This window comes from Microcebus murinus, chromosome 10 (assembly GCF_040939455.1).
Source record: "Microcebus murinus isolate Inina chromosome 10, M.murinus_Inina_mat1.0, whole genome shotgun sequence".
NCBI lineage: Eukaryota > Metazoa > Chordata > Mammalia > Primates > Cheirogaleidae > Microcebus > Microcebus murinus.
In genome coordinates this window covers 98436132-98505708 of record NC_134113.1, presented here as the reverse complement: position 1 = coordinate 98505708, position 69577 = coordinate 98436132, and the positions used below count along the sequence as shown (strand labels likewise).

General features: G+C 47.4%; 3 protein-coding genes, 1 long non-coding RNA gene and 2 pseudogenes across 8 annotated transcripts; 3 read left to right on the top strand and 3 right to left on the bottom strand.

Moving 5' to 3' along the window:
* Positions 1-9166: 9166 nt before the first annotated feature.
* On the top strand, positions 9167-9793 carry LOC105881432 (pyridoxine-5'-phosphate oxidase pseudogene; annotated as a pseudogene).
* A 17226-nt stretch (positions 9794-27019) lies between these two features.
* Positions 27020-27758, bottom strand: LOC105881436 (large ribosomal subunit protein mL42 pseudogene; annotated as a pseudogene).
* A 1984-nt stretch (positions 27759-29742) lies between these two features.
* LOC105881489 (uncharacterized) lies at positions 29743-31080 on the bottom strand. Its single transcript, XR_012921351.1, has 2 exons — positions 30489-31080; positions 29743-29926 (listed from the first exon to the last, which is right to left on the bottom strand). It is a non-coding gene; the product is annotated as an uncharacterized LOC105881489 (long non-coding RNA).
* Positions 31081-31215: 135 nt separating this feature from the next.
* FKBP4 (FKBP prolyl isomerase 4) lies at positions 31216-39922 on the top strand. Of its 2 annotated transcripts, none has more exons than XM_012783198.3 (10): positions 31216-31519; positions 33583-33727; positions 34141-34283; positions 35479-35599; positions 35869-36025; positions 36661-36751; positions 36851-36934; positions 37207-37392; positions 37941-38180; positions 39141-39922. In XM_012783198.3, the coding sequence occupies exons 1-10, from the start codon at positions 31415-31417 to the stop codon at positions 39246-39248; spliced, it is 1380 nt and encodes a 459-aa protein (XP_012638652.1). In that variant the 5' UTR covers positions 31216-31414; the 3' UTR covers positions 39249-39922. The 2 variants fall into 2 exon arrangements, with proteins under 2 accessions (XP_012638652.1, XP_075863884.1); XM_076007769.1 differs by lacking the exon at positions 31216-31519 and adding an exon at positions 32874-32918.
* A 6379-nt stretch (positions 39923-46301) lies between these two features.
* On the top strand, positions 46302-58915 carry ITFG2 (integrin alpha FG-GAP repeat containing 2). 4 transcript variants are annotated; one of them, XM_020287706.2, is made up of 12 exons: positions 46304-46759; positions 51432-51527; positions 52117-52158; positions 52307-52478; positions 53191-53330; positions 53777-53925; positions 54306-54403; positions 54592-54645; positions 54720-54829; positions 56300-56417; positions 57815-57988; positions 58063-58915. In XM_020287706.2, exons 1-12 carry the CDS (start codon positions 46664-46666, stop codon positions 58164-58166), a joined length of 1353 nt encoding a protein of 450 aa, XP_020143295.1. In that variant the 5' UTR covers positions 46304-46663; the 3' UTR covers positions 58167-58915. The 4 variants fall into 4 exon arrangements, 3 of the variants coding, with proteins under 3 accessions (XP_020143295.1, XP_012638654.1, XP_012638655.1); XM_012783200.3 differs by having other exon boundaries at positions 46306-46759; positions 54738-54829; XM_012783201.3 differs by lacking the exon at positions 46304-46759 and adding an exon at positions 46858-47039.
* A 1772-nt stretch (positions 58916-60687) lies between these two features.
* Positions 60688-68821, bottom strand: NRIP2 (nuclear receptor interacting protein 2). The gene is made up of 6 exons (XM_012783203.3): positions 68414-68821; positions 64030-64179; positions 62619-62701; positions 62199-62320; positions 61888-61940; positions 60688-61225 (listed from the first exon to the last, which is right to left on the bottom strand). Exons 1-6 carry the CDS (start codon positions 68603-68605, stop codon positions 61133-61135), a joined length of 693 nt encoding a protein of 230 aa, XP_012638657.2. The 5' UTR covers positions 68606-68821; the 3' UTR covers positions 60688-61132.
* Between the last annotated feature and the right edge of the window lie 756 nt (positions 68822-69577).

Sequence of the window (69577 nt, the reverse complement as noted above, 5' to 3'; positions counted from 1 at the left end):
GCTTTGTTGCCCAGGCTAGAGTGAGTGCCGTGGTGTCAGCCTAGCTCACAGCAACCTCAAACTCCTGGGCTCAAGCAATCCTCCTGCCTCAGCCTCCCGAGTAGCTGGGACTACAGGCATTCGCCACCATGCCCGGCTAATTTTTTGTATATATATATATTAGTTGGCCAATTAATTTCTTTCTATTTATAGTAGAGACGGGGTCTCGCTCTTGCTCAGGCTGGTTTCGAACTCCTGACCTCGAGCAATCGGCCCGCCTCGGCCTCCCAGAGAGCTAGGATTACAGGCGTGAGCCACCGAGCCCGGCCTCGCATTATTTTTTTATTATCCCCTCTTCTAAGCCTCAATCCTCTTTAAAATGGAGGAATAAACCAGGCCTTCTTCAGAGGGCGACAGTGAAGAGTAAACAAGTCATTATTGCGTTAACAGTCACAGCTAGCATTTCTCCAGCACCTCCTCTGCATCAGGCACTGTCTAACCTTTGCAACAATTCTGGAAGGGAGCTACTACTTTTACGCTCATTTTACAGATGTTGAAACTGAGGTATAAAGAGGTGCAACGACTTGCTCAAGAGCCCAAGGCCAGTTAGGATTTGGAGCAGTTGGAGGTTAATGATGAGGGAGGTCCCAGGTTGGGCCATGAGGACATCTGGGTGGGAATGACCCTGCCCTTCATGCCCCTTCCCCAAGGAAGCTGGATGCCTTCATCCATTATGCAGCCATGCTCAGCTACATGGCCCACAAGCATGAGGACTGCGAGCTCATCACCATCAGCTCTGGCAAGGCCTTTACCGCAAGACGCTGTAGTGTCACCCTGCACAAGGGCTCCAGCTGGGAGCGGCCCATCGCCCTGGAGCTGCTGCAGTCCTGGGGGCCGGTGTGGCTGTGCACAGGGATTTCTACTCAGGAGGGGGAGGTTAAGACGCCTGGGTCCTGGGGAAGGAGGGGTGGAGACCCAGACACCGGGGTCTGAGGGAGGACGGGGTGTGGGCCTACACTGCCACATCAGAAGGGAGGAAGGGTACTCATAGCAGGTGACCTCTGATCCCCTCCCGCTGATGAGATAGGCTGGAGCGCCTGTGGCTCTCCAGGATCTGCCACAGTGACAAAATCGAGGTGATGAGCAGCAGCAAGCTGGACATGAACAACATGGCAGGGGTCTTCCACATGCTCCTGGTGGTCATGGGTCTCTCCCTGCCGGTCTTCACCGGGGAGCACCTGGTGTGCTGGCGCCTGCGGCACTGCCTGGGCCACACATAGATGGACTTCCTGCTGGCCTTCTCCAGGGCATGAGGGAGAGGGAGGCAGGAGAAGAGATGGGGGAGACACAGGTAAAGACTGGCAGACAGGGAGATATAGGCAGAGACGGGGCGAGAGGGGGAGACAGCAGGGAGACGCAGCATAGACGGGGGAGATACAAGGATAGAAATGCAAGGGAGGCGCGGGAGAGGAAGGAGGAATCAAGGGAAAGCAGGCGTCCGGGCATCGCTCGCTGACCCTGCCCTGTCCCCCGGCCAGCAGGGCATGCACAGCTGCTGCCGCTGCAGCCAAGATCCTGCCACCGCCACAGCCTCTGCCCAGCCCCGCGTACCCCACGGCAGGCCGGCCCCCGCTGTGCCACCGGCTGCGCGTCCCCAGCAGAAGCCGCGGCCCTCCGGCTTAGATCGTGGGCGACAAGGAGCCGTCCGCGGCCCTCGGCTGCCTGGCCTTCGAGCACTAGCGCCCGGCCGCGCTCGAGGGCCATTCCTCGAGGGGCCGCGGCCGCAGACCGGTGTCGCGCCGCCCCCTTGCCCTGAGCTCCACCAAGAGCCATTGCCGCTGGACTACGTCGCTGGGCAGCCTGGAGCCTGGTTCTCCGACTTCCCCTACCGCTAGGCCGAGCTCCTCGGTCCCAACTGGTCGGCAGACAAGCTCGGGTGGGCGCGCCGGCCGCGGGGACCTCCAGCCTCCCGCAGCGTATTCCGGCCTCCCGGCCCTCCCACCCACCGCCGCTGCCTCGCCTGCGCCGGGCGCCCTTCCGCGCCCGCCCGCTTCGCGCTCGCCCGAGGACCCGCGCCACCGCGCGCAGACTCCCGGCCCCCGCCACGCTCGCGCCCGCACCGCGGCCCGCGGGAGACGCCGGCGCGGGGACCTGGGCACGTAGGGGCTGGGCGCCCTCTCCAGCCTCAAGCCTGAGGGAGGACGAGGCCCTGGGGGCCCCACCAACCCTTTGGTCAGAGCGTGCCACCGTACGAGGGGACACGCGGAGAGGACAAGACCCGTGTGGGTTGGGAAGTGTTAACCAGAAAAAAGCCAAACTCTGTAAAATACTTTTAAAGAGATTTACTCTAGCTAAATTTGAGGCATGACTCGGAGCAACGCCCAAGAGGCCTTGAGCAGGTGGACTCGCTGTGGCTGGGTTACAGTTTGGTTTTATACATTTCAGGGAGACAGAGGTTACAGGTAAAGTCATAAAGCAATACATGGGAGGCACACATTGGTTTGGCCGGAAAAGGTGGGACATCTCAAGCAGGGGCGTACAGGTTATAGGTGGGTTTAAAGATTCTTTGGTTTGTAATTTAGTTAAAGACATGAAGGTTTTATCTAAAGGCTTGGAAAGTTTTTAAGGTAAGGAGCTGTTTATCATAGATAAGTCACTGGACATGGATTTGTTGTGTAAATTGAGGACCAGCAGGTTTGTCTTGCATAGCCTTAGGCCTGTTAATGGGTTACAAAGGATGTCCCAAAGAAGAGAGGGGGGAATGATGAGGCATGTCTGACCTCCTGGTCGGCAATTTAGTTTTAGGATATTCCTTTGGCCATGAGGGGCTCCATTCAGTCAGCCCTAGGGAGAGGTGAGACTTAAGATTTTATTTTAGTTCACAATTACCCCGCTTTTGGCCAAGATCTGTCAGAGGCAACACCTGTGGCCAAACTCTTATTTTGTCTCATCTGTTGCCAGGGTAGTATGGCTACCTGCCCTGGGTCCATCCAGGCCCTCGGTGGGACCCTTGTGGCCAAGAGGACTGAAAAGCTGAAAGGGGGCTTGCAGTCAATTAAATATTTTAGGTCAAACAGGACTGGAGGTTGACAGGCACTCATCAAAATCTTAAAATCTTCTAGGTGATATAGGAGTAAAATCCAAAATGTCAAAGGCAAGGCTATAAACCTTATATATTCTTGGGTTTAGTGATAGACTTGTAGCAAATATAAGCATCATTAATATTTAAGCTAAGGAAATTTAGAGACTTTTATTGTGTCACAATATTTTGGTCTCTTTAGTAAGTTATACTAAAGTGGCTGATAAATTACTCATTATATCTCCTTTTGTATAAATCCATAACTGAGAAAAGTTATACTCAGGAAATTCTAAGTCTATAGGAAGAAGGAAAAAAATTTTTATGATTGGGATGCATATCTGCAGCATGTGGCCCGAAAAAACAAAGCTTATTCAGTTAGTATTCCTATGGGTTTCTGTGTGCCCCTCCTTGATCTGGAGAGTGTAAACTAATTCCATTGGCCCTTACAGTCTCACATGCTCCCTCTTCCACAATAGTCCCTGGGCCTAGAAGGAGGATATTTGGACAGGGCTTTGGCCGATTCCATGGTTCTAGGTCCCAGAGATCAGGTAAACTTGGTATTTACTTAAAATTTGTCAAGACTCTGGAAAACAAAATAAAAGAATTACTAATGTTTTAAATAAAGAGTCTTTTATGAAAATTTAATTCTGTCTCATGACGTTGAGTTAGCTATACTCATGGTCATATCAGTTTTCTAATTAAAGTCCTGGAAGTTTGTTTTGTTTTAGTCCAGTGGTATATGATCTCCAAAGCTATCAGAAACCAGTATTAAAGTGGATTTGTCAGTCCTTTCTATGACTTTATTTGAAGAAGCCAACTTTGGACTTAGCCAGAAAGAACCACTTTCTGAGATGAATCAAAGTAAAATAATTTTCTAAAATTATTAAAATAATTAATTTAATTAATTTAAATTTTAATTATAAAATTAAAATTTGGATTAGCCATGGTTAGAAACAATTGACAAACCAAATTGGTTACTTTTGTGGCATATAGCAATGTACATAATAACCATAATTATTACTGATAACACATACCAAGACATGTCAATATTTTATAATACTGGAACATATATTAATAACATATTGTATAAGTATAGTCCAAGGAAAGTTAAATGCCATTTCATGTTTGACAAATGTTCCCTGGATGGTTTTTTTTTTTTTTTTGAGACAGAGTCTCACTTTGTTGCCCAGGGTAGAGTGAGTGCCATGGCATCAGCCTAGCTCACAGCAACCTCAAACTCCTGGACTCAAGCAATCCTCCTGCCTCAGCCTCCCGAGTAGCTGGGACTACAGGCATGCGCCACCATGCCCGGCTAATTTTTTCTATATATATTAGTTGGCCAATTAATTTCTTTCTATTTATAGTAGAGATGGGGTCTCGCTCTTGCTCAGGCTGGTTTTGAACTCCTGACCTCGAGCAATTCACCCGCCTCGGCCTCCCAGAGTGCTAGGATTACAGGCGTGAGCCACCGTGCCCGGCCCCCTGGATGGTTTTGACACACCAAATAAATCTAATGTTTGTCTTAGACTTTCAGTGACCCTAATATATAAAGAGCTAGTTTAAGGTCAAAAGGCTGGATTTAGAATTTAAGTTTTGGAAAGTTTGCCAGATATCAAAGGCTTAAAACATTTGTTCAAATATAATGACAAACCACTATAAAATAAGGATCACTTATTTAACCAAGAGAGATAGTCATCATAAGATTCTAAAGGTGATAAAAGATTCTAAAGGTGATTACATGGGTGTAAACCTTAACCCTTTTAAAGTTTAGTTCTTTTAGCTAGTCAAAACCTAATAAAGAGTACAGGGATTATCTGATAAAACATAAAATCTTTGCTTCTTTTAGGTCAGTTGCCAAAATTAAAGAAAAACCTTCTGTAATGTGATATATTTTAAAAGGAAACATATTATCGTTACGGTCCAGAGTGTGATAAAAAGACCACCTTAGAGACCAAAACTGAGCCAAATTGTTAGCCTTATTAGCTGGCTAGCGACTACCCCCTGCACCTGCTATGAGGCAGCTTTTACAGGGAGCAGCCCCAAGCCTGGTGAAGTCAGTTCTTTTTAAAGGCAAAAATCACACTCTAAAAACTCTAATTACACAAGCACAGTTACAAAAGCAAAAGAAAGCATTAATCCACGGTACATTCTTATCTTGTTTCAGCACAATCGGGGAGGGGTTGGAGTCTTGGGGTGGGTTTTGTAGGAGTTACTGGCTACAGTTAAGATTTAACTATGAAGCAGTATGACTACAGACAACATTAATCTTAGTTAAAATACATTCTGCGTTCTATGATCTAAGCCAGAGTGCATTCCACTGGGTACACGAAGCATGTCAGGCACCTCAGGGACCCAGGGCATTTGGACCCTGGACTAGCAGCTATATCTTATGGGCAGTTGTGTGCCATGCACCACCGCCCTTCCTCTTATTTTCTAAACTTAATCATACTAGCAGAAGCGAGATGGCAGGTCCAGAGTCAGATAAGGGTCAGCTGAAAATTTTCCACTCTCCTAAGCAAGCAAGAATAATACAGAAGCTGATGGCTGGTTATTGGCTGCCCGTGGTCCCCAGGCCCTCACAGTTGTACAATCAAAATGAGTATATCAGGTCATTTAATATCTACAGAAATCTTTGTTTTAGCAAAAAAAATATTTTTTTAAATTATAGCCAACTGGACCACATACAAAATTCCTTAATAAATCCCCTTAACTTTATCCCTACCTGTGCATACCATACATGATCTACAAAACATGCCTAAAAACTTTCTGTTTTGTCCTAACATTCCCTTTCCCTAAATAAGCAGTCATTTTAGGATAAAAAAGTCCATGCAAGATCCTTTCTTTACATTATTCTTTCTATTTAACCCTTCTTACCAAAAAATATATTTTTATAATCATTGCCTTTGTACATCTTTCCCTTACTCGGAAGTGGAATTTTATTTTTATTTTCTTTCTAAATTTATTTATTTATTTTTTTCAGGCCAGTGACAAAAGTGTACTAAATTTATTTTTATTCAACCTTTAAATAACCTCTGAATTAGACAAATTGTATAAATTTTAATAAGAACACATTCTGTTTCTTTTATGATTTTTCATAGTAAAAACATATCTTATTCTTTGGTACACCTTATATATAGAAATACATGCATTGACTAGAATTCTTATTTTTAGTAACTTTAAAGTTTAGTGAAAGCTTAAAGAGCAGGAAGTCATGAATTGTTTATCACAAGACACTTGTCATCAAGCAAGATTGCAGGTTACTAGAAAATTATACCCAAACTGATAATTAAAATATTTTTTAAAAATGCAAAAATCCTATTCTTTGAGAGAGGAGACTCAGTTTCTCAAATAAGTATAATACGTAATAGACAGACTGAAGTACAAGTTAATAAGGAGGCTGAATCTGTGTCTTTATTTCCTTCCCTTCCTTTTTGCCGTTTATTAAAAGGTGAATAAAAAATCTTTCGTTGGCCAGGCGTGGAGGCTCACGCCTGTAATCCTACCTCTCTGGGAGGCTGAGGCAGGAGAATCCTTTGAGCTCAAGAGTTCCAAACCAGCCTGAGCAAGAGCAAGACTCTGTCTCTACTAAAAATAGAAAGATATAGGCTGGTCCGAAGGTAGTGAGTTATCTCACGTGATTGTTCACAGTCAGTTACAGATTGAACTCCTTGTTCTACTACTTTCCCCCCTCCTCACTACTGCACTTGACTAGTCTTAAAAAAAAAAAAAAAATAGAAAGATATTACTTGGACAGCTAAAAATATATAGAAAAAATTAGCCGGGCATGGTGGCGCATGCCTGTAGTCCCAGCTACTTGGGAGGCTGAGGCAGGAGGATTGCTTGAGCCCAGGAGTTTGAGGTTGCTGTGAGCTAGGCTGATGCCACAGCACTCTAGCCAAGGCAACAGAGTGAGATTCTGTCAAAAAAAAAAAAAAAAAAAAGAAGCAATTGAACTGTAACATAGGGTTTGGTGTCGTGGATCATAGTGTGCTGCTTGTGGGTGGGGGCTCCTCAGTGTTTCCCCTGTGAGTCGGTCCCACCCTCTTACTGTCAGAGCGTTCCACCAAAACCCGCCTAAATTGAGCAGCCACTAATACTCACAGCTGATGAGGTGATTTGGGGACATACTTCTGATTGGCTGACTACTATGTAAATGAGGTGACTTTTGTGAAAACTTGCCATTGGCTAACTGTAACCCCCAAAAAGGTATAGAACTAAAAGAAAATGAAAAAGGGGTGCTCAGAGTTTGGAGGCAGATATGACTCTCTGTGCCCGCTGGCGAAATAAGGCTGACTCTCCAACTCTCCGCGCGCCACTCGGGTTTTTCTTCAGCCAAGAGCTGTTCGCACCCGCGAGAACATTATGTCTCAGTTTCTCTCTTGGGGGTCTAGTGCCTCCAAGAAGGCTCAAAACACGGAGTGATCAGCCCTTATATGCATTTCCTGGACAAGCCTTCTTTTAATTAATTTGTTGGGGGGGTTCCCTATAGGGCCACTCGTGCCTCGGGGAATCGCCCTAGGCAATTCCCACTCAGGACCCCGGTCACCCAGGGCTGCCACAGCTGGGAGGAGATTAAGATGCCCCTTCTTTTCAGAGCTGAGGAATTCAGTCTCTCCAGTAATCCTAGCACTCTGGGAGGGCGAGGCAGGCGGATTGCTAGAGGTCAGGAGTTCGAAACCAGCCTGAGCAAGAGCAAGACCCCGTCTCTACTATAAATAGAAAGAAATTAATTGGCCAACTAATATATATAAAAAGTTAGCTGGGCATGGTGGCGCATGCCTGTAGTCCCAGCTACTCAGGAGGCTGAGACAGGATTGCTTGAGCCCAGGAGTTTGAGGTTGCTGTGAGCTAAGCTGATGCCCCAGCACTCACTGTAGCCTGGGTAACAAAGCGAGACACTGTCTCAAAAAAAAAAAAAAGAGAGACAGTTCAGTTTCCTCTTTCAGAAATGCACAGAAAAGCCAACTGAAATTAATTTTAGAATAAAAGGACAATGGAGAAGACCCTTTAGAATGCACATCCAAGTCTAAATTAGAAGCCCAGATAACAATTCCTAGGAAAAGCACCAGCTCAGAGTACCAAGACCATCGACCAAAAGCAGGAGGTCCAGAGCTCAGGAGGACTTAACAGTTCTGCCAGAGGAGAAGCTCAGAGTTAGAGAGCCCAAAAGGGCCATGCCAGTACCTGGTGCCAAGTTCGGGCTACTCCTTTGTTGGTCCTGACTCTTCTCTGAGCCCCACATATGGGGGCCAATCTTGTCAACGGGAAAAAAAGCCAAACTCTGTAAAATAATTTAAAAGAGATTTACTCTGAGCCAAATTTGAGGACCATGACACAGAGCCACACCCAAGAAACCTTGAGCAAGTGGACTCACTATGGTTGGGTTACAGTTTGGTTTTATACATTTCAGGGTTACAGGTAAAGTCATAAATTAATACATGGGAGGCATACATTGGTTTCGCTGGAAAAGGTGGGCCATCTTGAGGGTGGGAGGTTATAGGTTATCAAGGTAGGTATGAAGATTCTTTGGCTTGTAATTGGTTAAAGACGTGAAGCTTTGTCTAATGGCTTGGAATGTTTTAACATAGGAGCTGCTTATAAGAGATAAGCCATTGGACATAGATTTGTTGTGTAAATTGAGGACCAGCAGGTTTGTCTTGCATAGCCTTAGGCCTGTTACTGGGTTACAAAGGATGTCCCCAAGAAGAGTGGGGGGCAAGATAAGGCATGTCTGACCTCCTTCCTCCTGGCAGGCAATTTAGTTTTAGGATATTCCTTTGGCCATGAGGGGGTCCATTTAGTCAGCCAGTGGAGGGGTGAGCCTTAAGATTTTATTTTAGTTCACACCAGCCAGGAGCATAGATTCAAGTTGCCCTAAATATACACTCTGGAGTGGCCAGGCTACCTCCACCACCTGTGGGGTCGCGGTGCTGCCATGGACCTGGGACCCATGTGCAAGAGTTACCGCGGGGACCGAGAGGCATTCGAGGAAGCTCATCTGACTTCCCTGGACCCAATGAGGCAGTTTGCTGTCTGGTTCAGGAGTCTGTTCAGAAGCAGGAGTCTGTTCAGTGTCCTGACATAGGGGAAGCCAACATCATGTGTCTGGCTCCCTGTACCAGGGAGGGAAAACCCTCTGCCCGCATGTTGCCGCTGAAGGGCTTTGGCAAGGATGGGTTCTGCTTCTTCACTAACTTCGAGAGTTGAAAAGGAAAAGAGCTGGACTCTAATCCCTTTGCTTCTCTTGTCTTCTACTGGGAGCCCCTTAACCGTCAGGTGCGTGTGGAAGGCCCTGTGAAGAAGCTGCCTGAGGAGGAGGCTGAGTGCTACTTCCCCTCTCGCCCCAAGAGCAGCCAGATTGGGGCTGCGGTCAGTCACCAGAGTTCTGTGATCCCTGATCGGGAGTGTCTGAGAAACAAAAACGAGGAACTGGGGCAGCTCTACCAAGACCAAGAAGTGCCTAAGCCAAAATACTGGGGTGGCTACATCCTGCACCCACAGGGGATGGAGTTCTGGCAAGGCCAAACCAACCGCCTGCATGACCGCATCGTCCTTCGGGGAGGCCTCTCAGTAGGAGATTGCCCTCTGGGGCCCATGACCCACCGCGGGGAGGAAGACTGGCTCTATGAGAGACTGGCCCCTTGACTCTGGATCTGCCGCGGTGGAGCTGGGGCCAGGTGCTGAGAGAGGGTATGAGATTGGGAGCCAGGCCCTTCTAAACTCAACCCATTTCCCTCCCACCCCTATAGTTAGGACTCCTCAGAACTCATCCTCCAAGATGTCTGTACTCAGCTGGCTCTCAGTTTGCTGGTCAAGTGGAGTGTAGCAGTGTCAGAGGATCTCAAATGGGAAATAATCCCCTAATTATTTCTTGACCTTGCATATGATTTGTTGGAATAGCTCTCTCTAGGTGTAACAGCTGGTGTAACTTCCTTTCTAACGAACCAGCAGCCCTGTCTGTTACCATGTGAGCCATACTGGCCAAAGCCAATTGGTCCCAGTATAGGCACCTGAGCCAATCTAGCCAATCAGGTTGTCTTGTCGATAATCTGAAATTTGGCCATGTGGGTGGTTCACACCTATAATATCAGCATTTGAGAGGCTCAGGCAGGAGTATCACTTGAGTCCAGGAGTTCAAGAATCAGCCTGGACAATATAGTGAGACCCCATCTCTCTTAAAAAAAAATGGAATTTGTTTTTTTTTTGTTTGTTTTTGTTTGGGACAGAGTCTCACTTTGTTGCCCAAGCTAGAGTGAGTGCTGTGGCATCAGCCCAGCTCACAGTGACCTCGAACTCCTGGGCTCAAGCAATCCTCCTGCCTCAGCCTCCCGAGTAGCTGGGACTACAGGCATGCATCACCATGCCAGGCTAATTTTCTATATATACTAGTTGGCCAATTAATTTCTTTCTATTTATACTAGAGACAGGGGTCTCACTCTTGCTCAGGCTGGTTTCGACTCCTGACCTCGAGCAATCCGCCTGCCTCGGCCTCCCAGAGTGCTAGGTTTACAGGTGTGAGCCACCGCGCCCTGCCAAAAATGGAATTTGAAATGCCAAGACCCAGAGCCTTGAGAGTCATTGTAGCCAAGTCATTAATGACAATGAAGAAGCAACAGCCTCTGGCTGCTACTGTTGCAATTCCCTGAGCTGCCCAGCATTTCCCTTACTGATGGCTGCCTTCCATTATTTGAAGCACAGCAATGTAGAAAAGAGATTAAATTTATTCTCTGTAGCTCCAAGGGACCCAGAGGTGGAGGTTGCAAAGAAATAGGTTTCATCTCAATATGGGGAAAGAGTTCAAACAATCCAACCTGCCTAAGAGGTAGTGTTCTGTCACTAGACGTTTTCAATCCCAGTCAGTCAGGAATTTTGTAGAAAGGATTTATATACCCGTATCAACAGGCCAGGAAGTTTTTAATCAAGCTTTGATGTCTATGTTTGTTTATGGAAACATGCACATATTTCATTTTCCAAATATAAAATTAAATTATTATGAGATTACAAAAATATATATATACACTCTGATTAGCAACAGTCACAAGTGGGTTATTTAGGAAAAAAGAGGCAGTTCCTAAATTGTTGCCAAGAATTTACATGAGCACAAGCTCTTAATTGGCTACATTGTTCTTTGCATCACAAATTGCTGGAACTTGAAGATAATGGGTGAAACAGGTAGCCAGGAACAAAATGCATTTTAACAGTTGCTCCCCGGGCATGAGCAGGGGTGCTAGGGACACTGCTCTGAGTTTTTTTTTCTCATATGCCACATTGTAAAAACACAACAAATGTTAGCTACCGGGTTTGGTTTTGGTGTCCCTCTGCTTTTATTATACATTTCTTTAAATCCCACTTTAGAAATAAAAATGGTGGTGATAGAAATCTAAAAATAAATAAAATTGAATAATAAAATTAGGTCTTTACTTTGAATCAAGCTCTGAGATTTAGGTCTTTATTTGGCGTAGCAAAAATAAGGAGATCAAGAGGAGGGGGCTCACGCCTGTGATCCTAGCACTCTGGGAGGCCGAGGTGGATGGATTGCTCAAGGTCAGAAGTTTGAAACCAGCCTGAGCAAGAGTGAGACCCCGTCTCTACTAAAAATAGAAAGAAATTAATTGGCTAACTAATATATATAAAAAAATTAACGGGGCATGGTGATACATGCCTGTAGTCCCAGCTACTCGTGAGGCTGAGGCAGAAGGATTGCTTGAGCTCAGGAGTTTGAGGTTGCTGTGAGCTAGGCTGACGCCATGGCACTCACTCTAGCCTGGGCAACAAAGTAAGACTCTGTCTCAAAAAAAAAAAAAAAAAAAAAATACAAATCTGACCGGGACTCACTTCCGCTTAAAGTTTTGATTGGACAAATAAAATGTGGTGTATATTAACACTTATAAGGGAATATTATTCAGCCTTAAAAAGGAAAGAAGTTCTGACACTGCTATAACATGGATGAACCTTGAGGACTGTACTAAAATACAAAATGTTAAGGCCTGCTTGGAGTCATATAAATTTATAAGGCTTGAGGTATGTACCCATTTCCTGGAGAAGTTGGCCACTTCTTGAGGAAATGGGAATTGACAGCTCTGAGCTATGGGCCTGGGGAGGTTTATCCTGGACTTCCTGGGCTGCCTAGGATTGTTTATCCTGGGCTGTCCAGGAATGTTTACCCTAGGCTCATGCCTGGAACTGATATGTGAGACCAGTCACTACAGGCCCCAGTTCCTGGCCAGATCCAGGACCTCAGTGACCAGAGCATATGCCTTTTTGGCGCCAAAAGCCTTCCTTTGTTCAAACCACTATATAAATCTCACTGAAAAGCCCCCAAGGGCCACCATTCCTTCCTATTCAACTTCTCGGAGTGCCACTGCCTACCAGTTTGATATCCCAAAGTGTTGCCTTCACCATTGCCTGACAGACTGCCCCCGGTGTGAGAATTAGCCCCCAGTGTTGAGATTACCAGTGATGATAAGCCTCTGGTGCTGATAATGGGGTCCTAGTGGTATGATTACTCTTTTGTGTTCTTCCCCTCTGGTGCTTTTCTCTTACTTTCTCTCTTTTTCTCTTCTCCCTTAATAAATGTAAGTAAAACTGGTGTGGCTTGTGGTGGTGTGTCCTGCAGATCGAGCCTAAATTAGAAAAAGTCTGTGCATAGCGATTGATAAAATCAATTATCAATACAAGGACATTATGTGTACTATAGTTCTTCAGAGAAACAGAACCAGCAGGAGATATATATATATATATATATATATATATATATATATATATATATATATATATATATATAAAGTCAAAATCCGATCAGGTAGGCCGGCAGGCTGGAGACTCAGGGAGTTGCAGCTCGATTCCAAAGGCAGTCTTCTGCAGGATTCCTTTTTGCTCTAGGGAGGTCGTTCTGTGCTCTAGCCAACTAATCTTTGACAAACCAGACAAAAACATACACTGGGGAAAAAAATCCTTATTCAATAAATGGTGCTGGGAAAACTGGATAGCCACATGTAGAAGCCTGAAACAGGACCCACAGCTGTCACCTCTCACAAAATTCAACTCACTCTGGGTAACGGACTTGAATGTTAGGTGTGAAACTATTAAAATTCTAGAGGAAAACATTGGAAATACTCTTCTAGACATCGGCCTAGGCAGAGAATTTATGAAGAAGACTCCCAAGGCAATCACAGCAGCAACAAAAATAAATAAATGGAACCTGATCAAATTAAAAAGCTTCTGCACAGCCAAAGAAACTGTCAAGAGAGCAAACAGACAACCCACAGAATGGAAGAAAATTTTCACAACCTACACAACTGATAAAAGGCTGATAACTAGAATTTATTTAGAACTCAGGAAAATCAGCAAGGAAAAATCAAACAACCCTATCAAAAAGTGGGCAAAGGACATTAACAGAAACTTTTCAAAAGAAGACAGAATAATGGCCAACAAACATGAAAAATGTTCAATATTTCTAATCATCAGGGAAATGCAAATCAAAACTGCAATGAGATATCACTTATCTCCAGTAAGAATGGCCTTTATCAAAAAGTCCCCAAACAATAAATGTTGGCGTGGATGCAGAGAGATAGGGACACTCCTACACTGCTGATGGGACTGCAAACTGGTTCAGCCTCACTGGAAAGCAATATGGAGATACCTTAAAGCGATACAAGTAGATCTACCATTTGATCCAGCAATTCCACTACTGGGCATCTACCCAAAAGATCAAATGACACTCTACAAATGGGACACTGGCACTCGAATATTTATAGCAGCACAATCGCAAAGGTGTGGAAACAACCCAGGTGCCCATCAATACTTGAGTGCATTAATAAAATGTGGTATATGTATACCATGGAGTACTGTTCAGCTTTAAGAAACAATGGTGATATAGCATCTCTTGTATTTTTCTGTATAGAGGTGGAACCTATTCTACTAAGTGAAGTATCTCAAGAATGGAAAAACAAGGACCACATGTACTCATCAGCAAATTGGTATTAATGGATCAACACCTAAGTGGACATATAGGAATACATTTATCAGGTGTCAGGTGGGTGGGAGGGGGGAGGAGGGGACGGGTATATACAAACATAATGAGTGAGATGTGCAACGTTTGGGGGATGGTCACGCTTGAAGCTCTGACTCGAGAGGGGAGAGAGGGCATGGGCAATATACGTAACCTTAACATTTGTACCCCCATAATATGCTGAAATAAAAAAAAGAGGCATATGTAAGAATCTTTGTGGTGGCATTTTTGAATAACAAAAAATTGAGAGCAACTTAAATGTTCATCTATATGGGAAATAATGAATAAACTATTGTATATATCAACACTATGCGATAGTTTGCAGTAGTAATGGGAATGCAGTAGATCTGTGTATAAATTTTAGTAGGGTAAAAAGCAACTTGCAGAAACTGTTCATATATATATGTATGTATACACACACATAATGTATGACAGATAAAGAACAGAGGATTCTACAGAAAACAGGTGCAAGGAAGAGAGAAGAGTCAGGTAGGACAGGGGTGTACATTGGACTTTACCCTTACTGGTAACATGCCTATTTTTTTTTTTTTTTTTGCAAAGAGTCTATATTTGTGTGTTGCTTCTATAAATATAAATTAATGTTCAAAATAGTTTAATGCAATAAACTAGAACAAAAAACTGCAAGATCTTTAGATGCAGCGACTGTGTCTGTCTTGAACACCATTGCAGTGTAAGCACCTACAGCACATAATAAGTGCTCATTCACTGGAAGGGTAGGGCCCCAAAATATTAGCAGTGTTTTATCTAATGGGTAGGACAACAGAAAATCTGTTTCTTCTTACTTTTCCTCATTTTCTACTTTTCTATATTACATTGATCCTGTCAGGTCAAGTCTGGGACAAAAGGTGACCTGCTTCATCATGGCATGGGCCTGCTTGGCCTTTAGCAGATCGAAGAGGGCTCCCCTGCTGACGAAAGGAGGAACGACACTTTACCTATAAAATTGACCGCAGCTGCCATCAGGTAGGTTTGAGGGCTCCTTAGGAAGTCAAAGCTCTGGACAGTAACTCCCATGCAAGCTCATTTTTGCCAGTGTGAAACTATGGAGCCAAAGAGGGTGGTGCTGACCAGGAGAGGGGGCCCCTGGGGACTCTACTGAAGACCCTCTAGCAGACACACCCGGCCACCCTGTGCGCAGTGGCAGCAGTCCGTCTCCCTGTACCTTCCACTGCTCCACCCTGCACACCAAGCCCCAACCCCTCCCGCCCAGCAACGGCACACACTCAGCAGGAAGCTCATAAAGAGAATTTTGCTCCTGGCTACCAACAGGAGAAGAGAGAACATAGCTGATGTGGAGCCAGGAGACCTGAGTTTGAATGCGGCCATGACCCTTCCTGGCTTCACTATTCTCTCTGTAGAATGGAGGGGAACCTGTGCAGCCTCCCTCACATAACTGTAAGGCCCAATGGGGTGATGGCTGGAGAAGTGCTTTGTGAAGTGCTCTGCCTACGTAAGGGATTCATAATATCAGAAGTACTCGCATCACTTCCTAACCTACTTGCTCAGTCCTTAAATGTTTACTTTTCAACCAGGATTCCTGTTTTCGACTGCAGGAACCACAGACACTTATGACCACAACTACTGACCTAAAGTCCTGATGACTTCTACCTACAGGCTTCCTACCAATTCTACTGGAAGACCTCTGGCCATCTAGTAACCCGGCATGATGTCCCTAGCCTCTGAGGCAAGGATCGGGACGCCAGGAGGATCAAATACAGAGACCCAGACCTTAGTTCACCATCACCTCTCCTGCTCCCTGGTTCAGACACAGCTGCCCTGGCCACCAACCTCAGGACTGCCCTTCCCACACCCCTACCACATCCTCCCACTGCCTGGCCTCCTACACTGGCGGAAACCTATCAGCTTTCCACAGTCAGCTCAGGCATCTCCTCCTATGCGGCCTTTTTCAAATTTTTGTATTTTAACGGCAGGTGAGTTGCTACACACTCCTTAGCAGATTCCGACTTACATGGCCACTGTCCTGCTTCGGGTTTTTTGATGCCCCCTTCTCCCCATCCCTCCTTGAGACACCACAGACCCTGAAGAGCCTCTGCCTCAGCACCTCACCCCCCCACGTGGCACTTTCAGTGCTTCCATGGCTGTCGCCCTTTTAGACCAGGGGCTCCTCCAGAGCAGGACACAGTCCGCTTTGCAGCCGCGTGCCTGGCTCAGAGCCCGGCTCATAGTGAGCGCGGGAGCCACCAACACAGCGCCTGGGACCCAGACAGCCTGAGGCCGCCGGCGGGAGGTGGTGTGCTGCCCGCAGGCCACGCGTGGCTTCAGAGTCCTCCCCTCCCTCGTGGCAGAAACCAGTGGAGGAAGGAGCAGGAGAAAGGGAGCTGGTGGAGGGTGGGGGAAGCTGATGAGCTGTGTAAGGAGACGATTGAAGCTGGGTCAATACTTCAACAGGAGGGCATATCCTTAGCCTGGCTCTGTCTTCTCCCACTAAACTCAAAGCTCTTCAGATTACATCTTTTTCTCGATATATCCTATTGTCGTTGTTGTTACTCGCACTGCTGCTTTTACTTATTTCAGTAGGCAAGCACTAATTTTTTCCTCCATTGTTGTAAAGCATATGTTTTGCTCTTGTGGACAAAAAGACTTTGAATTTAACCACTAGCTTCTTCTGATTTCAACTCAGCTTGCTATTGACAGGAGCTTTCTCTGACATTCTGGGTTTCTCAGCTTTCTGCCAAAACAGAAATACAGTTGTCCCTCCGTATCCCCTCAGGGGGGATTGGTCACAAGACCCTCCCCTGAGAATAGCAAAATTCACGAATGCTCAATCTGTTACATAAAATTGCATAGTATTTCCATACAACCCATGCACTTCTTCCTGTACACTTTAAATCATCTCTAGATTACTTATAATACTTAATACAGTGTAAATGCTATGTAAATAGTCGTTATACTGTATTTTTAGGGAATAATGACAAGAAAAAAGTGTGTACATGTTCAGTACAGATGCAATTTTTAAAAAATTATTTTTGATCCGTGGTTAGTTGAACCCACAGATACAGAACCCACGTTTAGGGAGGGCGCCTGGACCACGTAGGCTTGCCCCACCCCCACTGTCGGCCCTTGCTTCCCCTGGGCATGTGACATCGTGCGCCCCCTCCTGGCGAAGAGAAGCATTACCCCACCTCCTCTTGGGGCTGCAGGTCTAATCTTTCTTGATATCTGGAAAATTGTCTAACACCTCACATAAGAAATGAACTTGGGGAAGGAGATTTGACCTATAGATAAAGATGTGTGAGTAGGCCGGGCAAGGTGGCTCACGCCTGTAATCCTAGCTCTCTGGGAGGCCGAGGCGGGCGGATTGCTCAAGGTCAGGAGTTCGAAACCAGCCTGAGCAAGAGTGAGACCCCGTCTCTACTATAAACAGAAAGAAATTAATTGGCCAACTAATATATACAAAAAATTAGCCGGGCATGGTGGCGAATGCCTGTAGTCCCAGCTACTTGGGAGGCTGAGGCAGGAGGATTGCTTGAGCCAGGAGTTTGAGGTTGCTGTGAGCTAGGCTGATGCCACGGCACTCACTCTAGCCTGGGCAACAAAGCGAGACTCTGTCTCAAAAAAAAAAAAAAAAAAAAAAAAAGATGTGTGAGTGAGGTGCACAGAGACTTGGAGCAGCTAACACCTACAGAGAAAAATCACCTATTATTCACCTTTGGATCCTTAATCTCTATCACACAGGGCATCCAGTAAACGTGACGCCTGCTGAACAAATGAACAGAGCAAAAGGGACTATCTTCCAATATCGAAGAAAATTAGAGCTGCCTGAACGTTGGACCTCAAATTTAGGACTCCACCCCACTGGACAGGAAATACCTTTTCCAATTAATAAATGATCTCTCCTGAGTTTCCAAAGAAGATCTACCTTCCTATCTCTTACTTCCAATCATTTCATTCTTTTTCAGAACAATTTACTGAATAAGGATCAGAAACGCAACATAAACACTGTTGTCATTGTTAAACAATCCCTGTCCTCCAGTGGTTTATATTTGTTGACATATGGAACATATGGATATATGGAAATGAAGAAAGATTGCACCCTGTCCTCAAGAAATCTGTACTCTCACTAGAACACAAGGCATCTGTCTTACACTTGCTTCACTAGGTCCACTAAAGAACCATGTAAAACCATGTGTAATGATTTGCTGAATTGACAATCACTTAGCACTGAAAATGTGTAGCACAGAAATATTTTCAGTTAGATGGAGCTAACAGAGCAGGCTTCCTATAGAAGGCTGGAAAGAGAATGGGAAATTCATTCTCCCGTGGTCTGGAGGCATCCTGGTTCCTCAGGCACAGAGTCTCAGTTGGATCCCCAGGTAGAGAGACAGGAGTGTGATGCCATCAGCCACCCAGCCCACATTTTCACTATTGAGAACTGTGCCACCAGGGCAGGAGCTTTACACCTTCCCAGCTCCCAGACAACAGTGGCTTTGGTTCTTACACAAAATGCCTCACTCCATCAAACTCCATTCATTTTGAGGGTGCAGAACACCACAGCGAAGTGCTGGTAGCCCAGAGCGAAGTTCTGACCAAGCTGACACCGCCATCTCTGAATGTCATCTCTATGAGACCAGCACCGATTTGAACGAGATTGACGGATAGGACATGCTGGGCCTTCCAAGGAACCAGAGGGTCTCCCAGGGGCCTCCAGATGTGTCACCCTTCATTAATAGAATTGGCTTGGTCAATGGAACTGTGCAACACTGTTCTAGAATAACAATAAACAGCATGGCAGGTTTGCCTTCCCATCAGAGCTGTGTGAGAGGGGCTGGGGACAGCTGTCTTCCCCAGAGCTTGCTTCTGCTCAGTCCAGCCGCCCCCATATTCCTGATGAACCATCCAAGCGCTCCGATAGCTAAGTGGTTTCTTACCACCTCACAATCAGATTTCTCTGCTGCTAAAATCTAGTAGACTCCACCTACCAAATCTCATCTCCTACTCTTCCAACACACTCTATGTCATCTAAGACTCATCTATTCAGTGGGCTAAAGAGGCTCTTGTCCACTGTGGGGTGGCTTCCTCGCTCTGTTCCCACTACCTGAAATACCCTGCTTCCTTCTACTCAGAACCATATGGGAGAAACAAAAGCTAGCTCAAGTCACTCACTGAGCACTGATGCACTGTGCCAATGCTACAACAATTACCGCAAACACAGGAACACAAATTGATTATGTTACACTTATGGAGGTGTGGAGTCCAAAATCAGTCTCAGTAGGCTAAAATCAAGGTGTCAGCAGGGCTGCAATCCTTCTGGGAGCTCCAGGGAGACTTTGTTTGCTTACCTTTTCCACCTTCTAGAGGCTGCTGGAAATCCACTGACCTCGCTTCCACTATTGCATTTCTGACTCTGGTCCTCCTACTTGCCTCTCATAAGGACTCTTGTGATTACATAAGACCCACCCAGATCAACCAGAATAATCTCCCTGTCTCAAGATCCTTGGTTTAATCATATCTGCAAATTCTCTTTTGCCATGTAAGCTAAGATATCCACAGGGGCTGGGGATTAGGAGTGAACATCTCTGGGGGGCCAGTATTCAGCCTACCTCATATATATATATGATTTTTATATATATGAAAATCTGATTTATTTTAATGGGTAAAATTTTCGACCAGACATTTCACCAGAGAAGATACACAAAAACGGTAAAACAACAACAACAATAACAAAAAAAAAAAAAAGAAGAAATGCTCAACATCATTACTTATTAGGAAAATGCAAATTGAGATCATGATGCTATCATATTACATACCCACTATAATGGTTAAAATCAAAAGACTAGCGAGTGTTGGCAAGGATTCAGAGCAAACGTAACTCTCATGCATTGCTCATGGAAATTCCAAACGGTGCAGCTACCCAGGAAAACAGTTTAGGAACTGCGTATAAGGTCAAATATGTACTTATCATGTCACTCAGCATCCTTCTCCTTGGTATTGATTCAAGTTAAATGAAAACATATTCCACAAAACAATTTGTATAGGAATATTCCAGCAGCTTCATTCTGTTAGCCACAAACTGGCAACAACTCAAATGTCCTCCAGTTGATAAATGGATAAACAAACTGTGGTATATCCATGCTGTGAAGTACTATTCAACAAGAAAAAAGAACTTACTGATGCACACAACAACAACAACAACGTGGATGAATCTCAAAAGCACTATGCTAAGTGAAGTCAGACACAAAAGATACATACTGTATAATAATTATTTTATGTGAAATTCCAGAAAAGGAAAAACTATAGGTGAAAGAAAGCAAGACTGTGGATGCAAGGGGCCAGGAAGGAATACTGGCAGGGATTCACTGTAAAAGGGTATGTGGGACCTTTTGGGGATGAGGGAAATGTTCTATATCTTGACATGTTTATCAAAACTCATTGAACTGGCCAGGCATAGTGGCTCACACCTATAATCCCAGCACTTTGGGAGGCCGAGGTGGAAGGGAGCTTGAGGCCAGGAGTTCAAGACCAGCCTGAGCAACATAGCAAGACCCTGTCTCTACAAAAAAATTTAAAAATTAGCCAGGCATGGTGGTGCACCTATAGTTCCAGCTACTTGGGAGGTTGAGGCAGGAGGATTGCTTGAGCCCAGGAGTTTGATGATGCCACTGTACTCTACCGTAGGTAACAGTGACATCTGTCTCAAAAAAAAAAAAACCTCCTTGAACTGTGCACCTAAAATTGGTAAATTTTAAACACGTGGATATTAAAAATTCATTGTCCATGAATATATATAAATAAAAAATAAATGAAAAAAATTAATAGCATGGTTGCACAACAGTGTGAATATACTTAATGCTACTGAACTAGTAGCCTAAAAATGGTTTAACATGGTAAATTTTATGTTATGTATATTTTGTCACCATTAAAATAAATAACTCCCAGGCCAGTCATGGTGGCTCACACCTGTAATCTTAGCACTGGGAGGCGAGGGGAGTGGATCGCTCAAAAAATTAGCCAGGCATGGTGGCACATTCCTGTAGTCTCAACTATTCAAGAGGCTGATGCAGGAGGATCGCTTGAGCCCAGCAGTTTGAGGTTGCTGTGAGCTAGGTTGATGCACTCTAGCCTGGGGGACAGAGAGAGACTCTGTCTCAAAAAAGAAGGAAAGGAAAGGGAAAGGAAAGGGAAAGGGAAAGGGAAGGGAAAGGGAAGGAAAGGAAAGGAAAGGAAAGGAAAGGAAAGGAAAGGAAAGGAAAGGAAAGGAAAGGAAAGGAAAGGAAAGGAAAGGAAAGGAAAGGAAAGGAAGAAAAAATAAACTTTTGAAAAGAGCATTTATAATAGTACCAAAGCCAAAAAATACCTAGGAATAAATCTAATAAAAGATGTCCAAGGCCTCCACACTACACAGACTCCACTCCACCATACAACATTGCTGAGAAAAAATTAAAGAATATCTAAATAAATGGAGGAATATATCACATTTATGAATCAGAAGATTCAGTATTTCAAGATGTCAAACCTCCCTAATTCAATGGAATCTCAATCAAAATCCCAGCATTTTTTATATACATTGTCAAGATTACTCTACAATATATATGGAAAAACAAAGAATGTAGAACGGCCAAGAAAGTCTTGAAAAAGAACAAAGCTGGAAGATGTAACTACCAGATATCAAACTTATATTCAAACCACACCAACTAAAATACTGAAATATTTTTCACAAGGATAGATTAAAACCAATGGAACAAAATACAGCCCAAAAGAGACATAAATATATGGTTACACCTGATAGATTACAAAGGAGCCATTATAGTTCAGATGGGAAATGATGGTCTTTCCATAAATGGTGCTGGATCAACTGTACATCCAACTATAACTCCCTACCTCCATATGTAAAATGAATTTGAGATGGATCATATATGTAAATGCAAAAGATGAAACAAAAATTTTTTTTAGATAATAAAAAAAAAAAAGGCTAGGTGCAGTGGCTCACACCTGTAATTCCGTCTCTCTGGGAGGCCCAGGCAAGAGTATCACTCAAGGCCAGGAGATCAAGACCAGCCTGAGCAACATAATGATACCTTATCTCTACAAAAATTTTTTAAAAATTAGCCAGACATGGTGGTGCACACCCGTAATCCTAGCTATGCAGGAGGCCGAGGCAGGAGGCTCACTTGAGCCCAGGAGTTTGTGGCTGCAGTGAACTGTGATGTTACCATTGTACTCCAGCCTGGGTGACAAGAGCAAGACTCTGTCTCAAAAAAAAAAAAAAAAGGAGATCACCTTCATGACAAGGGGATAGGCAAACATTTTTTATTTTTATATTTATTTATTTAGAGACAGAGTCTCACTTTGTTGCCCAAGCTAGAGTGAGTGCCATGGCATCAACCTAGCTCACAGCAACCTCAAACTCCTGGGCTCAGGCAATCCTACTGCCTTAGCCTCCCAAGTAGCTGGGACTACAGGCATGCGCCACCATGTCCAGCTAATTTTTTCTATATATATCAGTTGGCCAATTAATTTCTTTCTACTTATGGTAGAGACAGGGTCTCGCTCTTGCTCAGGCTGGTTTTGAACTCCTGACCTCGAGCAATCCGCCTGTCTCAGCCTCCCAGAATGCTAGGATTGCAGGCGTGAGTCACCACGCCCGGCCGGCAAACATTTTTTAAACAGGACACATACAAAAAAATCACCAACCATAAAAATAAATAAATATAATAAAAACTTAGGCCGGGCGCAGTGGCTCACGCCTGTAATCCTAGCTCTCTGGGAGGCCGAGGCGGGCGGATTGCTCGAGGTCAGGAGTTCAAAACCAGCCTGAACAAGAGCGAGACCCCGTCTCTGCTATAAATAGAAAGAAATTAATTGGCCAACTAATACATATAGAAAAAATTAGCCGGGCATGGTGGCGAATGCCTGTAGTCCCAGCTACTTGGGAGGCTGAGGCAGAAGGATTGCTTGAGCCAGGAGTTTGAGGTTGCTGTGAGCTAGGCTGACGCCACGGCACTCACTCTAGCCTGGGCAACAAAGTGAGACTCTGTCTCAAAAAAAAAAACACAAAAAAAAACTTGATGAATTAGACTTCATTAAAATTAAAAATATCTGTTCATCAAAAATACCATTATGTGAGTGAAAAGGCATGCCACAGATCAGAATAAGATTATTATTATATTATTAATATATAACTGTAAAGGCAAACCTTATCTATAATATATAAAGAAATCCCACAGATTAATAACAAAAGATAGACAATAAAATCTTTTAAAATGGCCCAAAGATTTGAACAAGTATTTCACGAAAGAGGCCCTCTAGATGGCCAATAAGGATATGAAAAAGTGTTACTTCATTAACTATGAAGAAAATACAAATCACATAGCACTACATCCCCAGGTGGGCTAAAATTAAAAGGACTGACAATAACCACATTTTGGCAAGAATGTGGAGCAATTGGCACTCTCATACACACTTGGAGGGAGGGTAACTTGATAACCACAACTTTAGGAAATGGGTAGTACCTACTAAAGCTAAACATAAGAAAAACCTATGACCCAGCAATTCCGTTTCTTAGATATACACCAAACTTAAACAAGCATTTATGTTTATCAAAAGTCATGTACAAGAATGTTCATAGAAGCTTTATTCATAATAGCCCCAAACTGGAAACCACCCCAATAACATCAACAATAGAATGGATAATGTGTGGTATATTCAGGCTATGGAACATTATAAAGCAATTAAAGGTAATGAACTACTCCTATATACAATAAAATGGATGAATTTCACAGACAGAATATGGAATGAAAGGAACCAGTCACAAATGAGTATACATTGTATGATTCCTCTTGAATGATGTTCAAAACAGATAAAACTAATCTGTTATGACACAGGTCGGAACAGTGGTTACTCCTGGAAATGATCATTGACTGGGAGGGAATGTGAGGAAGACTGTCAGGTGCTGGAATTTTCTGTATCTTGATCAGGGTGGTTCAAGATATTACTGCCAGAATAACCCTCTATGCCTCACTGGTCAGCCTGGGTTTTGTTCTAATTTTCTGTATGTGCAAGCTCCTTAAGGGAAGGTTACTTCTGTCATAGACTGTACACCCCACAGCCTCTAGTACTGACCCAGGAAACTATAGTGGGTGCTCACTAAATCTATACCAACTGGCCATTTGTAAGAAGTGTAAATTAGTGGAGGCAAGCCTTGAGGACAGGGGCTGAGGAATGTTCTCCAATGTTCTCCCTTTCCCTTCCCATGAGAAAGAAAGACAGGGTGGTTTGGGTGCCAAATAATTGATCGACAAAGCCTATGGCAAACCAAGAGCCCCTTCAAAAAAATAAAATAAAAAGATACCCCTCTTCCCCAAAAGTGCATGAGTCTATCCAGGAATAGATCTGGTCTATCCAGAAATCTATGTGAGAATTCCCACCCCTGGCAGGGTTTCCAGCAAGCTTAAGGAAATACCAGAATAGTTCCTCAGAGCAAGCAACTTGTAGAAAGAAGGGTTATGTAACAACCTATATATACAGCCCATGTGAAGGGTTAAAGTCAGAGATGTTCTGAGTACATATTTTGGCTAAATGCTGAAGGGATAAATATTAAAGTCAATATTTGATTAGACTAAAGTTGACTATTACCAACATAGAATGAACTTCCAGGATATGACAATAAATCCGAACTCTCATAAATTTTTATTATTAATACTATTATAACTCAAATGTTTTAAAGAGTAGATCGATCATAGAAGTTCGACAGGCCGGGCACCGTGGCTCACGCCTATAATCCTAGCACTCTGGGAGACCGAGGCGGGAGGATTGCTCGAGGTCAGGAATTCGAAACCAGCCTGAGCAAGAGTGAGACCCCATCTCTATTATAAATAGAAAGAAATTAATTGGCCAACTAATATATATAGAAAAAATTGGCCGGGCATGGTGGCACATGCCTGTAGTGCCAGCTACTTGGGAGGCTGAGGCAGCAGGATTGCTTGAGCCCAGGAGTTTGAGGTTGCTGTGAGCCAGGCTGACGCCACGGCACTCACTCTAGCCTGGGCAACAAAGCGAGATTCTGTCTCAAAAATAAAAATAAAAATAGAAGTTTGACATACTGAAGGAACAATAATTTAATTTCTCAGTAATGACAACTGCTGGATAGTTCCTGTAGTCACTACAGCACACATTTATGATATTAAATACATGTTTAGCCAGGCACAGTGGCTCAAGCCTGTAATCCCAGCTACTTGGGGGAGGGAGGCAGGGGCTGAGGCCAAAAGATCACTCGAGTCCAGGAGTTCAAGACTTGCCTGGGCAACATAGCAAGACCTTGTCTAAAAACAATAAAATAAATAAATAAATACATGTTTACTTTCAACTGAGGACAATGAGGGGGAACATTTTATTTTTCCCGAATGACAATCCATGTCCTAGTTGTGCTAATTATTAATAGATATAATGATAACCTAGACAAACACATGATTCTTAATCACACACATTTGAGGAAGGTATAAATAATGCTGAAATAGGCATTTGGCTATTTGACTCCCTGAAGAATGAGGCCAAAGACAAATTTCAGTGCACTCATACATACAATAGGATGAAGACTGGCTGCTTTTTATCTCCCCTAAGAGCAAAACAAAAATATATATTTTTGTCTGAAGCAAGAAATCAGATTTTATGAAAGAGAAGGAAAAAAACCTTTCTTTCATAAGGACAATCAACAAATATCCCGTCCCCCTCCCCTCAAGGAGATCAGATAATGGAAGGGCCCAAGGAAGTGTTAAAACCAAGTCTTTTTTTCTTTTTTTGAGACAGAGTCTCACTCTGTTGCCCAGGCTAGAATGAGTGCTGTGGCACCAGCCTAGCTCACAGCAACCTCAAACTCCTGGGCTCAAGCAATCCTCCTGCCTCAGCCTCCCGAGTAGCTGGGACTACAGGCATGCGCCACCATGCCCGGCTAATTTTATATATATGTTAGTTGGCCAATTAATTTCTTTCTATTTATAGTAGAGATGGGGTCTCACCCTTGCCCAGGCTGGTTTCAAACTCCTAACCTCCAGCAATCCACCTGCCTCGGCCTCCCAGAGTGCTAGGATTACAGGTGTGAGCCATCAAGCCCAGCCAAAACCAAGTCTTTATCTTCAAGGGGCTCTCAGTCTTCTTGGAATGACAAATATCATCATACAAAGCTACTGTAAGTTAAATAGTCAAGTTCATAAGCATTAAAGAGCAAAAGTCAGGCCCACGACTGTATTCCTAGCACTCTGGGAGGCCGAGGTGTGCGGATCGTTTCAGCTCAGGAATTTGAGACCAGCCTGAGCAAGAGTGAGACCCCGTTTCTACTAAAAAATAGAATGAAATTGGCTGGACAACTAAAAATATATAGAAAAAAATTAGCCGGGCATGGTGGCACATGTCTGTAGTCCCAGCTACTTGGGAGGCTGAGGCAGGAGGAACGCTTGAGCCCAGAAGTTTGAGGTTGCTGTGAGCTAGGCTGATGCCATGGCACTCTAGCCCAGGCAACAGAGTGAGACTTTGCCTCAAAAAAAAAAAAGAAAAGAAAAAGAGCAAAAGGCACAGACATCATTTAACATCAGAAGAGAAGCACTCCTCTGGAATTGGTGGCGCAAAGCCCTCTCTGGCACAGTGGTGATCAGTCTCAGGGTTGGAGACCTCCAGGTCTTCAACTGCACATTCCAGTAATAAACAGGTTGATGAAAGAAATGTGGCACACATACTAACATTTACCTACTTCCTATCTGCCATGCACTGCTCTAAGTACTTCACATGTTATAACCACTTAATCCTCAAAGAAAACCCTTATGCATTAGGTACTATCGTTACTGCCATTTTATTTTTATATGAAAAGACATTTTATTATTACTATTTTACTGTATAACATATTAGGGAATACACCAGATTACATTTCCCCAAATGGCAAATGAGGGACATTTCTCTCTGATTCCCTGAAGAACCTCAATATTATCTGTCCTTTGGAGGGTTCAGTTTCTTATGACAAGTGTGATACTGTCCACGAGGATACCAACGGTGCTTAGTAGTAAAGAACATTTTGCTAAGTTGTTCTATCATGGGTCCTTGCTCAAGGTTTTCACTTTTTTCTGCTAATCTGGTTTTCAGCATGTGATTATGTGTTTCTTCATTATTATTTATGCACAGGATCTGGTCGAGGGATAGGTTTTGTGTGTTCATATGGAATGTCCACCGAAGGGTGGTAGCATTCTATCGTCCTGCCATCGGATGTCAAAGCAAGCTCAACTTTGCAATTATAGTCATCTGGTAGAGAAGAATATGTAGATTTATGACAAACACAAGATAAAGCTCCATTTTGGATTGGAAATAAATGTTTCAAGATGGGTCTCTTTGATATCATCCATTTTACTGCTGCTGTGGCCATGGTGTTCAAGATGCTTATCAGGTAGTATGAAAAAAGATGTTTTAAAGAAGAACTGCTTTTAAAATCTGCTTCTAGGCACACCAATTTTCATTCCTTGACAGCTCCTCACCATGAGCCCACCATCTTGTTTCAATCCGGGTCCTATCATGACTGCCTTTTTAGAGATGAGGAAACCTTGCCCAAAGACTGACAGTGAGCTCAGTTATGAGCTGAGATTTGAACCTACATAAACCCAATCTACAGCCTGTGATGGCATTTGAACCCAAGTGAATCCAATCTAGAGCCTGTGAGCTTAAACTTTACACTATCCAGGTCTCCACCATGTACAGACTTCACATACAGGCCTATTTTAAAGTTATATGAAAATGGAGCTATCATCACTAAAATAAATAAATGTTTTATTAAATGTGGAGTAGTTCTTTTGGTCAGCATTATTTGTGTTTTCTCAATCAATAGACACCAAAAGTACCAGGAAATTATGTAACATTTTCTGGCATTACATTTTCAACACAAATTATACTGGTAATGTTCTAGCTCTTAGGTTGGGTAGTAGGTTCTCAGATTTCATTGTGTTGGTATGCTGTATAACATGTGTATGCATACATGTATTTACACATATTTATACACACATACTTATCTCACATTCTTTTGAATGATTCAAATACTACATAATTTTTTAAATGTTAAGTGCACTGGCAGCCTAAGAAGCTCAAAACATAAGCTGTAAAAACAAAAGGTTTTTAAAGGATGTGTAAAGGATAGCCTCAGAGTTGGGGAGATAGCCAGGTAAACTCAGAAAGGCTCATTCTGGCAATAATGAAGCTTTAGACCCAGCATGAGTCACCTACAGAGTAAGGTGAATGATAAAAAGTGGGCTCTCTTCCTCTTACAAAAGGAGAAATTTTGGAAGAATTTTTGAGTAATACCTGTTAAACTATGTTTAATAAGAATACTAAGGCCGGGCGCAGTGGCTCACGCCTGTAATCCTAGCTCTCTGGGAGGTCGAGGCGGGTGGATTGCTCAAGGTCGGGAGTTGGAAACCAGCCTGAGCAAGAGCGAGACCCCGTCTCTACTATAAATAGAAAGAAACTAATTGGCCAACTAATATATATAGAAAAAATCAGCCGGGCATGGTGGCACATGCCTGTAGTCCCAGCTACTCGGGAGGCTAAGGCAGGAGGATCGCTCGAGCCCAGGAGTTTGAGGTTGCTGTGAGCTAGGCTGATGCCATGGCACTCACTCTAGCCTAGGCAACAAAGCAAGACTCTGTCTCAAAAAAAAAAGAATACTAATTTAGGCCAAGTTCAGTGGTTCATTTCTATAATCCCAGCATTTTGAGAGGTCAAGAAGAGAGCATCTCTTGAGGCCAGGAGTTCAAGACCAGCCTAGGGAACACAGCAAGACACTATCTCTACAAAACAAAGGATTTTTTTTTAATTAGATGGGCGTGGTGGTGTGAGCCTATGGTCCTCGCTATTCTGGAGGCTAAGGTAGGAGGATCACTTGAGCCCAGGAGTTAGAGGTTGCTGTGAGCTATGAGTTATGATCTTGCATGCCACTATACTCCAGCCTGGGCGACAGAGCGAGACTCTGTTTCAAAAAAAAAAAAAAATACCAATTTAAATGGGCTGGGGAAGGGGTGAGAAGATGGAGGAATGAGAATAAAACATCTGTGCACTTTCTACAGTGAGTATGTGTGAGTTTTACCATCAGAAAAATATAAACAACCAGGAAAAATTCTAGAAACAATAAGGTCCTCCTCCCGAATTCAAGACCCCAATGCCTGTATCCCCCTCATTTACTGCTTCACTGAGTGGAGATAGAGCTTTCTCACTGGGAACCTTGGCCTCAGGCTCTTCCACCCAGTATCTCTGTTCTTAGCTCTCTGTCCGCATCTCCACCATAGTGCTTATCACATCAGAATAACGACCATTATTTACTAACCACTGGCTTAGAGGCTAACATGGTGCTTGATACAATACATTCATACCCTCTCTTTTCATCATCAAATAACCCTCACTCACACATATTACTAGCCCCATTTTATAGACAAGAAATTGAGACTTAAAGATTAAGTAACCTGTCCCAAATTAAACAGCTAGCACATGGGCAACCCAACTCTTTCCTTACACCAAAGCTCATGCTCTTTCCACCACTATTAAGTTATGTATTTATGCAATGGCAGGCACATCTTATAGTGCTCAATTAGTATGGGCTGAACAGAATTAAAGGAGTTGGACCAACACTGTCTACTTCCAATGAAGAAAAAGACGCAGAAGAGCATTACTCTAAAGGTCAACTCTTTTATTCCGACTTGTTTTGTCAAACAAATGGCCCTAGTATTAAAAGAAACTACCACACACGGAGAATCAGCAGGTGCATAAGCCAACCACAGGAGAAAACGGCCATCCCGCAAGCCAGCATGCCCCATCCTGGTTTCTTGGAGTTTGGGTGACCCTCCGCACTATTACTTCTGTAAAAAAAGAAATACATTTAACCCTACAGAAGCAAACCCCTTCCCCCACATCCCCTGAAGGTATCTCCAGCCCCTAACGAGACATTTCTTAGTTGTGGCTAAACTCATTTAGACTGTAAATTGCTGGAGAGAATGCTGGTTTTATTTCTTCTGCTTCACCTTCTAGTCAAGTTTCCTCAGAAGGAGCTATAATAATTAATCACGTTGATGATACTGAAATTTCATCTCCAGTAGCTCTTTCAATTACCTACCTAGATGAGGTCGTTTGCGTCCGACAGCACAGTGCCGGACAACTTAGCAAGAGCTCCCAAGAAAATGTTATTACTGGAATAAAAATTCATTCAGCCAATAACTATTTGACACCAAACCGGTGGTAAGTGCTGAACAAATCAGGCTCTTTGGGTCAAACAGCCATTATTAAGGTAACTAGCCACAAATTGGGACCCGCCACACACGCTGCCTGCTCCCCGGCGGTCAGTAAACACTTGGGAACCAAAGACTGAGAATATTCCTTCTGTGGACCTTTAGGAAAACGGAACGCCTAACTTCGTGGGTTCACCATTATTGTTGGCAAGCGTTAACCGAAACAGCACTCTTATCGACGGGGAAGATCCCCTTAGTATGTGCCCCATTTAAAGAGTCCTCAGCTCGGCGGATCACTTCTTGCAAATCGGCCGCTCCGAGCATCTCAAGAAGCCAAAGGCAGAACATCTGGCCGCAGCTGGGTCTCCCCGGCTCTGAGGAAAGCGAAGTTGCTTCGCCCCACTCTGTGCACCGGGTGGCCGCCGTCCACTCCCTCCTGCGCCCGAATTCCCTGTCCTCTGGCGCCAGGTCGCGAGGGCCGCCGCGCTCTCCGCCCGTCCCGCGCCGCGCACATCCGGCCGCCCGCCCCCGGGAACCCGCCGCGGCCGCAACCGCCGCGGCCGGTCTGAGCGGCCCACAGGCCCGCGTCGGGAGGGATGCCGGGGATCCAGAAGTGTCTGGAAGAATCCAGGCAGAGCGGGAAACGGGCGGGGGAGGGTCCGGGCAGAGCGCTGGGGGATCCCCAGAGTCCGAGGGTCCCGGGAGAAGGGGGAGGGAGCAGGCAGCCAGCCGGTGGAACGATCCAGAAAAAAAATCGTAAAAGCGCCTTCAGCACAAGAGCCCGAACCGGCTCAGCAGCCGCAGTCCTCTAGAAACTTCTCCACCCCCGCCCCCCGTCCCCGCTCCTGCCCCGGCTCCCGCCGGCCCCGCCCTCATGGCGGGTGGGACCAATCGCGCCCCTCGCAGCGCGTTCCCCTCCCACTCCCGCGCCCGCGCCCGTCCCGCCGCCACTGCGAGCGCCGGTAGCAGGGGCGCTCGAGCCTTCGCCCGCCCCGCAGTTCGCGGCCGCTGCGCCAGCGCCCGCTCGCCTGGCTGGCAGGCAGGCAGGCAGGCCCGGCGGGCGACAGCGCTGGGCTCGCGCCCGGTGTCCAGCTCCCGGAGTAAACGGCGCGCCAAGCGGCGATGACCGCTGAGGAGATGAAGGCGGCCGAGAGCGGGGCGCAGTCGACACCGCTGCCCCTCGAGGGAGTGGACCTCAGCCCCAAGCAAGATGAAGGCGTACTAAAGGTGAGGGGGGGCGGCCGAGGGCCTGCGGGGGCGGCCGGGCCCCGGGCGCCCAGCGCGACCGCCCTTCCGGCGAGCTCGGGAGCCCCCAACCCGGGCACGGGTCGGGGCTGCCGGCTCCGCAGCCTCTGGACCATTCCCCGGGTGGGTCGTGCACCGGCGGCCGGTGCATCGCCCTCCTCGACCGGGCTGCGCTGTTGGAGTGCGGAGGGGGCGGCTTCGGTGCGCAGGCCGCGGCATGGCCCTCTCCGGGGCCCTCGGAAGCCTGTTTCCGGGCCCCGGCCCGCAGCGCCTGGGCGCGGGCGGGGGGCCGAGACTGCGGCGCCAACTCCGGCGTGCGCGGTGCTGCGGAGAGGGGCGGGGCGGCCATCGGGCGCACGCGAGCCGCGGCTGGGTACGGGCTGGGGGCCCGGGCGCGGGCCTGCTCCGACGCCGCCCCCTCACCTCCACCCGACCTCGCGGCCCGGCCGAGCTGCTGGCTCCTTCCCTACCAGCCGCAGCCGGGAAGTCCCTGGGCCACCTTGTCGGTGGTGGCGCGAGAGCTCGCCCACCCTGGCAGTTAAATATTAGCTAGGAGGTGGAGCGGCTCCCGAAAGTGATTTCCTGGCCCAGAGGCCTTTTGTGCGGCTCGGCGCCCGGGCCTGGCCGCGAGGAGGGTTCTGGCGTGCTCCGCTCCCTCGGCGCCCGGGTCGGTGGAACCCCGCGGGGCGGCCGGTTCGGCCGGGCCCACTCCCTCTGCTCGGGGAAAACCGGGGAGCAGTGCATGCTGGGACCTGTAGTTCTCCTCCCCTCGCCCCCACTTAGCCCTCTGGAGTTGGGGCTTGGGGTGTGGGGCGAGGAGGAGGTGCTTTGCCTTGCAGTCTGCTGCTGAGTAACTGCTTGACTACAAATAGCCCGAGGAGCGAGGGGGAGGGCGTCTTGACCTGGGTCAGGACAACTAGCCACAGGTCAGAGCAGGTTCTGCCGAGAGTCCTGGATGGCGAAATCCTTAGCCTGCATTTCATGCCTTCACCCCATCCATTGTTTCTTCTCATCCTGACTTCCCACTGCTCAGTTCCCCGCGTGTGCCACCTACCTCAGGGAGCCTTTACCTGGTCTAGAAGTGCATCTGGCTTTGCCCCAGATACTTGGGACCTCATGCGCCTGCTATAGCAGCTCTTCCTGTAGGCATGTGGCTTTCCCCTCTCTCTCCATCATCCTGCTGCTTTTATATTATACAGGTTGTTATTGCAGGAAGTCCTTTTCTCTTTATATTCTTCACCCCTTCCCTTTGACTTTTCTATTTCTTAAGGTCTCTTTCCACTCTTTCATGGAAGTTTTCCCTCAGGTTAACCACAACTTATCAGGTAGCCCGTGGTGTCACCTTTTGTAAATGCTAAAGAAGAGAAACAGAAAGAAGCCTGTAAGTTCCTGGGAAATACTCTAGCCTTGAACTTAATTATCCTACCAGTAAGGACTACTCATGTCCCAAGTCAGAGTTCAGGGGCGGATGGAGAGCCTCTGGGCTTATCTGTAACATGATTTTTTCTTATACCTGTTTGAACTATTCTGTTCTCTTTGTTACCCGTATTCCTCTTGTTCTCCTTTCTCCAAACCATACCCGGATCAGATGACCACCGGCATTTACGAAAAACAAGGAAATGCAGCATAAATACTTCCCCCTTTGCTGCTGATAATAATAACCTTTTATTCAGCCCTTTAATGGTTTAATCTTCCAACAACTCTAGGAGATAGGGATTATCATCACTGGCTTTACAGTTAAGATCCAGAGAGTTTTAAAAGGCATCTCCATACAGTAAAAACTTTTTACCTCACGTCTTTTGTCTTTTTTCAAGCCAAGTCTTGCTGTACCTCAAGGGTGCAGGGAGGTTAGTCCACTCCTAGCCAAGTTACTAGTAACAGAATCATTTGAGGGTTGGTACTTGAATCTGCTTAAAAGTAGGCAGGGGCAGGGAAGGGTGGAAGCGGAAGAGCCCTTTATATTCCCTTCAGAGGCTTGTGGGCAGTTTTGGTGCCCCTTTCTGCCCTCATCCCTGGCGTACTCACTCTCTCCCACTTCATCCCAGGTCATCAAGCGAGAGGGCACAGGCACAGAGACGCCCATGATTGGGGACCGAGTCTTTGTCCACTACACTGGCTGGCTGTTAGACGGCACAAAGTTTGACTCCAGTCTGGATCGCAAGGACAAATTCTCCTTTGACCTGGGAAAAGGTAGGCATGGTTAGTGGGCTGGTAGGATAGGCTTCAGGCTATCACGAGCAGAAACCATATTCTCACAGGCTCAATGACCAGCGGTTTATCATAGTCCATTACTCTTTTTTTCTTCTACTACTCTGTAATGATATTGATCTCTATCTCCCTTTCTTATCACCTCTCAACACCTCACTCCTCCTTCAAGGGTAGACTGCATTGCTTCTTAAATTCCTTTGTAGGGTCAAATGCGCTGTTAGAGTTCTGAGACCAGACGGGACTTAATGCAACCAGGCATCTTACTTCCTGGTTCCTTTTCCAGTGAGTGTCCAGCTTCCCCATGGTGTGGTGCAGTAACGCTCTCTGGGAACACTGTTTGAGCCCAGAGTCAGACTCTTGATAAGGGGGTCCTGTTTGCCTCTCTGTACCTGCAGGTGAGGTCATCAAGGCTTGGGACATTGCCATAGCAACCATGAAGGTGGGGGAAGTGTGTCACATCACCTGCAAACCAGAATATGCCTACGGTTCAGCAGGCAGCCCTCCAAAGATCCCCCCGAATGCCACGCTTGTGTTTGAGGTGAGTGGCCGGCCACAGAGATCCAGGCAAAGAGCCAGGCCTTATCTCAGCCTGGTGGCTGGCTGCCCTCCAGCCCTTCCTGCCTCTTGGAGACAATGTAGCCAAGGCTGAGGGCCTGGCCTTAGGGGAGGAGGAGAAGTGGAGAAGGCAGCTAGCCATGCTGCTGCCAGGTAGGAAGGGGTAGCTGTGAACCCCCCTCCAGACTCAAAGTGTAGAGTAAAGGGTTGAGGCATCTTTATCTTGAGAGGGGTACCTGGAAGAGATGGGTTTGTCATTTTAACTGAAAGCGGTCAGAAACTGTGCACAGTTATAAATGACAGTATAGAATATTGGTAGTTCAGAGATGAGAGGAGAGAGAGATGCCTCTCTTGGGAGGTCAAGGGGTGAGGGAAGGCCTCACTAAAGAGGTGGAACTTGATACTGTTCAGTCCAAAAATGGCTGAGCCCATCAGTGGACATTTGAAGAATGTCCAGAAGACTTCTAAGAGATGGTACTCATTTCTAATGCCCACCAGATTGGGCTTCTAAAGTAGCCTGAATTAGGATTATTTGGAACATGTTCTTATTAAGTGGCGCAGGTAGCAAATATTTGCTTTCCTGAAGTTAACTTAAATTCGTATGACCTGCCTACCTCTACGGAAGCAGGGACTAGCACAACTCGCAAGAACTTAGCAAAAGTGCCATTTTGTCGAACTCCTCATGTAACTGCCCTTGAAGTCAGATCTAGTCTGGCAGTTACTAAGAACTCTCGGGACATGTTACTAAGTTGGTTTTTTGTTGTTGTTGTTATTGTTTTGAGACAGAGTCTCACTCTGTTGCCTGGGCTAGAGTGCCATGGCGTCAGCCTAGCTCACAGCAACCTCAAACTCCTGGGCTCAAGCGATCTGCCTGCCTCAGCCTCCCGAGTAGCTGGGACTACAGGCATGCGCCACCATGCCCAGCTAATTTTTTCTACATATTTCTAGTTGGCCAATTAATTTGTTTCTATTTTTAGTAGAGACAGAGTCTTGGTCTCTTGCTCAGTCTAGCATCGAACTCCTGACCTTGAGAGATCCGCCTACCTCGGCCTCCCAGAGTGCTAGGATTACAGGCGTGAGCCACAGCGTCTGACCTGGACACGTTACTAAGTTTGTATTTCACTGTTGATGAGTTAGTATGAGAAGAAATTGTGTCGTTTTCACCTCTTGTCCCACAGGTGGAGTTGTTTGAGTTCAAGGGAGAGGACCTGACAGAAGATGAAGATGGCGGAATCATCCGCAGAATACAGACTCGGGGTGAAGGCTATGCCAGACCCAACGAGGGTGCTGTCGTGGAGGGTGAGACAGTATAGTCTGGGATTTCATCTTGATTCTGATACTTAGGCCCTGGGTGGCTTTGGACAAATTTCCCTTCTCTGAGCCTATTTTCTCCTCCATAAAATGAAGGGCTAGACCGTACCCTGTTTACATCTCTCCAGGTCTGAGAATAAGATAGCGGCATCTTGGGGGCAAGAAGTGATGGGGTGATATATAGGTAGACTGATGGCATTTTTCCTAAGTCACCTGCCCTCTCATGCCCCTGGTACCTTGCCTCTCTTTAATGCCAGTTGCACTGGAAGGGTACTACAAGGACCAGCTCTTTGACCAGCGTGAACTTCACTTTGAGGTCGGCGAGGGGGAGAGTCTGGATCTGCCTTGCGGGCTGGAGAGGGTCATTCAGCGCATGGAGAAAGGAGAACATTCCATTGTGTACCTCAAGCCCAGGTAAGGGCTGGGCACTTTGTAGAGCAGGAAAGCACACCAAGTTCAGAGATGTGAATGTCCACAGTGAGTTGTATAACTGGCTATTTGTATCCTTTCCCCTCTATGTGTTCACTGCAACTCTAGGCAAACCAAACACACATCATTATGATCCCTTCAGTGTAATTAGAAGTGTGGCCACAATTGTCTACATTTCCTTGGATCGAAGCCTCATCTTTTCAGTCATAGTTGCTACAGATTCCCTTCTCTGCCAACATCAAGATTTTCATCTCCCATAATTCATTCAGTCGTTGCCATCATTTATTAGAACACATCCACTATGTGCCAGACACGCTGCTGAAAATTCCTGGGGATTCAAAGACATTGTTCCTGCCTTCAGGTTCTAGTTCATTGTTAGTGGGGTCCCATTTAAATAAGTAATCATACCACTGCATTGTTACGAGTTATTGGAAGGATATAGAAGAGCTTAAGGGACCACCTAATTGTGTGAAGAGGTCAGGGAAAATTTTGCCACACTGGAAACATTTGAACAAAGTCTAAAGGGAGGAAGGTACTTTCCAGGAAGTGGACAGGAAGCCTTTTCAGCCTGGAATAGGTTAAGGGCTGCTGAGATGACCCAAAGTTTTTTACCCCTTTAGCTATGCTTTTGGCAGTGTTGGGAAGGAAAAGTTCCAAATCCCACCATTTGCTGAGCTGAAATACAAATTACACCTCAAGAATTTTGAGAAGGTGAGTTTGTTTAGGTCTTCCCTATCCTGAAGTCAGATTCCACCCTGTAGATGACTCTGGGGTAGCTGACAACTTTGTTTCTCCCCTGGGGTGTGGCAGGCCAAGGAGTCTTGGGAGATGAGTTCAGAGGAGAAGCTGGAACAGAGCACCATAGTGAAAGAGCGGGGCACTGTGTACTTCAAGGTGAGCCAACAGTCATTGTCCTAAGGACACAGACTCCCAGGGAGGGCTGCTCTGAGCCCACCCTTCCCTCTGATGACTGAGATTATTTTCTGCTAAGAAGTGGACAGGTTGGCACCTGTAGTCTTCACCTAGTGTATTTGAGCTTACTGGTCTTGCCAGTGAGAGTCATGGAGGCTGGAATCTGGTGCCCATAGGTCACTGGTGTCTGCAGGGTATGGTAGCCTGTTGCCACTGAACCTGTGCTAGGTACCTGAGCCTCTCTCCTGTTCTAGGAAGGCAAGTACAAGCAAGCTTTGCTACAGTATAAGAAGATTGTGTCCTGGCTGGAATACGAGTCAAGTTTTTCCAGTGAGGAAGCACAGAAGGCACAAGCCCTCCGACTGGCCTCCCACCTCAACCTGGCCATGTGTCATCTGAAACTGCAGGCCTTCTCAGCTGCCATTGAAAGCTGTAACAAGGTGAGGCCCCCATAGAGGGCATGGGGGCAACATTCCCAGGCAAGGTTGGGTGAGTTGCCAGCATGTCTGAAACTTACCCTTGGTGACTAGGGTAGGGAAGTGGGTGGATGGGTGGGATCCAAGGTTATGGGCCCAGAGGCACAGATGTGATTAGTAAGCACCTTGGCTTGAGTGGTGGAAGGCAGTTGGCACAGAAATAGGAGGAAGCACTGAGTGGGAAGAACTACTTAAAAGTTTTCTCCCACTGCAGTTCTTAGCCTTTCTGTCTTACCTGCCTGTTTTATTCTAAAGAGAAAAGAAATGTCAGAGGTCCTTTTCTTTCATCCAAAGACCTGCTGTCCTCCCTCTTTGCCTCTTGAACTAAATGAGGTTCCTTTATAGACTTTGGTCCTTTCCATTTAATGCCCCAGGCCATATTTTTTCCAGATTGGAGCCAGCCATTTCCGTTCCTCCTCATCCTGCTGAGGGGCACCTTTGTAAATCAGCCTTAGCCAGATGAGCTGCAGGACCTAAGCTCTCACTGTGTTGTCTCCTCTCTGCATCCTTAGGCATTGGAACTGGACAGCAGCAACGAAAAGGGCCTCTTCCGCCGGGGAGAGGCCCACCTGGCCGTGAATGACTATGACCTGGCACGGGCTGACTTCCAGAAGGTCCTGCAGCTCTACCCCAGCAACAAAGCTGCCAAAGCCCAGTTGGCAGTGTGCCAGCAGCGGATCCGCAAGCAGCTTGCCCGGGAGAAGAAGCTCTATGCCAACATGTTTGAGAGGCTGGCTGAGGAGGAGAGCAAGGTGAGGATCAGGATTGGAAACAGGTGGAATGGCATCCCTCTGCTCAGCCCAGCTGGCGTGGGCTTTTTGTACCTACAGTTGTCTGTGCCAACCCTAGAAACCGGAAGTTGCCCTCTTGTCTGGAGCAATAAGGGGAAGCATGTATGTTCCCTAAGTAATAAACTCTGCTGATAGGTCTAGGGTTATTGTGTGATCAGAACTGGAAACCCACCCGTAAGTGTTTAAATAAGTAATATTAAATTCAAATTACACAAAGGATAGGTAGTAAAAAGTCTGCCTCCCCCAGAAGCAAATGATCCTTCTTGTATTGTTTGGTATGTCACATGCACAAGCAGACACATTTATGTTGCTTTCTCCCTTTCCCCTAACAGGAAACAACATACTCTATTACTTCCTATATTGTATTTTTTCAAATAATAACAGTTGGAAGCTTATTTTACATCAGTTTAAAAGAGCTTTCACATTGTCTCTTAGGCTTATATAGTATTCCATTGTGTGAATATAGTGGGGGTTTTGGGGGGTTTTTTTTTTTTTTTTTAGTCAAAGTCTTGCTCTGTTTCCTGAGCTAGAGTGCCGTGGTGTCAGCCTAGTTCACAGCAACCTCAAACTCCTGGGCTCAAGCGATCCTGCCTCAGCCTCCTGAATAGCTAGCTGGTACTACAGGCATGCGCCACCATGCCCAGCTAATTTTTTCTATATATTTTTGGTTGGCCAATTTCTTTCTGTTTTTAGTAGAGACAGGGGTCTTGCTCTTGCTCAGGCTAGTTTCAAACTCCTGACCTTGAGCGATCCTCCCACCTTGGCCTCCCAGAGTGCTAGGATTACAGGCGTGAGCCACCTTACCCAACCTACAGGTATATCTTTTAGGACAAATCTGGGAGAATTGGTGTATCCATGTAATTCAGGTAAAAATCATGTGCTTTTTTACTTGAGAATTCAGCTCCTCCTCCTTCCTTGCAGGCCAAGGCAGAAGTAGCTGCAGGAGACCATTCCACTGACACAGAGATGAAGGACGAGCAGAAGAACAACATGGCAGCGAGCCAGTCTCAGGTGGAGACAGAAGCATAGCCTCTCCCCAGCCCTTCTGTGGCTGCCTGCCTCCCCTGCTCCCTCCCCTGCTCCACCCTGTTAGTTTTGTAAAAACTGAAGAATTTTGAGTGAATTAGACCTTTATTTTTCTATCTGGATGGTGGTTTTGAGGGGAAGGGGGAAAAGGAGTGGGCTGGGGGGGATTGAGATAGGGGATAATTTTAGGTGGTGTCACCCCCTCTTCCCCACCCATTATACATGAACATATATCCATCCGCACATACTCATCAGAACATTAATTTATTTTGCTCCCTTTGTTAGGTCCATTTTTCCAATGGTAGAAGGGAGCAAGTGGTAGGGATGGAGTCTGATGTGAAACCAGGGTGGAGAGGGAGACTCCTGGGCAGCTGTTTCCTCATCCTTTTCCCCTCGTAGTCCAGTTCCAAACATGTGGCCTCCCATGTGGGTGCTAGGGGCATGGGATAAACTACTGCTGTGCCCATTACTTCTCTCTATCCCCTTCCTCACCCTAGATGGTGTGGCCGATGGTATCTTCTGGTGTCATGGTGACCACCCCTTTTACCCCCTTCCAGTATTTCCCCTGCCTTCTCAGCCAGGTTGTATCCCTACCCCCCTCAGCTTCTCTGCACGTTGCTGAAGGTCCAGGCTCACCTCAAGTTCTGTGCTTGAGCAATAAAGTGGAAACAATAAAACTCGGGTGTCAGGCAGCCCTTTCTGTTCAGCTCTGGTGGGTAGGTGTGGCTGGGTAGGGTTGGTGGGTAGGTATTAGCAAAATTATAGGTATTAGCAAAATTAAGTGGTCACCCACTTTCCCCAGTTTAGCTTAAATGCTGTATATAATGTAGACACCAGGGTTGGGCAGGAAACAGCCCACTGCAGGGCCTCTGGAGCTGGGACTTGTGCTTGTGGCCTCACCATAAGTTCCCAGCATACTCTCGACCTAGCAGCCTGGTGGTTTCTAATACCTCTGGTTTTCTTCCCTAACTCTTAGGAAGAGAAAAGTATCAACATCTAGAAGAGTGGGATTGCATGTTTCTTTTTAAGTTAGATTTCTCTCCTTCTGCCTACCTCTGATCCACAGAGGCTTCTTTGTGCATTCTTAGTTTTTAAAAAGGTAAAACCCCCAATATCACTGACCACCTCTTAATAAGATACTATTTACATTGATTAAGGGTAAGAGTGAAGCACTAGGCTGGGCACGGTGGCTCACCCTGTAGCCCTAGCACTCTTGGAGGCCAACTTGGGAAGATCACTTGAGGTCAGGAGTTTGAGATCAGCCTGAGCAAAAGCAAGACCCCTGTGTCTACTAAAAATAGAAAAAATCAGCCTGGCATGGTGGTGCATGCCTGTAGTCCCAGCTACTCGGGAGGCTGAGGCAGAAGGATCCCTTGAGCCCAGGAGTTTGAGGTTGCATTGAGATAGGGTGATGCCACTGCACTCTTATCTTGGCAACAGCAAGACTCTGTCTGAAAAAAAAGTGAAGCGCAGTGGTCATGCCCAACTTCCTTTTCACCCTTAACAGGAAAAAGCTTGTGCTTTTTTCTTAATGTGCTTTGACTCTTTCAATATTATGAGACCCTAGGAGAAGCTAGTGGCACAAGTCAGTCATGTCCAGCCTCCTCCAGGTCCTGGCTTCTGGCTAGAACCCATGTTTATGCCCTTACCCCTCTTATCTCCTACTGTGTGGGTACTCCAGAACTTTCTGAATAGTGATGGTAGTCTGCCTACCCACATACCTGTACAGTCCTTCCAGAAGAAATTCCTCCATAACTTTTTTGTGGAGGATTATTTTTTGTGTGAAAAAGTTTCACCAAGTCATATAGCATTAGCTGGTGCCCGAGCCAGGACTAAAATGTGGCTATTCAAGTCTCCCAATGTCACTGCTTGCTCTCTTGCTGGGCTTACCTCACAGTCCTGTGTTTGGAGTTTGTGTCTGGGTCCTTTTGGTATTTTGAAATTTGACTGTTGCCCCTCTAGCCAAGAATAGCAGCTAATCCTCATTAATCACTTACAATGTGAACCTAGCACTGTTCCATGAGCCTCATGAGTTAATCCTCACAGCCATCCTACAAAGGGGGTATTAATCCCATTTTACAGATGTGGAAACCAAGGCTAAGAAGTTAAATGGAAAGGTCTACTGGAAGGTGAGTTCTCTGAACTAATCCAAACTCTGCCGTGAGGTTATGTGACTGTGGGCAAGTCTTGAGCCTCTTTACTCATCTGCAAAAATAGTGAGATGAACAAATAGTGGCTCACACCTGCAATCACAGCACTTTGGGTGGCTGAGGCAGGAAGGTGGCTTGAGGCCAGGAGTGAGACCAGCCTCTGCAACATAGCAAAACCCTATCTCTACAAAATACTTTTAAAAAATTAGCCAGGTGTGGTGGTATACACATGTAATCCTAGCTACTCAAGAGGCTGAGGCAGGTGGATCATTTAAACCCAGGAGTTCAAGACTAGCGTGCCATGATCATACCACTGCACTCCAGCCTGGCTGACAGAGCAAGACCCTGTCTCTTTATATTAAAAAAAAAAAGGGCACTCTTAAGGTCTTTTCCAGATTTGAATGCTTCCGTAGGATTCTAAGAATTTAAAACTTATCTGGGCCGGGCACGGTGGCTCACGCCTGTAATCCTAGCTCTCTGGGAGGCCGAGGCGGGTGGATTGTTTGAGTCCAGGAGTTCGAAACTAACCTGAGCAAGAGCGAGACCCCGTCTCTACTATAAATAAGAAGAAATTAATTGGCCAACTAATATATATAGAAAAAATTAGCCGGGCATGGTGGCGCATGCCTGTAGTCCCAGCTACTCGGGAGGCTGAGGCAGTAGGATTGCTGAGCCCAGGAGATTGAGGTTGCTGTGAGCTAGGCTGACGCCACAGCACTCACTCTAGCCTGGGCAACAAAGTGAGACTCTCAAAAAAAAAAATTCATCTGGACTTTTGTAGAACACTAGAAATGAATAAATCTTGGTTCATGTAACACTAAAACTATCTTGTAGGATGTTTTGTTAAAATGGCTAAAAATAATCCTATGACATACTCAAGTCTGCTCTGGGTCAGTGCTCAAGTTCATTTCCCAATCAGTTGCACCTTCCCCACCAACACTTAAAATCTTTATATGTAGAGAATGTACTTGAATAAAGAAAACTAGTAGCAACCAGTGCTGTTAACTGCAGATTTGCAAATGGTCGGGGGGGGGGGGGGTTGGAAATGAAGTTTATCTTGTCCTAGTGCTGGTCCAACATCAAGTTCTATAAATTTTTATACCCTAAGTTCTCTCCATTGTACCGACACCCCCCCCCCAACATCACCATGCACTCTACCCTGCTATCCTACAAAAGACTCCTATCTTGCATTCTCCCCTGCCCTACCTACAGTTCATTCTGCACTGCATTCAAATCTTGTCCATCCAACTACTTAAATTACTTTCAGTGGCTTCTCATCTCATTTAGGCTAAACATCAAAATCCATGGACAAAACCCTGCAAGGCTTGACCAGGCTTGCCCCAAGAACTCCAGTGCACTTGGTATTCCATTTCACCAGCTACACCTCCCTGAGAGTAAAAGCTGGAGAATTGTGTATCCCATTTCAATTAGACAAGAAATATGTCAAAGACACTCTAGGCAAGACTAGTGAAAAGTAGTGCCTTTTTAGAAAATCCTTACTGGAAAATAAATGAACATTTCATGCCTTCCTCTCTTACGTCTTGATGGCTAATTTCCCTTTCCAAATGCAGAGCACCTCAGAACATTATAACTCAAGTTGCAATGACAATGAACTAAGGGCAGTACTGAATAAAGCCAATGTAAGAGTCAACAGACATTCTAAGAAAGGAAAACTTGTCTTTCTGGAAGTTGTTATTGCTGCCTATGGCTATAGTTCCCTGATTGCTTGCCAACGCCCGATAATGTGGATGTACTAACTATCCCCAGTTATGAAATCACCATTAATTTAGCATGTACTAAACATCATTATATCAGTTCGAAAAGCAAAGAAAGAATGAAAGGTTCTTAGGAGGGATGATCAAGAAAGCAATGCTTTCATGAACTTCTTGGGTCCTCCGGCTAGAGCAGTAGATTGGCCATACCCTACCCTCTCCCCCAAGATAGGCATGTTCCATTTCTTGGAATCTTCACTATTCCACTCTGAAGTGCATCAGACATAAAATGGCTCCTTTCGTATTTTTTTTAGGTGAAATTACAATTTAATATTGTTTTGGAGGTGGGGTCTTGCTCTGTCTCCAGGTGTTTGCCAACCCCAGACTGGAGTGCTGTGGCCCAATCATAGTTCACTGCAGCCTCAAACTCCTGGGCTGAAGCAGTCCTCCTGTCTCAACCTCCCAAGTAGCTGGGACTATAGGTACCCAGCTTAAAATTCACATTTTTAGGTAAAACAATATTAATCAGGCCGGACATGGCGGTTCACACCTGTAATCCCAGCACTTTGGGAGGCTGAGGCAGGAGGATCACTTGAGGCCAGGAGTTCAAGACCAGCCTGGGAAACACAGCAAGACCCCATCTGTAGAAAAGAATTTTAAAAGATGAACCAATTTAGGCCAGGTGCTGGTGGCTCACGTCTGTAATCCTAGCACTCTGGGAGGCCGAGGTGGGTGGATTACTCAAGGTCAGGAGTTCAAAACCAGCCTGAGCAAGAGCAAGACCCCGTCTCTACTATAAATAGAAAGAAATTAATTGCCAACTAATATATAGAGAAAATTAGCCAGGCATGGTGGTGCATGCCTGTAGTCCCAGCTACTCGGGAGGTTGAGGCAGTTGGATTGCTTGAGCCCAGGAGTTTGAGGTTGCTGTGAGCAAGGCTGACATCACGGCACTCACTCTAGCCTGGGCAACAAAGCGAGACTTGTCTCAAAAAAAAAAAAAAAAAAAGATGAACCAATTTAAAGCGAAGAATTCAGTGTCATTTGGTCTACTCACAACGTTGTACAACCACCATTTCTATGTAGTTCCAAAACACCTTCCTCACCCTTTGTGTTTTAAGCCCAATTCCTCACATTTAAGCTTGACAGACAGAACTTCTCATCCTTCTGTAGAGTCCTGAACAGACAACCCTGACAGGTTCTAGGATCAAAGCTTTCCAGAGTTGGAGGTTCTTTCTGATCAGGCCAGCCTTATAGACAGGGGTGAGACTCAAAGTGGACCTCTGAATAACAGCATTTCACTCAGAGCAGAGCTGCCCACACTTGTTCTGCCCAATTTCTAGGTCAAGTAAGTTTGAGAAACAGGTTTCTGTACTTCATGACTTTTAATAAACTAATATTCTAAGATGTACTGGGAATGAGAGAGGGAAGGGGAATGGTGATATAAGTCAAACTGAGCCCATTAGGAAGGCCTGGGCCCTGCCCCTGAGTGGTGATGCTCTAGGCATCATGTGCTGAAAGAGCTTTGAGGGTCCCGTATCTTACCGGGGCATTGTGGGTAGACACAACTGGGGTAGGGGCACTCTGTCCACTGTTGGAGGATGAAGTGGAAAGAATCAGTTTAACCACCTCCCACCCCCCCCCCCCACCAATCCCCTGCCATGAAGCTTCTACTGAAGCTATTGTTTGTCTGGTTTGTAAAGAATATGCCACCCACACAACCATATCGATGTCACCTAAGCAGGAAGGTAGCCTGGTTGGACAGTTCTGGGGCATAAGCCAAAAACTAGCTGAAAGAGTGCTCAGCTTAGCCAAGATGGAGTCTAAATGGTGCCAGTAGAGACTCACCAGCCATCCCACTAGAAAGGGCCAAGAGTAGGAGTACTTCTTGTGGAGCCAGGAATCTCTCCACATGGCTCTGTAATGCCTAGTCATGCCTTGTCATGCCTTTTACTTACTGTGAATGTCAGGCATAGGAATGGAAAGATATGATTTGTGGCCGGGCGCAGTGGCTCATGCCTGTATTCCTAGCACTCTGGGAGGCTGAGGCAGGGAGATTGCTCGAGGTCAGGAGTTCGAAACCAGCCTGAGCAAGAGCAAGACCCCGTCTCTACTATAAATAGAAAGAAATTAATTGGCCAACTAAAAATATATAGAAAAAATTAGCCGGGCATGGTGGCACATGCCTGTAGTCCCAGCTACTCGGGAGGCTGAGACAGTAGGATCGCTTGAGCCCAGGAGTTTGAGGTTGCTGTGAGCTAGGCTGACGCTATGGCACTCACTCTAGCCTGGGCAACAAAGCGAGACTCTGTCTCAAAAAAAAAAAAAAAAAAAAAGGAAGAAAGAAAGATATGATTTGTGTGCTGTTTTTTAGAGATCTATCTACTTTCTAACTTTATTTTAGACTCTCTTGACAAAAGCCTAAAGGAATAGTATAGAAGTTGTGATCATAATGGCATGACCTCCACGGCAAACATACTCCACATAAAAGCACCCTCTGGCACAGAAAGATCCAGAACAAGAAGCCCAAACAATAAGGATGGAGTGCTAGGTGTGGGTATGATTTTAGAGAACTGGGTCAGGCCAGGGCACTTGGTGACAAAAGCAGGGTGATCCTCATCTATTTAGTCCTGAGTTATTTATTTGTCTTACAATTTCATTCAGAGAGCTGAAAAAAGAGAAAGCAAAGAAATAAAAACATAATTCAAAACTACTTAACTTTAGAGGTAGACTTTTTTTTTTTTTTTTTTTCGAGACAGAGTCTCGCTTTGTTGCCCTGGCTAGAGTGAGTGCCATGGCATCAGCCTAGCTCACAGCAACCTCAAACTCCTGGGCTCAAGCAATCCTGCTGCCTCAGCCTCCCAAGTAGCTGGGACTACAGGCATGCGCCACCATGCCCGGCTAATTTTTTGTATATATATTAGTTGGCCAATTAATTTCTTTCAATTATAGTAGAGACGGGGTCTCGCTCTTACTCAGGCTGGTTTCAAACTCCTGACCTCGAGCAATGCGCCTGTCTCGGCCTCCCAGAGTGTTAGATTACAGGCGTGAGCCACCGCGCCCGGCCTATTTAATTTTTTTTAATGCTGGTTGCAATTCACATTATTTTCATGACTCCTAATATGTAGTTTTTATTTAAAAAACACTGTTGGAAACCATACAATTATCAGTTATTGCAATAATTAATATGACTCATGGACAGTCTGAAGGCGAGGAATCTTCATCGCCAGGACAACAAAGGAACGGGTCAAGGTTATCAGGTCAAGCCCTGAGAGCCCTGTTGCCAAGGCAACAGATCGGTCACTTCAGGGTTGGTCTACCCTTGAGCTCTATCCCTCTAGCGAAAAGGACTGGCCCGTGGCGCTGTCAGTCACATTAGTCTTGGGGTAAGCCCGCCTCTAGCCTCGGAAGACCCGCCTCCTCTCTAAGGTTATGCTAGGAAGGTTCAGGCGGTGACGTAACTTTCCGCTTTAGGTGGCCTTCCGCTCCGGCGGCTCGGGAGGGGGTTCGGGGAACATCGAGTAGCGTCCCCGATCCCTCCGCCTTTGGAAGTGCCATGAGATCGGTTAGCTACGTGCAGCGCGTGGCGCTGGAGTTTAGCGGGAGCCTCTTCCCGCACGCAATCTGCCTCGGGGACGTAGACAACGACACGGTGAGTGCATGCGCACTGGGAGAGACGCAGCCTCGACCTGCGCAGGCCGGGCTGGGGCGGGGCGAGCCTGGGCCGGAAGCCCCCCAAGCGGCCGCGTGAGCAGGGCGCATGCGCGCTGGCGCCAATGTGGAGGGCTGAGAGGAAAGCTTCGCTGATGGCTTCAGTGTCCGCTCGTAGTCACCGGACTACTTGGTCTGGTATCCTTGAAGTATTTTTTTTTAGCGTTACAGATAGTAGGTCCCTCTGCCTAATCCAGTAACGTGTTCACTGTGGGAGCCTGGTAAGCTCTAGTTGCCAAGTTTCCTGGATTACTGCTCTGAGTTTAGCCGCCTTCAGTGGCTTCGCTTCTTAAATCACTTTACCTTTCGAAAACAATTTTTTTTTCAGTCGTAAATTGGAAATAATGATACCGCTGTGCCGATGGCTCCGCTCCTCCGAAGACTTCTTTGACCCTATTCCTACTGTCACGGATTTAGACACTCCCTCCGTGCTTAACACGGCTGAAAACGCACCTGTGCTGCGCGCAAACTGGGTCCGGTGCGCGGGAGTAGGTTGGTGTATTTCCCTGGCGGCTCCCGCCGTGGCCTCCCGTATTCTGGCTGGGGCCACCCTCCACCCCGCCATCCCAGTCTTAATAATGTCAGGTTTCAGGCCGGGCGCGGTGGCTCACGCCTGTAATCCTAGCTCTTGGGAGGCCGAGGCGGGCGGATTGCTCAAGGTCAGGAGTTCAAAACCAGCCTGAGCAAGAGCGAGACCCCGTCTCTACTATAAACAGAAAGAAATTAATTGGCCAACTGATATATATATATAAAAAAAAAATTAGCCGGGCATAGTGGCACATGCCTGTAGTCCCAGCTACTCGGGAGGCTGAGGCAGAAGGATTACTCGAGCCCAGGAGTCTGAGGTTGCTGTGAGCTAGGCTGACGCCACGGCACTCACTCTAGCCTGGACAACAAAGTGAGACTCTGTCTCAAAAAAAAAAAAAAATAATAATGTCAGGTTTCTACAGTGCCTGCTCCGTAGTAGATGCAGGTGTCTGGCAACTTCAAAGTGCTACATACACCTTTGTTGAATTACAAAAACAAAGTCCACCTACCTTTTATTTCCCTAGCAGTCGTTCCTTATCTCGTTGTTTAAATAAGTTAATATAGATCAACGAGGTAAAACAATGCCTGGCACACAGTTAATGCTCAGTAAGTGTTAGCACTGTCGTTATTAGTATTTGATTCCATTTTTAGAATCTTTATTGAACTGCTCATTATGTGCCCAGGACTCTTGCTACATTCTGGGAATTAAAAAATGGTCAGGTGGGTGATAGTCACAAGAATGACAAAATATAATGAGGTGCGTTGATTAAAATGGGTAGAGGACTCTCTGGTGGACCATTAAAGGAGATGGTGTCAAATGCTCTTTTTTCCAGACTTTATCTTTCATTCATTATCCATTTCATAGTTTTTAATGCAAAGCACCATATTGCTCTCCTGGCCTCTGCCATATTTCTCTACTCTGCCTCCCATACTTTTCATCCTCTCCTCTTCAACTATGCACCCCACCCCCCAATATAAGGGCTAAAGCATCCTCATTTCCCACTCTCCCTAATGCTGTGGTGGAGAAGGTATTTTATGAGGCCTCTTTTGGCTCTACTTCCTCTAGGGAGGTAAGAGTTATTCTTGTAAATTTATATTATGTTTTCTGGGCTTTCACATTTATTCATATGCCAAGTAGTACAATTTTATTAGAAAACCAAGGGAGGCATTTTTAAACAGTAAATTAACAAAGTGACTTTAGATGTGCATTATTTTCTATTTTATCTGATTGCCCTCTTCAGTTAAAAGAGAAAGATACAGCTGGGTGTGGTGGTTCATACCTGTAATCCTAGCACTTTGGGAGGCTAAGGCAGGAGTCCGGGAATTTGAGATAGCTTTGGCAACATACAAGACCCCATCTCTACAAAAAATTAAAAATTTGGTCGGGAGTGGTGGCTCATGCCTGTAATCCTAGCACTCTGGGAGGCCAAGGTGGGCAGATCGCTCGAGGTCAGGAGTTCGAGACCAGCCTGAGCAAGAGTGAGAAAGTGTCTCTACTAAAAATAGAAATAAATTAATTGGCCAACTAAAAATATATAGAAAAGATTAGCCCGGCATGGTGGCGCATACCTGTAGTCCCAGCTACTCGGGAGGCTGAGGCAGTAGGATCGCTTAAGCCCAGGAGATTGAGGTTGCTGTGAGCTAGGCTGACACCACGGCACTCTAGCCCGGGCAGAAGAGTGAGACTCTGTCTCAAAAAAAAAAACACCAAGCAAATGTGTTTCAAAGCTTTGCCTATTATTAGTAAATATAATTGAAAGAAGGGCAAGTGTGATAGTTGGTGAGTGATCAAGTGTGATATACTTGGTCCACATGAGTATGGATAGAAATTTTGTTAGCAGTTCCAAAGCCAACATTTGGAGATTTGGGAACAGGAAAAACACTGATTTCAGCCTAATAAACTCTTCGCTTAAACTTCTTTGAAACTGATTTATTAATATTTCCCACTAACTCAGAGAGGAAGCCAGAAATAAGATACACATGCTCTAGGCCTGCCTACTGAAACCTGGCTACATCTGGGAAGAGAAAGCCTATGGAAGGCTGAAGCAGATCATGAAAACATCTCACCTCCTCTCTCCTGTAGCATTTCTGACTGATGGTGTACTCTTCAGCTGGGGTTTTTTAGTGTCACCAAATGACCTCCACAGACCAAAGCCACGCTCAGCCACAGAGAATTAGAACTGGTGGGAAGCAAGTGGGCTGCCTTGGAAATGTCCTCTTCCAGGAGGCCTGCTACCACCTCACCTTCGGCCTGGCTGTGCCCACCTACCTGCTCACTGCACTTGTACACTGTTTAATGGTTTTATTCCTGTGTCTGTGCACCTGTTAAAGTGTAAGGTTCTTCTTAGCAGGGAACCTGTGGCATTTCTCTTTATACCACCAACTGATTGTCCAGTTTTACCTGAAAACTCCTGGGCTGCCTGGAAGTTCTCTTTCATTCTGACTTTTATTTCTTAGAAAAATCTTTTTTGTTATTTGTTCATTAACCAAACATTTATCTTGGGCCTACTATGGCATTCACTAAATGAATGTATTAAAAAAAAATTGAATTGTATGAAAGTTGCTAAGTTCCCCAGCCTTGGAGGTGTTTAACTAGAGGCTAAAAAATCAGCTGGTATTAGTCCTATATGCCAATTACCGCTGTAAATGCTTTCCTCCATCAACTCGATTCTCACAACCACCTTCTGAGGTAGATATTCTCATCATTCTCATTTTATAGATGAAAAAATTTAGGCAGAGAGAGCTGGATTCAAATCCAGGCAGTTGCATTCTGAACCTCTACACCATGCAGCCTCTCCCGTGGGTGTCTGCAGAAGTTCTTTCGGGTGCCACAATTGAGACACCAGGTGTAGAGGGTTTGATGTGAATAAACTTGTTCTATGCTTTTTTTTTTAGACAGGTCTTACTCTGTTGCCTGGGCTAGAGTGCTGTGGCGTCAGCCTAGCTCACAGCAACCTCCAGCTTCTGGGCTCAAGCAATCTTTCTACCTCAGCCTCCTGAGTAGCTGGGACTACAGGCATGTGCCACCATGCCCGGCTAATTTTTTCTATGTATTTTAGTTGGCCAATTAATTTGTTTCTATTTTTAGTAGAGACAGGGTCTCGCTCTTGCTCAGGCTGGTTTCAAACTCCAGATCTTGAGCCAGAGTGCTAGGATTACAGGCATGAGCCACCGTGCCCGAATTGTTCTATGCTTCTATAATCTAATATTCTCACCAGAAACTCCGCTATTAAAAAATCAAAGATTCAAATAAATCATTATTAATAAATCACAATTTGTTTGTAATGCTCCCTTACTATTGATCTGTTATCGCTTTGTTTCCTTTAGAATTAAATGTCTTGAGAATCTAATATTAGTTCACTCTATTTTGGGGGCCAGAATGGGAGGTTGGCTGTACTTCCAAGAGAAAATCAGGAAGCTGTTTGCAGAAATAGGGTTTGAAGCCACCTGGTTGTCATCCTTAGCCCCTGAAAAGGGCAGCTACCCAGACACAAATGGTGGAGAAAGGGCTTTATTCAGGGAGTCTCCCTCCTGAGACCTTAGCCACCGCCTGGGGGCACTAGAGGCCCAGAGTGCGGAGCAACCCCTTCTCAGGCCCCACCATCCCCTGTGTGTGCCCACAAGCACACAAGATGCAAAGGCCTGGCTAGAGGAAGGAGGGCCCCAAGAGCTGGTATTTGGACCCTAAATAAATACAAAGTCTGAAGTTAGAGTTTCCAAAAGTCCACTGTCTTGGACTGTTTTCAAAACATGTCCATTTGTAATGATCAAATTAGAAGAGCTGACGTCAGGCATGTGGGGCACAGAACTGCTCAGATGTCAGACTTTCCTGAGATGTATCATAGATTCTGTGTAGCCCCCATCCTTCCAACCTCTCCTGCCTCCGATGCACACACCCACCCCTAAATGGACATAAAGAGCTTCTGAGAAACTATGGCTATGTTGGTATCAAAAATTTTTTAATAAAGTTGATAAAGATACAAGTTGAGGTCTTGTGATTTTTCCAGGTTAGGCCAAGTAGAAAAGAGGTGGCAGTGGTTCAACAGGACCCCCATCTTAACACTGTCTTCTCTCTCTGTTTGAAGTTAAATGAACTTGTGGTGGGAGACACCAGCGGGAAGCTGTCTGTGTATAAGAATGATGATAGCCGGCCATGGCTTACCTGTTCCTGCCAGGGAATGGTCAGTATTCACCTCCCTGGCCCTTGAGGGAAGAAGTCTCTTCTGTCTAGGTTCTGCCAAGGGTGAGCCCCACACAGGAGCTCACTGGTGTGTCCTGCCTCCCCAGCTACTCAACCAGCCACTGCTTCCTGGCTAATTTGATTTGGGAAGGGCAGCCCCCAGGCAGCACTGCCATCTGTCTCCCCACATACACGAACACAAGCCTGATGTTTTCTCTGTTGCAAAATATCCCTTGGTACTACTTGGTGGAAGTTTCCTATGCTTGTCTGATCTTACAAATTATAGTCAAAAATGGGGCCAATAGTTTGAGTAAGCCTGGAAATATGATAGTCTAGCTATATTAGATCTTGGGTTTTTGTTTTGTTTTAAGCTCAAATTATCCTAACTGCCTTGGGGCTTCATATTGCTATATGGGTAAACTGAACCTATAGCACAGTAACTGAATTAATAATGACCACCAATGGAGGTCACATGCACAAGTTTTCAGTGAATGATGGCAATTAGAAAACCCACCCCTTGTCACATCGCAGGGATCAGGGAGTACCAGTCTTCCTCCGTGTTTCCCTGAGCCTCACTTTCTCTCTTACAGCTGACCTGCGTTGGGGTTGGAGATGTATGTAATAAAGGAAAGGTAAGAACTCTAGGGGACCTTGGGACTTTGGTAGAACCCCGAGGCCTTACGTTGGTCCCCACCTCCAAGTGGAAATCAATTGAGGTTTGAACTTTGTGATGTAATTATCAGGATTATACCCTCCCCAGTCCACCTCTGTCTCTCCCAGAACCTGTTGGTGGCAGTGAGTGCTGAAGGCTGGTTTCACTTGTTTGACCTGACACCTGCCAAGGTCCTGGATGCTTCTGGACACCATGAGACACTAATGGGGGAGGAGCACCGTCCAGTCTTCAAGCAGCACATCCCTGCCAACACCAAGGTCATGCTGATCAGCGACATCGGTGGGCATGGCTACCTTTGCAGGCGACCAGGATAGTCGGAGTCAGCGGGCACTAGGGCACATCCTGAGGGCTGGGGTGAGAGGGAGAATTCACATTCATTTGTGTACTTGTCATGTGTTTAATGTGGAGTTACTGAGCTCCCATTATAAGCCAGGCATCACTAGGGACTGCGATTGCTATAGTGAATAAAACAGACAAAAATCGCTGCCCTTGGACCTTACTAAGAGGAGACAGGAAAGAAACAATATCAATTTTGAAGAAAATTAAATAGCATGTCAGAAGGTAATAAGTGCTGTGGAGAAAATAAATCATGGAAAGGGCTAGAGAGTGCTGGGGTAGAGGTAGCGGTTTCAAATGGAGTTGTCAGGGAAGTCCTTGCTGAGCAGGTGCTATTCTGTAAAAAACTGAAGGTGGCAAGAGGATGGGCAAGGCAGACAGGGAGCTTGCAGGTGGGAAGAGGTCCACAGGGTGACTCAGCACAGTGGAGTTGTGTGTCTGAAGGCAGAGGACAGATGGAAGCTGCGGAATAGGCACCGCGGAATAGGTGCCACCTGGCATGCTCCAAGCACAAGCAAAGGCAGGGGCAGGTAGCTGACGCGGTGTATGAGGTGAGCAGAGCACAGCAGGTTGGGCATGAAGCTACACAGGCTAGAAAGTGCCAGTGGGGGCTGCATGTGGGACTCCAAAGCCGTCTTATTCTCTGTGCCCACAGATGGAGATGGGTTTTGCGAGCTGGTGGTGGGCTACACAGACCGTGTGGTGCGGGCTTTCCGCTGGGAGGAGCTAGGTGAGGGCCCTGAACACCTGACAGGGCAGTTGGTGTCCCTCAAGAAATGGATGCTGGAGGGTCAGGTGAGTGGCTGCATGTGGGGTCCCAGGCGCCCAAGGAGCTGGGAGGAAGGCTTCCTGGAGGAGCCTTTGGGAGAACAGTCATGGGCCAGGGCCAGGGTGGGAGGCAGAGAAGGTCACCTTGTTGAGAGAGATCCAAAGAGATCATTTCCAACCAGGGTCTTAGGAAATCATAGCAACAGGCAAAGAGGAAGGACGCTGGGCTACGAATGAGGAGTGTGAAGGTGGGTGTGGATCTGGGCCCTAGCTGAGCATGCGCAGGGGAAAGCAGATGGTCGTGTGGAGAGGACAGCACCAGCCAGGAGCCCTGTGAGCTCAAGAATCCTACTGCTACCCTTGAAGCCTGGAGGCCTGTTCCCAGAACCCCTGTTCCACTTCTGCCCTGTTCTCTGCAGAGTCCTACTTCCTTGTCTCTCCATCCCCCTCTAAGCCCTGGTTTCCTGGTGCAGGTGGACAGTCTCTCGGTGACTCCAGGGCCTCTGGGTGTTCCTGAACTGATGGTATCTCAGCCAGGCTGTGCTTACGCAATTCTACTGTGTTCCTGGAACAAGGATATTAAGTCCCCTCCTTCCTCTGAGGGGGCCACAGAGGGCAGTAGGTAAGGGCGTACAGGCCTCTAGGGTTACATGGAAGCAAGATGGGCTCCCAGGTGGCACATGGTAGTGAGATGGGTCAGCAGTTGAAAGACTGCCGCATCTAGATCCCAGCCCAAGCATCTCTGCCCCATTAAGGAAGATTATTCTGGGACCCAGGGATTCCTGGCCTTTAACCTTACAGCACCTGAAAGAGGTTCTGAGATTCCAACCTGGCAGCCCCATCCCTCTCTTATTCTATTTGCCCATGGGCCAGAGGTGGTCAGCAGTAGGTTCCAAGCAGATTCAAATCCTGAAAGCTCTTGCAAGGATAGCAGCCACAAAGAGCCTGGAGAACTCAGCTCACTGGGCCTCAAGATTGGCCCACCTACCCTCCTGCCCACAGGGAGACACCAGCTGCCCGAGATGTGGTGCTGCACCAGACATCTGGCCGTATCCACAACAAGAATGTCTCCACTCACCTGATTGGCAACATCAAACAAGGTGAAGGTGGGGTGGGACTGAGGGAGGGGGCTGGGGGGCAGCGTCAGCTCTGGGCAAGAGGAGAGCCAGGCCCTTCCCTCATGTCTGGTCTCATCCTTCTCACCCTGCTCTTGGCTGCCCCTCTTCCCATCACTCTGATCTTGCCCTGCCCTTCACACTTTCTTCTGGGCCTTTCGTCCTACCCATAGGCCACGGCTCTGAGAGTGGTGGCTCTGGCCTTTTTGCCCTGTGCACCCTGGATGGTGAGTAATGCTGGGATGGGGTGGGGGGTTTTATGCCTGTGGGGTCTGCTTGGGCCTGTGCCACCCACCCCCAGCCTGCGTCTGCCCCACAGGGACACTGAAGCTCATGGAGGAGGCAGACAAGCTGCTCTGGTCAGTGCAGGTGGATCACCAGCTTTTCGCCCTGGAGAAATTAGATGTCACGGTGAGTGGGGACCTAGTGCAGCAGAGCGCTTTTGCCTTCTTCACAGGACGAAATGAGATTTAAAATAATCAGGCCATTCTCACTTCCCAGTTAACTGCCAACCTTTATCTTACATCTCTTTAGAGATACAGAGTAAGAGGAAACAAATTCAGATGGTCTAAATCCATCTGACATGAATTTGTTTCCTCTTTGCAGTATTTAACACTATACTGTGCTGATGGAAAATCTATCATTGCTGTACCTTTTGGTAGAAGTAATAGCTCCAAAGAAAAATGAGTTACTATTAGAGTCTAAAAGTAAGTTATTGGCCGGGCACGGTAGCTCACGCCTGTAATCCTAGCACTCTGGGAGGCTGAGACAGGCGGATTGCTCGAGGTCAGGAGTTCGAAACCAGCCTGAGCAAGAGTGAGACCCGGTCTCTACTATAAAATAGAAAGAAATTAATTGGCCAACTAATATATATAGAAAAAATTAGCAGGGCATGGTGGCACATGCCTGTAGTCCCAGCTACTCGAGAGGCTGAGGCGGCAGGATTGCTTGAGCCCAGGAGTTTGAGGTTGCTGTGAGCTAGGCTGACGCCATGGCACTCACTGTAGCCTGGGCAACAAAGCAAGACTCTGTCTCAAAAATAAAATAAAATATGGGAGGCTGAGGCGGGCGGATTGCTCGAGGTCAGGAGTTCGAAACCAGTCTGAGCAAGAGCAAGACCCCGTCTCTACTATAAATAGAAAGAAATTAATTGGCCAACTAATATATATATATATAAAACTAGCCGGGCATGGTGGCGCATGCCTGTAGTCCCAGCTAGTCGGGAGGCTGAGGCAGCAGGATTGCTTGAGCCCAGGAGTTTGAGGTTGCTGTGAGCTAGGCTGACGCCATGGCACTCACTGTAGCCTGGGCAACAAGTGAGACTCTGTCTCAAAAAAAATAAATAAATAAAATAAAATAAAATAAATAAAAGTGAGTTATTAGTCCCAACTCCACATGTATACTTCAAAGTTTTTTCTTTTCCATATGTGAAAAAGAAAACAGTATGCCTGTTTAATCGCACTGTGGCTTATGAATCAGCAGGTGGGCACTACACTTTTTATTGCCACGATACATGCTTGATACTTTAGGAGAAGAGGCATGAGGTTTTGAAGGCAGGTAGAATGGGCTGGGTTTGAGTCCTTACTCTGTTGCCTCCTGGCTGAGGGTCCTTGGGTGAGTGACTTTATGTCTGTACGCTGGATGGAATTGGGAATGATAACGCCAACTTCCTGGGGTCATTGTGAGCATTATGCACAGTGTCTCATTTGACAGCCCCCTTTTGTGCTGACCATGTGGGAAAAGTTCTTCTCCAGCTTGCAGTTTGTCAGTCAGAGTCAAGTACATAGCTCCCTTATATTCTTCCAGCTTCTGTCATCAAATCTCTTTCTATAGCGACTTCTTGCCACTACTGCAGTATTGTCTCTGGCCTTTCTTTTTCAGGGCAATGGGCACGAGGAGGTAGTTGCCTGTGCCTGGGATGGACAGACGTATATTATCGATCACAACCGCACTGTCGTCCGCTTCCAAGTGGATGAAAATATCCGTGCCTTTTGTGCAGGTGGGACCTCTGCCCCAGGCCCCCTCTCTCACACACTTAAGTTGGATAAATGTGTTAGCACGTTAGATAAATATTTGCCTCTCAATTCTACTTGACGGATCCCAAATACAAGTTTTCATGAACTCATGGGTTCCTCAGCTCTTTCCTTTGAGGGTGACAGGCGGGTGCTACATTGCTGTCTTGACAGTTTTAAATAAGAAGAAATAAAAAGCAGTGAGTTCTCCATCTCTGAATATTTTAAAGGATGGAATGAGTTATTGTCATATATGTCTGGGACGTGTGAAGACATCAGGAAGTTCCTTTCCATCTGAGCATGCCAGAACTCTCTGAAGAAAATTCTCCCAGAGCATTTTCATTAGTTCTAAATCGGGGACCTTGGAAGGCAGCACCAACTCCTTGGGTGACTAGGGAATGTGTCTGGTTACTAAAAATGAGAAGAACAAGTGGTGCTCTGGAGTGCACACTCTGGTGACCATATTCCTTGGAAGAAGAGAGCAACACCTCAGAGAAGGCTTCCTTTCCAATGACACTGTTACTCTCACCCTTGGACTAGCAAGGCTGTCCCTCGTTACTCCAGGGATTTCACTAAGATGGTAAAATCAACAAATATCACCTTTTTGGATGCCGTTCTGCCTAGTTGTTTTGGGGTGTTTTTTTTGCCATTTTTTAAAAATTTCAGCATATTGTTTGGGTACAAATGTTTAGGTTACATATATTGCCTTTGCTCTGCCCAAGTCAAGCGTGTCCATCCCCCAGACAGTGCACACTGCACTCATTGGTGTGTATATACCTATCCCCTCCTCCCTGCCTGGTTTTTCTTTCTTTCTTTCTTTCTTTTTTTTTTGAGACAGAGTCTCACTCTGTTGCCTGGGCTAGAGAGCCGTGGCGTCAGCCTAGCTCACAGCAACCTCAAACACCTGGGCTCAAGCAATCCTTCTGCCTCAGCCTCCCAAGTAGCTGGGACTACAGGCATGTGCTTCCATGCCTGGCTACATTTTTCTATATATTTTTAGTTGGCTGATTAATTTCCTTTTATTTTCAGTAGAGACAGTGGTCTTGCTATGTTGCTCAGGCTGGTTTTGAACTCCTGACCTCTAGCAATCCGCCTGCCTCAGCCTCCCAGAGTGCTAGGATTACAGGTGTGAGGCACCTTGCCCAGCCCCTGCCTGGTTTTTGTTACGGTGCTTTTTCCATATCTGGAATGGGACAGATATTTTCACGTCTTACGTATTTTACTGGGTTCCCAACAAAGGAAGAAATAGAAAGAGGGCCTTTCTTTGCCTCATGGCAGTGGGGGGCTCAAAAGTACTGACTCTGAGGTCTGTGTCTTGTTCTCTGATTGCCCACAATGGGGACTAGAACTTCTTGGCCTTTGTCTCACTGCCCACATCTTCCAGGCCTGTATGCCTGCAAAGAGGGCCGCAACAGCCCCTGCCTTGTGTACGTCACGTTCAACCAGAAGATCTACGTGTACTGGGAGGTGCAGCTGGAGCGGATGGAGTCCACCAACCTGCTGAAGCTGCTGGAGGCTGAGCCGGAGTACCGCAGCCTGCTGCAGGAGCTGGGCGTGGGTGAGTACCAGGAAAGCCAGGGCTTGGGTGCCCAGGAGACCTGCAACCTCTTACCTGATCCTTCTGCCCTGCAGATCCTGAGGACCTCCCTGCAACGCGTGCCCTACTTCACCAAACCCTCTACCACCCGGCCCAGCCAACACAGCGCACCCCTACAAGCCTCCAGGATCCCACTTAGCTGGACCTGCCCTCACAGCTGGTGAAGCACCCCTCTGAGCCCCGCCCCTAGCCCCAAAGGTGTCCATGGTGTTGGCAGGATGGGGAATATATTTTATAGAGGAGCAGGATTTCACTCTGGGCATGAAAGATGGTGGCAACCCTAAGGTGACTGCAAACTATAGATTCCGCGGTCTTTTTTGGTGAAAAAATGACTCTGTTCATTTCGTCATGGAGCTCACCTATCACATCAGCAGGGTCATGGGACCCTGGCCTTGTTCCAAATCATCTGGAATGTGCCACCTCCTCCCCCAAGCTCCCTACTCTCATTGTGTAGAAAACAGAGACTTGTTTATGAGGAGGGAGGTTGAATCTTTGCATGGCCCCAGCATGCTATGGAAACCAGGCTTCGGGCCCAGGGGACAGTGGCACTAGGGCTCCACCCCACCCTCCACACCATCCTTCCTAGCACCACTCCAAGCCATTTACACTGGTAATTCTTACAGGAATGGCAAACTGTTTGTTTTGAGGGGTCTTTCAGGATATTTGACAGTCTAGTCTGTCTCCCCTTCCTAGCAACCCTGAGATGATTCTCCTCCATTTCCCAAAGCAGCTGGGTCCATGTTTTCTCACGTTGCTGTGTTCTTCAAGCATCCTACGGCTTCAAAGGCCTTGCTCCCTTTCCCCCACCCCAAACGAATTATTGTCTATGAGACGATAGACATTTAAAATCGAATGTAGGTTCAGAATTATATCTTGGGCCATTTATGTTCCATCTGCTCATGGTTTTCTGTGCTCTAAATCAGTGTTTTGCAAATTGTAGGTTGCAATCCTCTGATAGGTTGTGGCTGGCATTTTTGAAAGAGTAGGATAGAATAATGTAAAATAGAAAATAACAGAGCTCATGGCTCACAGCGTAGGTATGATTTTGTTATAATTGTGTGCATGTGTGTGTCCTGAGTACATTATGAAGTGTATTGTGTGTATTGTGAGCTGTGGGCACTGGAGTTTGAAGGCCATTGCTCCCAATTATACTGACCCCAGTCAGATGAGTCCACTTGGGGAGGGGCTCAAGTTCTCATTTCCTCTCTGTATGGGAATAAGGGCAGAGATATCACTCAGCTCCTGATAGTCAGGGAGGAAGACTAGAGACAAGTGTCAGTGTAGAGAAATAAGGGTTTATTCCAATGGGGAAGTAGCTGAGTCGATGGCCTGCCACTGGGCCTGGGGTTTGCAGTCACAGAAGCAGCAGGAGGCAGACAGGGAGAGGAACACAGTGAGACCCAGGCAAGCAGAGCTCGTAGAGCAAGGCATTGAGGGACAGGGAACGAACCCTTTGGGATTTGATACCAGGTGCCAGGACACATGATGAGCGAGCCCCTCCCTTTCCTTGTGCGAGCAGGCGAGCTGCTGAGAAAGGTAAGGCCAGGCATCACGGGGCAGCATCCAGCTTCTTCTTCTTCTTCTTCTTCCTTTTTTTTTTTTTTTTGAGACAGAGTCTCACTTTGTTGCTCAGGCTAGAGTGAGTGCCATGGCGTCATCCTAGCTCACAGCAACCTCAATCTCCTGGGCTCAAGCGATCCTACTGCCTCAGCCTCCCGAGTAGCTGGGACTACAGGCATGTGCCACCATGCCCGGCTAATTTTTTGTATATATATTTTTTAGTTGGTCAATTAGTTTCTATTTTTTTTAGTAGAGATGGGGTCTCGCTCAGGCTGGTTTTGAACTCCTGACCTTGAGCAATCCACCCGCCTCGGCCTCCCAGAGTGCTAGGATTACAGGCGTGAGCCACTGCCCAGCCCCTGCTTCTTCTATAATCCAATCTACTCCAAGCTCAAGATTCTGTTCCCAGCCCAAGGGAACAGGTCCCTGGTTCAGGTCAGTTACACCATTGTCTTTGTCTACCCCAATCCATGATTTGAGAGGCTCAAACCAGCCAGAAAGACACTCGGGGGTCTGGCTTCTTAAGGTTTGGATTCTTCTCGAATCAAAAGAGCCTCAGTCTTCTTGCTTTGGCTCAGAGCCTGGCAGAGGGATGGAAAGCCACTGATTCCAGGACCAGGCAAGCTAAAGCCCAGGAGACTAGAGATATGGGGCAGGAAGAAAGCTTAATGAGCTGGCTAGTTGTAGAACTAAGAAAGAATACTGTATGGGTTAAGCTCAAGTGCTGACAAGCCCGCCATCCTTTCCACCACACAGGGGCAGTTCTCTACAGGGCTCTTCCACACACAGCCCCAAAGGTCAGGGGTGTGGTGGGTACAGAAAGCGAATGGAGAAGGATTAATACTTGTCAGGATCAAAGGTATACCCAAGGCTTCGCACAGGGAAATCAAACAAAAGCTGGCATCAGGCATTGCAACACCTGAAAAGATAACTAATAAAGTCTGTCAGCCTTCTGAGCTGGACATTCCCTCACTAACTCACCTTCTCTGCTGTATTGAATTATTCTAATATTATATCTCCCTGCTGTGAGCAGACATGCACAGAATCAGAGTGGTGGCACCAGAAGGGCCAGGGACCTGGCTGGTGAGGTGTGCCAGTCTAGTTGCAAGAGATGATAGGCCCCAGAAGGTGAGGAGAGATGTGGGGTGCAAGCAGTTGAGTAGAGTTTGGGGGGCAGGCGAGAATAGCAGTCAGTGCAGCCTTTGGCTTAGGCCTATTCCTGCCATGCTGAGGACCAAGAAGGTACCTCGTTTTGCTTAGGACCCTTTCTGCAGTCCTGGTCTGACTGTGCTCTCCTCAGTAGGGGAATGAGAGAACAGGGGCACCGGAACCCTGGAATCAGGGGCCCTCTGAAAACTCCCAGGGGACAGGACAGCTGCTGAGAAGCAGAAGGATGTGCAGGCTGAGGGAAATGGGACAGGGGTCAGGGTGGTAATAAAAGGGACAGATACACTAGTCCCCAGCCACCTGGCTCTAGCAGCGCCTTCACCACCCGGCCCTTTCCCTAAGGCAAGGTCTTTCCCCAGGGACTGACTGGGGCAGTGGTCACTGGCCAGGCTCTTGGTAGGAAGGCAGGAAGGGCAGCTCCGAGCATGGGGCCCTCAACCGCAGCACTCCACGTTCCAGGTCGATGCAGCACTGTGGGGTGTGGGACAAGTAACATGAGGTCACCTCAGCAGGTCACCTGTCTCCCTGCCCACTCTTTTTTTTTTTTTTTTTTGAGACAGAGTCTCACTTTGTTGCCCAGGCTAGAGTGAGTGCCGTGGCGTCAGCCTGGCTCACAGCAACCTCAATCTCCGGGGCTCAGCGATCCTACTGCCTCAGCCTCCCGAGTAGCTGGGACTACAGGCATGTGCCACCATGCCCGGCTAATTTTTTGTATATATATTTTTAGTTGGTCAATTAATTTATTTCTATTTTTGGTAGAGATGGGGTCTCGCTCAGGCTGGTTTCGAACTCCTGACCTTGAGCAATCCGCCCGCCTCGGCCTCCCAAAGTGCTAGGATTACAGGCGTGAGCCACCACGCCAGGCCTCTCCCTGCCCACTCTTTTTTGTCACCCCCACTAACCACAGCTTCCACCTGCTCTTTGCTCTGCCCCCATTCCCATATATCTGAACCCCATGGGGGGAGGGGCTTGGCTCTCTAGATTTTTCACTTACGAGTAACTAAGGAACCTCTAAGGAAGCGAAGACATTTGCACATCTCCAAGTCTCTCAGAACCTGGTCTGTGCTTCCACACCTACACCTTCTCCCTTTTTCCCAGCACTTTGGGTCAGGCTCCGAGTGTGGGTGCCTTACCTTGAGAGAGAGCAGGGTCTGCAGCCCCAGACAGAATTCAGGACTCTCGACATCTGCAGGAACCATTTGAAAACTGAAGAAGCTGAAGGTGCCCAGTAATCACTGCTGCCCTCCTCTCAGCCCTCACCCCTTCTCTGCCCCCACGTCCCCCACGCCCCAGCTCTGTGCATGTCGGCACAGAGCTGGGGACAACCAGAGCATCTCTAGGGCACCTTGTGCTGGCAATGGCTGAAAGTCCCTGCCTCTGCCCCACCCAGAAGAGAAAGGTAGAAGAGGTGAGAATCTGGGCCCTCAAGGAGGGGAGGACTTACCCACCACCTGTGCCGAGCATGCCACAGTCTTCTGCCCTAGCTGGAGCTCCAGCTGCTCCACCTGGGTTGTGGGCTCAGGTGCCAGGTCCCCAGCTGGGACTTCTGGGACCCTCTTCCCTAGCCTGTGGTTGAGAAGCAAAGGTTATGGCCACGAGTGCCCCCACCAGCTCACACACTTCCGTTAATCAGCTGATGTCCCCATCTACTATACTTGGGGTTCTCCTTTAGTGCCTCCACAGGGCCAAATCCTTATCTTCTCTGCCAAAATCTCCTAGCCGTTCTTTTCTTAAATAACAGCTTTATTGAAATATATACCCTAAAATTCACTCTTTTAGAGTGTCCAATCGGTGGGGTTTAGTATATTCACAGAGTTGTGTACCCCTCCCCCACCCCAAACACGTGTTTGGGCCACACTCTTACCCCAGGCGGCTGAGGCAGCCCGCAGAGATCTGATTGTGCTGGGTGCCTGTGTCCACGGCCACTCTGAGCAGCTGGTCCTGGCACTGAGGAAGAAGGATCGTGGTGGATCAGTGAGTGCCCAGGAGGAGGGGCCGGGGTTGGGTCCTTCAACTTTCCCAGCCCTTGGATGGTACCCTTCTAAGAATGAGCAGAGGGGATAAACAGAGTCTTTGCTTGTTTGTTTCCCTGTTTTTCATAGAGTGAAATAAACTGAAAGTGAAATAGGCGTCTCTGGATCATGCTGTGTGGCTGCTGGGTCTTTAAAACTGATTTTTGTATGACTCTTATGAGTGAGGCAAAATTGACTCTCAGATAAAGGAATCAAACAAGGAAGTGGAACTATACATGGTGAGTCCATAAGTTTGGGAAAGATCTTGCCAGAAATGGAGACGTTTGTTTAGAGGAATCCTTGGGAGGCTGGGGCCTCCTGGCTAGAGAACTCCAGGTTGGGAATAGAGGAGGGATGAGAAGGAGACTGGGATCCCTTGTTGGGAAACTCAGACGTGAGTCACCAAGATGCCCACTGCTGGAAACCAAGGAAGACAAGTTCAGTTTCTTTGGGTTATATATGAACATTTTGTTGTACATGTGAAGATACACACACACCCCAAGTTTCCTCATTCCAAGCATTTACTGGACACCTACTATGCATGAGATATATTACTGGAAGGCACATCAATGAATGCTGTTCTTTAGGAGTCTAATGGAGGTAAGTTGTTACTACTATATGGTAGGAAGTTTTAAGGTCTATAAGAGGATGTGAGCAAAGTGCCTAAAGGTTGAGAGGGAGGAAAGGCTGTTTCTGCCTGGGGAAATCAGAAAAGGTTTCAAGGTGGAGGTAATATCTGAGCTGGGCCTTAAAAGATTATAGAAGAATGTGGACATAGAATGATTGGAAAGCAAGAAGAGAGCTATCTAGACAGACGAAATGCTGCACCAAGATGGATGGCAGCAGAGAACCAGTGGGCATTTACTGGTAATGGTTCAGTAGGGACTGGGTAGCTAAATGGCTCCAGAGATGACAAGGCTGTCACCTTGGCACGCACAAGCTTATTCCAGGAGAGTTGCATTATACATACATGCACACACCATTTGTATATGTAGAGCACACTGAAGAGTATTTAGGTATTCACATTTAAATATTATACTTTGATCAAGGAAAGGGGGTAGAGTAACGATGGTGACATATGGAACTGCACAGATGGGAGATGGGGCGAGGCAGGGAGGAAAGAAGATAGAGGTCCCCATGTTTAGGTCCAGGCTATGGGGATGGTGCCTTTTCTTCTTCCTCCCTCCCTTACAAGTCAGGACAGAAAAGAGCCAGCTGCAGGAAGGGTTGTTGATGAAAGTCACTGCCTAGGAGTCTTCTTACCTTGCAGTTGACCAGAAGAGCTGGGATCTCTGCCCTGCTGGTCTTCCTGCTTTCCTGGCCATGAGTCAGGGCCTGCACCAGGGGAGACTCCCCCTGAACCCGACTCTGGTTTCCCTCCACCAGGCGTCTCTGGATCACGCTGTGTGGCTGCTGGCTCCATCACAAAACATGAAGGCAGGCAGGTCTAAACCCAAGTATCCAGGCCACTTGGTCCCCACCTTAGCTATCCCAGGGTGCCCTCCCCAGCCCCACCCCAGACCTGAGTCTCAGAAAGTGGCAGGAGCTTACCCAAGGATCCTAGCAATCAGATAATTAAAGCAGTGAGCCCCAATATCAGATCCCATTTTACTGGGACTCCAATAGATTGCTCAGCAATACAGAAAGGGGAAGAATCATGCCTGTAATCCTAGCACTCTGGGAGGCTGAGGTGAGAGGATCTCTTGAGCTCAGGAGGTCGAGACCAGCCTGAGCAAGAGTGAGACCCTGTCTCTACTAAAAATAAAAAAAATTAGCCAGACATGGTGGCGCATGCCTGTAGTCTCAGATACTCAGGAGACTGAGGCAGGAGGATCGCTTGAGCCCATGAGTTTAAGGTTGCTGTGAGCTAGGCTGATGCCACTGCACTCCAGCCCGAGCAACAGAGTGAGTCCCTGTCTCAAAAAAGGAAGAAGGACAGAAACAATTGAGAAGAGGAGAACAGTCCATTCTAGGTTATACTGACACACTGGGTGAACAAATATTTTAAGAACCAGTGTTATGGTTGGGGGAAATTTTATCTCAAACCTGTAACACTTTTTTTTTTACTAAGAGTTTTTTTTTTTTCTTCTTCCCCTCTGACCTCATCCTTCAATGGGCTATAGATCCCAGGGTTGACCGTATGATGAAAAGAAGTAACAAAGTCTTCAGAACTAGGGTGCTAGGAGTCATCCTTGACCTTTCCTTTATCCACAACCACCCCACCTTGTCCAGTCACTTCCCAGATTCTGCCAGTTTTGCCTCCTGTCTTTATGGAGTTCATCCCTCCTTTCTGTTACTGCCTGTATCCCAGCCTCTCTACAGCTTCCTGGATAACTGGAACACCTTCCTAAGTTCTTCAGAACCTGCCTCCAGGCCTGTTGTTTTCCAAATACACCTGCTTGAAGCCTCAGACTAGCTTTTCTAAAACCTTTGCTACTTGAAAGGGTGGTCCTCAGATCAGCAGCTTTCATAACACTTTGAAACCTGTTACAAACAGAGTCTCAGACCTACTGAATCAGAAGTTTCATTCTGACAAGATCCCTAGGTAGTTTGTGTGCCCATTAAAGTTTGAGAAGCACCAAAGTAAAACAAACTAACCATGTTACTTCCCTGTTTTAAATATATCAAGTATCCTCCATGCCTCCAATTGCTTACAGGACAGAGCCCAAACTTTTGAAGGTGGTCCATAGCCCAGGTGACCCAGCCGCTGCCTCCTGTCCCTCCAAGTTGGCCCCAGCAACACCACTCCTACAGGGCTGATTTTTGCCTATGTGCCTTTGCCCTGTTCTCCCCTCCTTCTGCAACTCTTCCCAAGGCCAGCTGGATGGCTTGCTTAACAGGCTTCATTAGGGAGAGAGGTTTTTATTTTAAGTTTGGTATTCCATGTCCATCCTGTAATTAATGCAGGATTTACCTCTTCCAGCCTCCCCTCTCGGACCTCTTCATGTTCCTCCTCCCCGCACCGGGCTGGGAGCCCTTCTCGTATCTCCCCTGGCCATGCTTCTCATAAATTTTGTTTTGTTTTGTTTTGTTTTTGTTATTAGAGACACAGTCTTATTCTGTCATCTAGGCTAGAGTACAGTGGTGCAATCAAACTCCTGGGCTCAAGGGATCCTTCTGCCTCAGCCTCCCAAGTAGCTGGGACTACAGGCGTGTGCCACCATGCCTGGCTAATATTTTGTAGAAACAGGGTCTTGATATATTGCTGTGGCAAACAAACTCCTGGTTCTCCTACCTTGGCCCCCCAAGTACTAGGACAGCCACTGGCCTGGCCTGTCACAAATATTATTTATGGATTTCCCTCCTCCATCAGCCCGGAGAGCCCCTGAGGTCTGTATCTCATTCATCTCTATGTCCCAGGGCATGGCTCCACATATAGTCGGCACTCAATAAATGCTTGCTGTGGAATGACTGTGTCCCCCAGGCTCCACCTGCCCTCCCTCCCTGGGAGCCTGGGATTGTTTTTAGCCCTTGGCTCAATGAGGCTCTTGGGGTTGCTCAGCAGCAAGGCTGCCAGCAGGAGACTCGTGCTGGGAAAGAGCAGAGCCTTGGGACTCGCCAGAAAGAAGGGCTCTGCAGTTCCCATCTCCTTCCACCTTTCCCACAGGGGACACAGGTTTCAGGGCTCTCCCACTGTCGTGCAGTTGGCTCCAGAGCTATCCTGGGGAAGGAGACAATGAGGTTCTCCCTAACAGTTGTATCTTTGCTCCCAAAGCCACACTAAGTGCCAAGATCCATTCAGGAGATCCCGAAGTGGAAAGGAGAAGTGGGAAGCCCAGGTCTTTCTCATCAGAAGGCTGGGCCTGCCACTCTGGGATGGCAGTGTTTATAGAACATCTTCTCCTGGGCCACACAGAGTTAGGATGGTCCCCAACAGATGTAGAGGCCACTGGAGCCAAAGAACCTGCTTCCCTGTTCCATCCCTGTTTCTCAGGTGTGCTTGCTGTGTCTATAAGGAGGAACAAGCCCCTGGCAGTTCTCTGAATTGAAGTCATCAGACCATTCACTTTTCCCCTTTGGGGGCTGCTGGGATGTGGCTCAGGGATTGCCCAGCCTCTTGGCTGGGTTCCTAGAGGGGAAACCAGGCTGGGAGGAGTCTGAAAGGCAGGCCTAGGTCAGGAGTGGCAATGAGGGGCTGCCTTGGCCCACAGGTTCCTGGGGCAGAAGCAGCTGCTGGGGTGGCCTCAGGCCAGCAGACATGCCTCATACCTCTCAGGGCGCCCTGCCGAGTACTTCCTCTTAGAGCCTCTGACTAGAAGAGGAGCGAGGGAGCAGACTGCTCCTAAGCTATTCTACAAAGGCCTTCCTCTCTTCTCCGGCTCAAAGGCCAGATGAAATTTCTTTTTTTGTTTTTGAGACAGAGTCTCTCTTTGTTGTGCAGGCTAGAGTGAGTGCTGTGGCGTCAGCCTAGCTCACAGCAACCTCAAACTCTTGGGCTCAAGCAATCCCTCTGCCTCAGCCTCCCAAGGAGCGGGGACTACAGGCATGTGCCACCATGCCCGGCTAATTATTCTATATATATTAGTTGGCCAATTAATTTCTTTCTATTTATAGTAGAGACGGGTCTCACTCTTGCTCAGGCTGGTTTTGAACTCCTGACCTCGAGCAATCCACCCACCTCAGCCTCCCAGAGTGCTAGGATTACAGGTGTGAGCCACCGTCCAGATGTAATTTCATATTCTCTGAATCCTGCAGATCTTAATTCAACTCTCAGGCTGAATGGAGTACTAGCTGGAGTACAATTGGCATTTAGATGGTGCTTTCTGTTAGCCAGGCATTGTTCTAAGTGTTTTGTACGTATTAGCTCATGTAAACTCTCCCAACAACCCTACACGATAGATACTCGTAATTTTATCCTCATTTAACAGATGAAGAAACTGAGCCAGAGAGACATAAAATAACTTGCCCAAGTTAGCAAGTGGTGCAGCCAGGATCTCATCGCAAGCCAAGTGGCTCCAAAGGCCCTGCTCTTAACCACTGCCTCTCAGAGGGGCCCAAGGCCTGTATATGCAGGTGAGCCCTGGCCCACCCACCTCTGCAGGCAAAGCTGCTGCCCAGTGGAGGGAACGAAAGGAGCCTGGCAGGGCCATTCCGCCTAGGAAGGAGGGGGGGCACACTCAAGGAGATGGGGGTGCAGGGAGGGCCACGTGGAGCCTCGATGCTCTGAAAAAAATGGAGACCCTCCATGCTTTGACTTTGCGGGGAAGGGCAGATGAATGAACAGCCCTGGTATGACAGAATCGGGGAGAGCGGGGAAGACACAACCCTGAACTGGCCAGGCCCTCCCGGTCTTAATCGACTGCTCCAAAGGGCCCCTGTGTCCCTGTAGGGGCCTACTCCTACACGGCAGAACTCTTCACCATCCCACCCCTTGGGCTATCAGGGGACAAGGTGGGCGAGGCGGAGCAGTGAGAATGGGGTCCCTCAGAGCTACCAAGCTGTGGGGACATCCCCAGTGAGGAGCCTCAGAATGACCAGGGTTAAGCCCCTCAAGTTGGCAGAACCATCTCTCCCCCATCTCAGCAAGGGAAGGGGATCCCAAGGCTGAGGGTCCACACTCTGGCCCTCCCACCCTGACCTCAGGATCTGGGAAGGGAGGAAAAGGGCAGGGACTTCCCGGGGCGGGCAGGGGAGAGGGCAGCCTCACCAGGTCCTTGGAGGTGCCGAGTCTCTTGAGGCTGTCCAGCGGCAGCAGGTCGGCAGAGTCCTTGTGCAGGAACTGGGTGGCCTGTTTGAGCCGGCGCTGCTGGCTCAGGTGGGCTCGGTCCCGGAGCTCTGCCTGCTGTTCCCTCCTCCTGGTGTCTCCCTCATCTCTCCTGGCCTCCGGCCTCGTGCTCATGGCCCCTGCGGGGAAGGGTGGGCTGGGGGCTTCTGAGGGGGCTGTCCCCGCGTGCCCCTGCGTCTTGCTGCCAGCCCGGGTCAGGCGGCTGCTCCCCTTCTGACGGGAGGGTCTCGGCGGGAGGAAAAGAGGAAAGAAACAGGTAAGGTGCGGGAGCAGCCGCGCCGCCAGCTTCCCGGGCTGCGGTGGAGGAGTGAGGCCCCCGCGGGGAAAGCCGGCCGAGCGGAGGGCGGGCCTGCGGCTGCCGGGCTCGCGGCCGGCGCGGGTGCTGGGGGCCGGTCAGAGCGGGCGGTGGAAGGGGCGTGTGCGCGCGCGTGTGTCTGGGTGGGTGTGTGCGTGCGTGCGCGCGGTGAGTGGGGCGCCGAGCGGGGCCGCGGGCGAGCGGCGCGGGGGACGGCCTGCGCGCTGTGCGGGGTGCGGGCGGCCTGCGCGCTGTGCGGGGCGCGGGGGACGGCCTGCGCGCTGTGCGGGGCGCGGGGGACGGCCTGCGCGCTGTGCGGGGTGCGGGCGGCCTGCGCGCTGTGCGGGGCGCGGGGGACGGCCTGCGCGCTGTGCGGGGCGCGGGGGACGGCCTGCGCGCTGTGCGGGGTGCGGGCGGCCTGCGCGCTGTGCGGGGTGCGGGCGGCCTGCGCGCTGTGCGGGGTGCGGGCGGCACAGCCTGCGCTCGCCGCCCTGCCCTCCCCAGGCTGCCCGGCTGGGTGCGCGCGGCGTCCTCTGCAGCCCAGCGCGGGGAGGCAGGCCAACAGCTGGGGTCGCGGCACAGCAGGGAGCCGTGAAAGGGCCCGTCCCTCCTCTCCTCCCCTGAACACAAGAGGCTTCGCCCTTCTGGGTCTCCCCCTTCCAGTGCAGCAGATGTCAGAGTCTTTAGCCAATTTACCCTGGCTTCCGGGTCCCAGGGGATGGCAAAGATAGCCCTGAATCTCCCAAGCGGGGCCCCAGCTTCTCAGTCTCGTTATGTGAGTGTTCTCAAGT

Coding starts and splice junctions, on each gene's coding strand:
- ITFG2 (XM_020287706.2), top strand. CDS start 46,664: ATGAGATCGGTTAGCTACGTGCAGCGCGTGGCGCTGGAGTTTAGCGGG. Junction 53,331..53,776: donor AATGGATGCTGGAGGGTCAG/GTGAGTGGCTGC, acceptor TTCCTGGTGCAG/GTGGACAGTCTCTCGGTGAC. Junction 53,926..54,305: donor GGGGCCACAGAGGGCAGTAG/GTAAGGGCGTAC, acceptor TCCTGCCCACAG/GGAGACACCAGCTGCCCGAG.
- FKBP4 (XM_012783198.3), top strand. CDS start 31,415: ATGACCGCTGAGGAGATGAAGGCGGCCGAGAGCGGGGCGCAGTCGACA. Junction 36,935..37,206: donor GGGGCACTGTGTACTTCAAG/GTGAGCCAACAG, acceptor CTCCTGTTCTAG/GAAGGCAAGTACAAGCAAGC. Junction 38,181..39,140: donor TGGCTGAGGAGGAGAGCAAG/GTGAGGATCAGG, acceptor CCTTCCTTGCAG/GCCAAGGCAGAAGTAGCTGC.
- NRIP2 (XM_012783203.3), bottom strand. CDS start 68,605: ATGAGCACGAGGCCGGAGGCCAGGAGAGATGAGGGAGACACCAGGAGG. Junction 64,180..68,413: donor TCGGCACCTCCAAGGACCTG/GTGAGGCTGCCC, acceptor TGATGGAGCCAG/CAGCCACACAGCGTGATCCA. Junction 61,226..61,887: donor AGACCCTGCTCTCTCTCAAG/GTAAGGCACCCA, acceptor CACACCCCACAG/TGCTGCATCGACCTGGAACG.